The 72089-nt window shown below is 32.1% G+C and overlaps 2 protein-coding genes and 1 long non-coding RNA gene across 4 annotated transcripts; 1 reads left to right on the top strand and 2 right to left on the bottom strand.

The window, feature by feature from the left end:
* Positions 1-31722: 31722 nt before the first annotated feature.
* Positions 31723-38352, bottom strand: LOC108487209 (probable pectate lyase 1). Of its 2 annotated transcripts, none has more exons than XM_017791487.2 (6): positions 38068-38352; positions 36410-36493; positions 33559-34201; positions 33386-33489; positions 32169-32307; positions 31723-32075 (listed from the first exon to the last, which is right to left on the bottom strand). In XM_017791487.2, exons 1-6 carry the CDS (start codon positions 38157-38159, stop codon positions 31854-31856), a joined length of 1284 nt encoding a protein of 427 aa, XP_017646976.1. In that variant the 5' UTR covers positions 38160-38352; the 3' UTR covers positions 31723-31853. The 2 variants fall into 2 exon arrangements, with proteins under 2 accessions (XP_017646976.1, XP_052885052.1); XM_053029092.1 differs by having other exon boundaries at positions 31910-32075; positions 32210-32307.
* Positions 38353-42680: 4328 nt separating this feature from the next.
* LOC128293022 (uncharacterized) lies at positions 42681-45157 on the top strand. Its single transcript, XR_008283043.1, has 2 exons — positions 42681-42754; positions 44909-45157. It is a non-coding gene; the product is annotated as an uncharacterized LOC128293022 (long non-coding RNA).
* Positions 45158-56633: 11476 nt separating this feature from the next.
* Positions 56634-57299, bottom strand: LOC108487805 (uncharacterized). Its single transcript, XM_017792157.1, has one exon. It carries the CDS (start codon positions 57297-57299, stop codon positions 56634-56636), a length of 666 nt encoding a protein of 221 aa, XP_017647646.1.
* Between the last annotated feature and the right edge of the window lie 14790 nt (positions 57300-72089).

The following is a 72089-nucleotide window of genomic DNA, read 5'->3' as shown; positions in this document are numbered from 1 at the left end:
AGAGCATAAAATTTACTTTTAAAATTAATTTATATACATTCATTCACTATGTCCCGAAAAAGGGCCCTCGAGACCCTAAAACATGCAACTGAAATGGTTCGGGACCAAATCGGGAACATTAAAATTTTTCGAATACTTAGACAAATCAAAACAATTTATTTCATTATTCCTTCTAAAACTGCCCACTTGCATCATAGTCACTAAATAAATCATAAATCAAGTCACAAAACTCAAATTTTAAATTCGTGAATTTTCCCTGAGACTAGACTCATATATCTTCTTACTAATTTTTTTTACAGAATTTTTGGTCTAGCCAATTAGTACAGTTTATTAGTTAAAATTTCCCCTATTGCACTGTTCAACTACTCTGACCTCTCCTCACTACGAATCAATTTTCTCCCTATACAGAATTAAAATAACCATGAAGTTTATTTTTTTTGAAACTAAATTCACTAAGGAATCAAGAAATATAAACTATAACTCCTAATTCTTTTTGTAATATTTTTAGTGAATTTATAAAGTTAGAATAGGGGATTCAGAAATTGATCTGACCCTATCTTACTAAAATTCAAATATATCTTAATATACACTTCTTTTGGTTACTTTGTTTCTTTCATATGAAAATAAACTCAATAAGCTTTAATTATATATCTTATTCATCACCTAATTCCATTTCTACTATTCTTGGTGATTTTTCAAGATCACGTCACTGCTGCTGTTCAATACTGTTTTAATGCTAATTTCACTTTTTCATGATCTCTTTGTATTAGCTACCATTTAGGAATACATAACACCGAAACATGTTCTTCATTAGCCATTTCAATAGCTAATAATTATAAAATATTTACATACCATCCTTTAGCCATATCATAAGGACATACACACAAAATGGCTAAGTCCCTATACTTGCCATAAACTAGAACGTTTGTAAACGAAGATACCCATTTGGTAACTTGATAGTCGATAGTGTGAAGGGATCTCCGACGACCTCCAAACCGAGCTTGCTTTTAAGTACTCTAAAACATGGGAAAGTTAAAGAAGTAAGCTTATAAAGCTTAGTGAGTTCACATGTAAAATAATAAGCATTAGCAATCAATTTAGCTTACTACTATGCTATCATAATTTGTTTAAATAATGTTTAGTTCTTACTTTCCCATCTTACTCATCGGTAACTTTAACAAAGGCTTAGAATACAAAAGGCACCTTACTTAATAGCTTGCTTACATACCTGCAACATCTCACTTAACACATGAGTACTCTTTCATAATATAGGCATATTGTCAATCATGTCATAAAGTGTCACAAGCATAACTGAAAACACATCACTTACTTAATACTTGATAATCTCAATTACTTACAATCTCAATATTAAATAAGCCTTAAATGCATACCTGTACTCTTTCTTCATGTTCTCACCTTTTCGTTTCTTTGACTTACTCTTTGGATTACTCGGGAACCTTTTCCTTTTTGAACTTACCATTGCCATGTCTTGCATGGTCTTACATGGTATCCTTGCCTTATGAACTCACCAATGCCATGACATGGCATGGTCTTACATGGGACATTTGCCTTATAGTAACTCATCAATGCCATGTCTTGACATGGTCTTACATGATTTCCTTGCCTTATAGAACTTATCAATGCCATGCCTTGGCATGGTCTTACATGATATCCTTATCTTACCAAATGCCATGTTCCAAACATGGTCTTACATGGTATACTTGTCTTACCAAATGTCATGTTCCAAACATGGTCTTACATGGTATCCTTATCTTAATGCCAATGCCACATCTTGATGTGGTCTTACATAGAGTCCTTAATTAATGTCGATGTCATGTCTTGACATGGTCTTACACGGGATCCTTGCCTTACCAATGTCATGTCTTAACATGGTCTTACATGGTATCCTTAACCGTCAATTCCTCCTTAAATGCCATGTTATGAACATGGAATTTTCCATCAATTCTTTCTTAATTGCCATGGTACAATCATGGACTTTGAGATATCAATGCCTTGTCAAGTCATAACTGAAACATACTTGTTCAAATTCTCAAGGTTAGTCGCATAACTCAATAATAACAATACTAATAACAATAATTGCATAATAATAAAATGCTACTCAACTTACATACTTACATTCTCAATCTCATCATATCATCAACTTAACTTATTCTCATCAAACTATGCTAGTCAATACTTTCTTATTATCATACAAAGCCATAATACAAAATATGGTCTTACATATAAATTATACAAGTTCTCTTTCACATATCGAATTATTATCGAACATTAATCATTATATCTGAAACTCAATACTAAAGTATTTATGGCCAAAATATCAATTTATCATTCAAATATGCATAATTAAATGCTTATTAAACATATGAACTTACATCGATACCAAAACGACCATTTTACTAACTTTCTCGATTTTCGATTTTTCCCCCGTTTTAGGTCCAAATCTCACTTTCTGGGATCTAAAACATCATATTTCACTTATTTAATTAATTTACTATTCAAAACATTCTCTAACTCAAACTTTGGAAAAATTACAATTTTTCCCCTAAACCTTTATAGAATTACGATTTTGCCCTTAGGCTTGAAAATTAAAATTTATCCATTTTTCTTATGTTTTATGACACACTGAACATTTTTCCCTTCTATGGAAACATCAAATTCCCACTCTATCATGTACTTATGAACATTAGGTATTTTTACCGATTATGTCATTTTACTCATTTTCACTTAAAATCGCTTCGCAAAAGTTGTTTAACATAATTTCAAGCTTCATATTCTACCATAAAACATCAAAATAAACACATTTAACCTATGGGTATTTTTCCAAATATGAACCCGAGCATGAATTATTGTTAGAATAAGCTAAATTAAGTTACCGGAACTCTAAAAACGTAAATAACATTAAAAACGAGGCTAGAACGGACTTACTATTGAGCTTGGAATGATTAGAAACCCTAACCATGGCTCTCCCCCATGCTATATTCGGCCCCCATGAAGAAGATGTGTGACATCCCTAAATTGACCCTAGTCGGAAAGTGGTTTCGGGACCACTAAACCGAGTCGTAATAATAATTAACCATCATAATTGATGCTCATTATATGCATATATGCATGTGTGAAATTTTCATGTTTGGATTTTGTTAATTGTAAGTGAATTTTATCAATTAGGACTTGTATGAGAAAACTTAGAAATGTGATAGGCAAATGTTGAAGTGGCCTATTGATGCATGCTAGAAAATGTTGTCCTTGCATGTCAAATTACCCAATTTATTCTCTAGTGGCCGGCCAAGATGGATGTGGATGGGCAAATATATATGTTTAATAGATATTAAATTAAGAAGTCGCATTAATTTAGATAAAATAATATTAGTTACATAAAGTAAAGAAAACAAAGGTGAAGGAAGACTTACCTACCAATTTCTCCATTTTGCCGTGAATGAGCAAAGAAAACAAAAAAAATAATAGTAATACAAGAGAAATTAGAAGAGGAGTGTTCATCTTCTTCTCCATCTTGCCAAAGCTGAAAACCAAAGGAAGGAATTAGAGAGCTCTTCATTAAGCAAATTCGCAACCCTTCTTCTAGTTGGAGGTAAGTCTTGAGATGTTGGCTTTAACTTCTTTGCATTTTGAGCTAATTGTCAAAGTGCATTTCGGCAATGTCATGAAAAATCAAACTTTCATGGTGGTTGGAACATCAAGCCGTGTATCAAGAGGTTAGGAGAAGAGGTTGTTTCATGTTGTATTGAATAAGTAGAGGCGATATAAGGTTAAAATTTGTGAAATCTTAGTTAGGTAATGCTTGGTGCATTCGCCATAGTTGATAGTGAAGCGGTGATTTATTTCCTTTATGTTAAATGAATAAGTGTGAATGGGTGAAGTTTGGATTGGTTAAATGTTCATATAGGTTGTTTGATGAAAAGGAAAAGAGAAGAATTAGATGTCATCTTTGATGCTAGTGTCGATAGGAGGATGTTGAACTTGAATAAGTAATATTCGGCTAGCATGATAGGTACGAAATATTAAGTAGATGAGATAATTGATGGGGAAGTGGCTAATAGGACTTTTAAATGAAATTATGCTAAGGCCGAATGTATCAAATGCTAAGTGTGCTTATATGTGTATTCGCCAAGGAAGCATGATAGGAAGCTTCGATAGGTTTGAGAGATGAATGACCAAATGAACTATGGGTCATGTATGAATAAATTTTATGTATGTGTGTGATTGATTGGGAAGTAAATTTGTTTGATGTAGCTCAAGAGCTCAAAGGATCGAAGTTGGACAAGGGGAAAGAAAAAGTAATTGAATAGCCGTTGAAGACGTGCGACAACATCCGAGGTAAGTCGTTAAGCATATATGTTTGATATTGCTTGAATGATTGGAAAATCTATGCAATTGTGTTTAATGGAATGCTATATATGTATAAATGATATTGTATGTGTATGGAGTGATGACAATTGTTGAATGTAAAAGAAATAGTGAAATGTGTAGAAAGTTTGCTTTTGGCACTAAGTGTGCGGGCAATACGTGTGTATGGTGACGAGATTGGCACTAAGTGTGCGTGCTGGAAATATATGGCACTAAGTGTGCATGCTGGAAATATATGGCACTATGTGTGCGATTTACTATGGCACTATGTGTGCGATTTACTATGGCACTATGTGTGCGATTTACTATGGCACTATGTGTGCGATTCGCTATGGCACTATGGGTGCGAACATAATAAGCACTATGTGTGCCACATTCGGTTGTGGAAATAACTTGTGCATGAACGAGGTAAGTGATTGAGCTACTAACTAAATATCGAAATTGGGACTGTACGGTGTATGCATAAAATTATCTAGTACGTTGTTGTTCCAACTTGAGGAAACGGATCCAAATCGATTGGGCTGACTTGGCGCTTGATTCGGTTGAAGGTCTTGGCATGAGATCGAACCAAAATTTAAGAAATTGTAGTATAGGTTGTTATGGTTGGAAACATCGATTTGTATTATTTGTTTATTCACTTATGATTGTTATTGTTGGATGGTAGAGTAGTGCTTACGACTTCATGAGTTATGTACTCATTTGGTGTGCTTATTTGTTGTTTATTTAGGTTCTTGATCCATTTTATGCGTGTTCGGACTGTCATCGAAGTCATCACACCGCCTAGCGACTTTTTGGTATCTTCTTCTTAGATGGTTTAAGAAAACATTTCGGCATGTATAGGCTATTATGTTTTGTTTGAACTTGGTATGTAAAATTTTGAATAGCCATGCGAAAATGGCTTATAAATGTTTTGAGCATAATGTTATAATCATTTGGTATGTATATGCTCATTAAGAGGCATGGAAGTGTTTGGCAATGACCAGCCATTAGAATGGGTCATCATGCTTATATTTTGGACCATATATGAAAAAGGGGTGGTTGAATCATAGAAACTATGTGTTAGAGAAAGTCTATCCTAGAAAATGATGCAGGCAGCAACAGTGACGTGGATGTGAAAAATCACTAAAAATAGTAGGAATAGAATTAAATAGTGAATAAATTATGTAAATGAACCTTGATGAATCTATTTTCATATGGAGAAAACGAAACGGTTATATGAGTTGTATGTTAAGAGATATTTGGGTTTTAGTGAAACGGAGCCAGAACAGTTTCTGGATTCCCTGTTCCGACTTTGAAAATTCATTATAAATTAACCAGAAGTAATTAGGAGTCATACCATATATGTATAAATTCCTATTTGAGTCTAGTTTCCATAGAAACAAACGGCACCAGTATTGAAGCCCTGCACAGGGAGTTATTTGAGTTGTAACGCATGAAGGTCAGTGTAGTCGGCCCCTGTAATATGGGAGACTTTAACTAATAAACTGTACTAATTGGCTTGACCAAAAATTCTAGAAAAAAATCTGTAGACGGAAATATGAGTCTAGTTTCAGAAAAAAATTACGAAACTGATTTTCGAGTTCTAAAACTCAAGTTATGATTTTTGAAGCGACTAGTACACAGATTGGCAGCTTGTCTGGAACTTTTCAATAAGTGGTTTGAAGTCTGTTAACACCTCGTGTTCGACTCCGGCGACGGTCTCGGTTCGGGGTGTTACAAGATGGACCAATTTTGGCTTTATTTTCCCTTTTTAATTCTTTTAATTACTAAATGACCAAAATGCCTTTAAAGGCTTTTCTTTCAAATTTGTCCTATTCTTGCCCATTTTTGTCCAAACTTAAATATAATGGTCTAATTACTAAATAAGGACCTCCACTTTAAGAACCCATTTCAATTAAATCCCCTTTATTATCTAGAATACACATTTTGCTAATTTTACAATTTAGTCCTAATTATCAAATTAGGCACTTATACATAAAATTTCTTCACGAAATTTTCACACAATTATTCAATCAATGAATAAACCTTAAAACTTAATCGAAATAAATTTTTTTCACCTCGGATTCATGGTTTCACAACCACTATTCTGTTTAGGCCTTATTTCGAGATGTTACATATATCACCACAAAGACAAAGCGGGACGTCATTGAGTTATTTCAAGAATTCAAAGATGTTTTCGCACGATCGTATCAAGATACGCCTGGGCTACTAAGACGTGTGGATGCTATTAAGGCTAAGAAAATCTTAGGAGAGGTCCATAAGGGTGTCTTAAGAACATATGCTAATGGTTTTACAATGGCCAGGCAAATCATGAGGTTCGGGTACTGCTGGTCCACCATGGAAGGGGATCGCATCAGTTATGCCGTAAATACCAAATTGATGGAGACAAGATTCATGTGCCTCCTTCATTCCTTCATAGACTTTCTCTATGTGGGGCATGGATGTTATTGGGCTGATCTCGTCAAAATCTTCTAGCAGACACCGTCATCTTTGTGGTCGTCGATTACTTCACTAAATGGGTGAAGGTCACTTCATATGCCAATGTTACAAAGTCGACAGTCATCTAATTCCACAAAAAAATAGAGAGAAGAGATCATGTGCCGACAAGAAATGCCAGAAAGGATCTTATCTAATAATGCACAACAGCATATTATCAAAAGTTTGCAATCTATTCAAGATCAGGCACCATATCATCCTAAAATGAGCGGTGCAGCAGAGGCAGCCAAAAAAAAACAAAAGTTCGTGCGGAAAATGACTAAGACTTGTAAATATTGGCATAATAAGTTACCATTTACTCTCTATGTTTATCGATCGTCGGTCAAGACCTTCGCTGAGGCAACACTTTTCTCATTAGTTTATGGAATGGAAGCGATTTGCCCATTGAAATCGAGATTCCTTCTTTCCAAGCTTTGGTTAAATTAAAATGGGATGAAGCAGAATGGATCCAGTGAACTTAATCGAAGAAAAGAGGTAGAAAGTTACCTATCATGGTCAAAAGTACCAAAAATGAATGATGCGAGCTTACGACAGAAAGGTTCGTCCTAGAGAATTCCACGAGGGGGACCTGGCATTGAAGAAGATCCTTTCTATACAAAAGGACTTCAGAGGAAAGTGGATGCCAAACTGAGAAGGACCTTATGTAGTAAAGAAGGCCTATTCTGGAATAGCATCGATATTGATCAAGATGGATGGCAAGAACTTGCCTAATCCTGTGAATTCCGATTCAATCAAGAAATACTTCCCTTCAAAAAAAACACAAAAACACAAAAAAAAACAGACAAAAAGGAAAAGAAAAAGAAAAAAGGAGAGGCCAAGGTGAAAACCCGCAAAGGGTGCTTTGAGACCAAAGGGCGCTTTGAGACCAAAGGGGTTTTGAATTGAAAACCCGTAAAAGGTAATTCAAATAAAAAGGGGGGCATACGATAGTCTTACTATGCCTGAATTAACAAGGAGGAGGTATGCTACATCTTGGGGTATCGATAAAGTACTATAGATCTCTTAAATATATGTCGAGCTCAAAATGGTCCTCAAGAAGTTCGTACAGAGAAGCTCAGCCTGCGATATCTAGGGCACCTAGTTTTTATCTCACCCATATTGAATTTGTTATCCTTGATTACTGTATTCGTTTTGAGCTACGCTCTCAATCAATTTCCTTCTCATCACATTTGATATCTTTGATTAACTTATTCATTTCGAGTTAATTTCCTTCTTATTACATTTTCTATCTTTGGTTGATTCATTTCGAGCTATGCTCCTAATCAATTTCCTTCTTGTCCATTGTTATGATCTTTTTCAAGCATTTTGCATTGAAATAATGATTAATGGACTAATAAAACTTTTACAAAAGAAGTTATGTGTATTACTCTGAAGGCTTCTAAATAGTACAAGAACCTGAAACAGGATTGTTGTTTAAAACTTACCAAACCTAAAGGTCGGAAATGTTTGAGAAAAAGAGTCTAAATTGTGACCATCTCTTCGGATTTTCTGTCAAAGATATCAGTTGAACGAGGAGACAAGATATTGCGTCAGTGATACAACCTTGACGAATAATGAGCAACCCAAGCATTAAAATGGGATCATTCTAAAAAAAATGACATTCTACATTCCTGCATACACATCTGGTCATGTTACCCAGATCAATTGATTGAAGAAGCCACAAATCCTATATCCCTGAGTTGTAGTAGGATGGATTGAAGATGATACAAATCCCATACCCCTGAATTACAGTGGGATAGATTGAAGTGATACAAATCCCATACCCCTGATTTGCAATGGGATGGATTAAAGAAGATACAAATCCTATTCCCCTGAGCTGCAGTGGGATGGATTGAAGATGGTACAAATCCTATACCCCTGAGTTGCAGTGGGATGGATGAAAGAAACCACAAATTTTATCACCCTGAAGTTGCAGTGGAGCAAATCAGCTGAGAAAATAGTGATTATTTCTTCGAATTTTCTGTCAAAGCTGAGCAAGAAGGCAGTGTATTGCGTCAGTGATACAACCTTGATAAACAACGAGCAATGACAACCTAAGCATTAAAAAAGGAATCATTCTCAAAAAATGACATTCTGCATTCATGCAAATATCATTCATACACATCTAGTTAGGGGCCTTCGATTCATTCTGATCATGATATCCTAACCATTTGGCATAAATAGGCCCATCAAATGGATTTTACAGGTGATGTTTCCTAGAGAACAGTGTAACAAATCAGTGAAACCACAAATCCCATACCCTGAAGTTGCAGTGGGAAGGACCGAAATTGTTATGGTAAGTCTTATCTCCTTGAAGTTGCAATAGGGTAGATTGAAGTCACCAGCCTTATCTCCCTAAAATTGCTGCAGAACAGACTAAAAATAGTGAATCTTATTTCCCTAAAGTTGCAATGGAACAAATTGAAGCTACTAATTATGGTGAATCTTATCTTCTTGAAGTTGCAGTGGAGTAGATTGAAGCCACCAGTCTTATCTCCCTGAAGTTACAATAGATCAGACTGAAGACAATGATTCTTATCTGCTTGAAGTTTCGGCGGAGTAGATCGAAGCTACAAATCTCCTCTCCCTGAAATAGCATTGGAACAGATTAAAATCATAGATCTTATCTCCTTGAAGTTGCAATGGAATAGATCGAAAATGGGGGATCTTATCTTCCTGAAGTTACAGTGGAGCAGATCGAAGCCACTAGTCTTATCTCCCAAAAGTTGCAGTGGAGCAGACTGAAGACAGCTAATCTTATTTCCCTAAAGTTACAGTGGAACAGATTTAAGCTACAAGTCGCAAACCTTATCTCCCTGAAGTTGCAGTGAAGCAGGTTGAAATTACCAATTCTTACCTCCTTGAAGTTCCAGCGGAGTAGATCGAAGCTACAAATCTCTTCTCCCTAAAATTACATTGGAACAGATCGAAGCCACAATCCTTATCTCCTTGAAGTTCCAGCGGAGTAGATCGAAGCTACAAATCTCTTCTCCCTGAAATTACATTGGAGTAAATCAAAGCCACAAGTCTCATCTCCTTGAAGTTACAATGGATTAGAACGAGGCTACTTGAAGAAGAGAAGCACCAAAGAAGTCAAAATTTAGAGACCAGGCAAAATTGGCCCTTTTGAAGTCTCTGCTCCATTCTCGTTACATGACAACGAGTAAAGAGGGGCAGCTGTAATAGGCCAATTTTGGCCTAGGCCCAAAACCAATCAAAACCAGTAAAAATACCAAAACGAAGTCCAAAATAACAGTCCAATGTCCAAATACAACAAATCCCAAACTACCCCAAACCCAAAATCAAATCAAACAAACCTATACCTCAAACCCAACTAAATTAAACCCAAGACCCTAGCCCAATCCAAACCCCAAACAACCCAAAACTAACCCTAGCCCAATTAACCCAACACCTAAACAAAACAAAACCAAACCCTAGCCCTTAAGCCTTCAGCCAACGTTGCCTCTGCCTCCACGAGCTCCGTACCTTCACGTCAGCGCCGCGTACGACCTCTGTACCTGCACGGACACAAGAAGACAATAGTAAATATAGAGAAAAATAGAAAAAGATTGTATTTTTATTTTCTCTTCACGACTATAAAAGCCACAATAATCACCATGTAATTTACTACGAAAAACACACAATAGCAATCCAAAAAAACAAAAACAGAAAGAATTTTCAAAAAGGTTGCTCATTTATCTTGTTTTATTTATTTTATTTTCTATTTCTATTTCTTTCTCTACTTGTTTTTTTTAAAGAAATAAACACAAAGAAAACTTACCCCTTTTGTTGCGTTTGCGCCGTCATGGAGGGGCTGAGGTCATCGTATCCGATGAAAAATGGCATTTTTAGGCTCAAAAAGTCGAAAAACCCAAAAAATGGGTCTTTTTGGTTTTCGGCCACCGCGAACAATGACATTATCCATCGGCATACGATGGTCCGTCCGAACGAGTTCAACTGGAAGAAGAGAGGTGAGGGAGAGAGTTTTGAGAGAATTTTTTTTTTTGAGGAATAAGAGAAAATATTTTTTTTGGAAAATTTTTGACTTAAATAGGGGTTCCAAAATGACGTCATTTTGGACTTTAATTTCAAGCGCCAAAACGGCGTCGTTTTTCCCTCGAACCGCTCCTTCACCCGACCCACCTGAGGGATCTGCGCCTTTTTTCCAAAAGTGTTATTTACCCTGTAACACCCCTAACCTGTATCCGTCGCCGGATTAGGGTTACGAAGCATTACCGAACAATTCACACCTTAAGGGAGTTATTCATTACTGCTCATGTTTAAGAGACATATTCCATGTACAAACATTAAGACATTCAAACACGTATATCAAACACATGCCAATATGTATCAATCTAACTTGGCAAATGTCAAACATAAATAGAACTTATATAACCATGATACATAATCATACTATTCCATCACAATAAATATGCTATAAACACTTATAACATAATTAAATAATATAGCTAAATAAACATTATGCTTATTATTATCCCTTTACCGATTTATATAACAAATATAGCAAACATATATATATATGTAAGTGCCGAACCATCAACCAAACATATTCTTTACCTAAGTTCAGCTTAAGCTAAAAACATTCAACAATCAAGTTAAACCATTCCTATCAAATACAAGTCAAAAACCGAACCATTTTATCCATGACTATCATAACAAACACATTTCATACTTATGTTTCTACCATGGTCGATTCAAACAAACCACATCCAAACTTATCAATCATTTTTCAAATGTAGTTACCGAATATGTTCATACTTAAAATCATGCATATCACACACTTATTATATATACCAATACACAAATCTTGCATACCACATAATAGACATATCAAAATAAATTTCTATCATGTTTGAACATAACCAACTGTCAATTAATGCCAAACCACATAATAATACCTTAATCAATATAATAACCATTATTTATCCTATGGCCGAAACACATAAACAACTCCACAACATCATGTACCTTGGATACTCTTTCAATATAGGTTCAAACCAAAACCAATTATATATACAACCATTAACATTATAATCAACCATAATTCACATGAATATATATAAGGGCCAATACACCAAAATCACAACCAAGCATTGGAACACCCCAATCCCGTGACCGTTACCGGAAATCGAATACGAGGTGTTACCGAGCTTACTTCATTTATTTCCCCCTATTTATTAATTTTTTTTTTGTTCCAGACAAGCTGGCTAACTGTATCGTAGTCGCTTTAAAAATCATATCTTGGGTTCTGGAACTCGAAATCCAATTCCGTAAATTTTCTCCGAAACTAGACTCATATATCTATATGGGGGAATTTTTGTAGAATTTTTGGTTGGGCCAATTAGTACATTTTATTCATTAAAGTCTCCCCTGTTTCAAGGTTCGACTACACTGACCTCTGTACCTTACGATTTAAATATCTCCCTGTAAAGGGCTTCAATGCCTATTCCGTTTGTCTCTAATGAAACTAGACTCGATAACGAATCTGTACATATAAGGCACGACCTCTAATTATCTCAATAAAATTTACGGTGGATTTTCTAAGTCGAAACAGGGGATCCAGAAATCGCTCTGGCCCTATTTCACAAGAATTTAATTATCTCCTAACATACAGCTCATATGGTAGTTTCGTTTCTTCCATATGTAAATAGACTCATCAAGCTTCGATTACATAATTTATTCATTATTTAATTCCATTTTTACTATTTTTAGTGATTTTTCAATCTCACATCACTGCTGCTGTCAGCATCTGTTACTAAAGCAAACTATGCCTATTTCATGATTTTTCCTTGATCTAACTAATAATTCATCATACATATTACAAATTATGACCATGACTAGCCACGCCAAAGGTTAATCATCACCGAGCATCTCCCTACTACACTATTACCAAATCATGAATTTAACACCGAAAATAATCAGCCATGACATATGGCATAATAATCGAGTAGGCCTCAACCAATACTCAACCAAAACCGAATTACCAAGACTTGTGTCCAAACATCATAGAACCACATCCAACCGAACATTATGCCATTTTCGCATGGCTAAAGTTTACATACCAAATTTCAACAAAACATAATAGCCTATACATGCCGAAATGTTCTCCTAAACCAACTAAAAAGAAGATACCAAAAGTCGCTAGTGGTGTGATGACTTCGATGACGGTCCCGAATACGCAAAAGTTGAGTCCAAGAAACCTAAAATAGGTGACAAGCAAACACCGAATGAGTATATAACTCAGTAAGTCATAAGCAATGCACCACCAACCATTAATAACATTATCACAAGAGGAAACAAAATGGAACGAGGCTAATTACTCCATTCAAACCGAACTATACCATAGTTCCTTAGACCTTTCGATTCAATCTCATACCAAGTTACACTTTCACATTCCATATACTAATCAATAGGATATTTGAGGCATTTTTATACACCATTTTGTTTTCGTTACAATCATACAACTACATGACCTTTCACTTATTCCACGATAATTCTTATGTACGTGACTTCAATTAAAATTGTCACATAGGTTCAAAACTTACCAAGCTCAACTCCAAATATAAACATAGCGCCTATTAGCCATGAACTCAAGGTACTTACCCGATCCGCTGTCCGTGGTCAACTCAATAATGTCGCACACTCAGTGTCAATAGTGATTCAAAAGCATGTAGTGAGTCCGCACACTTAGTGCCATATAATCAACTCGCACACTTAGTGCTATATGATCAAACTCGCACACTTAGTGCTGTACAAATTTTAAACCCGCACACTTAGTGCCATTCTCATGATCACAAATGTTTATACCCGCACACTTAGTGCCGAAATCAACAACTCAATACATCTCACCTCTTTTCTTTTCATTCAATACTTTCATCACCACATACATACATGTATATAAATTTATCATTCCTTTCGCATAATTACATAGACATTATGTCTATTTAAATCAATACAAAATATATGCTTAGTGACCTACCTTGTGTTGGGTAAAATAGTTCCAAGTCGGCTACTCGATGACCTTCGTCTTTCCCTTGCTTGATTCTCCTTCTTTAACTCCTTGAGCTTAATCAATAAATCAACTAGTTTAACCATCTTGCTAAACATTCATAATTCAATTACACATGCATATATATGTTTGTATATTCGGCAACCATCCTCACTAATTACCCATTTAGTCGATTATACACATAATTAAAGGTAACATCACGAACGGGCATACTTATGTATATTTATACATATATATATACACTTCCAAATAGGCATCACAATTAGATTTAACACCACCTTCATACTCAATTAGATGGCCGAATGTATGTATATATATACAATGTCAACTATAACATCTTTTAAACACCTAATTTCATCTCATGAACACTTAATCAAATTTTCCTAATCTAGCATATATTTTCACATCTATTTGTATCATCATGTAAATTCACATATAACTACATTTCTTAAGTTCTACATCTTAATGCCCATTATAGCCACTCCCATGGTCTAAATCTAACAATCGGCAACACCTACCTTTTACTATGTTTGACGAATACTCATTCTCTTCTTAGTCCTAAATTCGCACTTCCAACAAATTAGCTTAACAATTCCAACTTTCATGCTAACATCCCAAGCAACTTAACACATCCATATAACTAACATGTTAATAGCTTCAAGGTATCAACTAAAATTTTAAGCTTCTTTGTCCAATCCCAATTCTCCAACAACCCCAAATCCAACCATGGGATAGATAGAATTCAAACTAACAACTAAAACATGCATGAATCTCATGGACAACATCAAACATACCTTGGTATAGCAACTACCATGGCTGATTTTCTCAAGCTCTTCCCCCTTCTTCTTAGGACATTCGGCCAAGCAAAGAAAATGAAAGGATGGACACTTTTTTTTTCTTTTCTTTGTTTTCATCATATTCCTTTTCATTATTTTATTTTTCTAACATAACCACTAACTAAACATGTTTGCAACATGTTTCCACTCATAGCATGGCCGCCATCATGCTTAACTTTTGGGTAAATTGACATGCAAACCCATCATTTTCACATTATGCATTAATAGCCCACTTTACATTTGCCTAGCACATTTCTAGATTTTCTCACATAAGTCCTATTTGATAAAATTCACTTACAATTAACAAAATCCAAACATGAAATTTTCACACATGTATATGTACATATAATGAGCATCAACTATAACGGTCAATTATTTTTATGTCTCGGTTTAGTGGTCCCGAAACCACTTTCCGACTAGGGTCAATTTAGGGCTGTCACAAGCATAACCATCATCAAGATAAAGCATTAAATCCAAGCATAACAAAGTATTAAGCCATTTTCGCATGGCTCATGATTTCATTAACCAAAATCAAAACATTTCAAAATAAAACCCAGCCTATACATGCCATAGTTCCAAAAATTCAGCTTATAAAATACCAAAGTTAGTCGATAGTGTGATAGACTTGACGATGATCCCCAAGCTCGTAACTTTACTCCAAAATCTATAAAACAAAGGCAAACATAAACACATACAGTAAACTATCTTAGCTTAGTAAGTCATAAGAAAATAAACAACTCAATGATATAATCAACTTAATTTAACTAAACCAAGTTATAATATCATTATCACATTTAGTCTCAAACTTACAATCTCATAAATAATATGTACTTACATACATAAATGTTACCTTGGCGAATGCTCATACAATTAAAATTAACAAAATATCATTCAACTTTCAAAGCCAAAATGTCATTAAATAACCAAGTATACTTACACTCATATTCACAAATTCATGAATCAAAATACAACATCATATACAAACATTTATTATATGGCCGAATATACATAATCTTTTATACACATATTCAAGAATCATTTCAAAAATTTTGATATTATTTGTTCAAAAGGCCATATATTCTTCACTTATATTATGTATGATTTGCAACAAACATCAAGTAATTTACCCACCTTATTTCAAGTAGGTAATAAGCTAATTCATACCTGGTCATTTTAGCTCGTTTTACATATTCAATCACAACTTATAGTTACCCGATAAACCATTCGGAATTGGATAGGACACGTGGATAATCACATATATCGTACAATGCCAACATCCCAGACATGGTCTTACATGTAATCACATATCGATGCCACTGTCCCAGACAGGGTCTTACTCGCACACATATATCGGAGTCACATATCGATGCTAACGTATAAAACGTGGTCTTACTCGCACACATATATCGATGTATGGTCTTACTCGCACATCAAATATCAGAATCCTATGTCATGACATATGTATTCTAGCTATTCCTAAGGTTCATATGGGGTTTTCGGACGTCGTAACTCAATCAAAACGAATTCATAAACATAGCTGCCAAGTTTGTACACATTCGGCTAATTCATATATATATTCACTTATTTCATTTCAGCATATATAACTCACATTTAATTAAAATTAACAACGTCTATTTGCTTATAAGCTTACATCGGACGATGAAAAACGGGAACGAGACGGCTAGTCGACAACTTTAATTTTCCCTGAACTAAATCTGATTTTCTCTTTTCTTGATCTAAATTAATATAAATTAAACTTATTTAATCAAATATTCAATCAAATTCATCCAAAAACACATAAATGGGTAAATTACCATTTTACCCCTGACATATTACACTTTTCACAATTTAGTCCAAATTGTACAAAACACAAAACATGCAAAATTTGCACACACCATACTTAGGCCGAATACTCCTAGTGTTCATACAAGTCCATACATTTCATTTATTTCACATTTTAGTCCCTCAATTTATTATTTTTTCAATTTAGTCCTAATTACTCAAAATCATCAAAAGTTCCAATACAAAACATGTTAATCTATCACATATCTTTTATTTTCTACCATCAAACAGCAAAATTCACAAGCTTTCAACAATGGCATAACTCAAAATATTCATCAAAATCAAAAATTCAAGCATGGGTCTTGTAGATAACTTAACAACGATCTCAAAAATATAAAAATTATCAAAAACCGAACTAAAACTCACCTTGATTCAAGCTTCCAAATTGCCGAATGTTCAAAGCTTTCTAAACCTTTATTTTCTTTAAGTTTCGATCATGCAAGGAAAAGTATGAGCACTTTGTTTTATTTTATGTTTTATTAATACATATTTAATTATATGTTTACTAAATTAACCTTTATAATAAAATTATAAAACCATTATATACAAGGTCACTATTGTCCATAGCATATAAATATGGTTTATTTACAACATAAATACATCATGAAATGAATACATCATCAATTTGGCCTTTTTAAAAATAACCAACAAATTTTCATTTTACGCGATTAAGTCCTTTTATTTAATTGGACACTCAAACGACAAAATTAAATTACGAAAATTTCATACATATGAATTCACACATAATAAACACAGAAAACAATTTTAAAATATTTTTCTGACTCGGATTCGTGGTCCCGAAACCACCATTCCGATTAGGGTCTAAATTGGGCTGTTACATATCCTCTTGGTCCGTCTGCTTTTTTGCATTGTTTCAATTAAATCCCATCATTTCTTTTTACTTTTTAATTTTGCCCCGTAACTTTTGCGTCTGTTTCATTTTGGTCCACCTTGAAGTTGTGAGTTTTTTGAGGGAAGGGATTATTTCTCATTTTGGTCCCTCCTTGTTATTCACGCGTTCAGTTTGGTCCTTTTCCCTTTATTTTATTTCAGATTTGCCCTAATATTTTGTTTTAAGGTCCGATTTAGTCCCTTTTTTTGTTGTTATTTTTTACTATTTTTTATTAAATTAACTAATTTAATATATTATTGCTACTATTATATTTCTATTTATATTTCTTTATCTAACTTTTCTTAAAAATACATCTATTTTATTATATCTTCTCATTATTTTTTTTATCTATATCCTTTTAACTATAAATTATTCATTATTTATATTAATCTTATTATCTTTTTCAATACACGTATCTTATTTTCTCCTCACTTTTGTTATTTTCTTTTTATTATTTATTTAGTTATATCTTTTATATAAATTTTAAACTTTAGATTTTTTATTTTATTATTATTAATATTATTTTTAAATTATTTTACACAATATTTATTTATTCATTTGTTTAATATTAGTTTTTTTAGTTTCAAACTTTTAGTTTTTGCTTTTTTTTATTTTGACTTGTTTATTTTTATTCTCGCCTTATTATTATTATTTTTTATTCATTACTTTACTTTCAATTTTGTATTATTCATTGTTATTGTTATTATTATTATTGCTACTTATATTATCATTTTCATCATTATCATTATTGTTCATGCATATTAACATTATGATTTATTGATGCCAATGCTATATATTTTATATCTTATTATGTATGTCATGCCATTATTACTCCAAATTTATGTCACACTATTGTTATTCGCTAAGTATGACTCCCTTTTTACGTTTTAACTGTTTTTATGCCACGATCGAATAAACTAAACATATCGTTTTAAAAGTTACATTAATTTTTACCCAAATTCGTAAAATAGGGAAATTTTTTAAAATAGGCAATGTTTCGCGTTTTAGGAATTCGAGAAAACGTACCCTAACTTGCGGGGTTTCGACTTTCTCATTAAACCTAAATAGCCAAATATCCCTTTAAATTTTTTAAATATGTGAATTTTAAATAAAGACAACATTCTGTGTTTAGAAATTCGAGAGATCGTGCCCTAACGTATTAGGTTTCGATTTTTTCTCGTTTGACCCAAATGACCGAATATTCTCTTAAAATTAAAATGCATGAATTTTGAAAATCAAAAGACAAACTTATTCTCGAGGGTTTAAAATGTTGTGTCCTAACGTACTGGATGTGACATTTTATTACTATGGGACAAGAAGGTCTTTAGCATCCGCTTTCGATTTATCCAAACATTTTTTATACAATTAACATTAATAAAAAAGGAGGATTGTATTTTTAAATTCTTTTTGGGTTTCCAACTTTCGATATTAAGACATTAATTATTCAATTAGGTACCAATTTTGGGCGTTACGAGGGTGCTAATCCTTCCTCGTACATAACCGACTCCCGAACTCGTTTTCTCGAATTTTATAAACCAAAATCGTTGTTTTAGTAAAATAAAACATTTTATTAAAACAATTAAATTACGAGGTGATCCGATCACACCTAAACAAAAAAAGATTAGTGGCAACTCTCATTTTTATTTTCTTAAAATAAAAATTGACCCCTTTTTAAAAAAAAATGGTTTCTACTGCATGTTCAACAAGAATAGATATCTCCATGCTAACTTGGTCCAGGTCGATGCTATTATCCCCAATCTTCCCCATATCTTTTGTTATATTCTTCTTTATATGCCAAAAAAGATGCAGGGGAAGTCAAGTTTGTGAATCCCGAAGTCTCACTTTGTTTTATAATTTTGGCTAAATCAGTATTTGGGTGTATGTTCCCTTTCAATCTAATCACCGAATGGTGATTTGGGTCCAGTAGACCTTGCCCATTTGAAACATTCCCAACCATCATACTTGACCAAACTTTTGACCCGTCTACATAGCTTCCTATATCAGGCCTTATACCACCTTTTTGAGTAGCCGTTATTCCATCTATCGGCCCAACAACTAACTGCTTCTGTTTTCTTACCTTGGTAATAAATTCCTGCCCTTTCCCTTTACTGCCTTTTATTTCATTAACCTCCACCTGCGTTTTACCCCTACAACCTTCCTTACTTAGGGCCAGTTCTGTATTACTTTTCAAAAGTATTTCTGGCTCCAAAAGCATTTCTAGCAGAAAAGTCGTGTAGAACAAATTACTTTTGATTGAAATTTTTAGCTTTTCTTTCAGAAGTGCTTTTCAAAAGCACTTTTGAAAAGGAGAAGCTAAAATTTTTAGCTTTTTCTCTCCCAAAAGCACTTTTAATGCTTAATTAATTTTTTATCCCTCCAATAACATAGTACTTTTTTCTTTTTTTTTCTTGGTACTTAATTACAAATGTGTTAAAATCATTAATTAAAAATAAAAAGTATTTTTTAAATACTAATTACAAATATTTAATAGTTATATTTAAATATTTAAAATATAGTTTATATATTCTAATTAAATTTTATAAATAATTAATATTTATTGCTTAAAATATTTAAAATTTATATTTTATATATTAAAATATTAACAAGAAGTTATAATAATTTTTTATATTCTTACTAAAATATAATAATATTAACTAATTTAAATATTATTTAAATGTATATTTGTTACTTTACAATAACATGTCTAAAATTGACATTTTATTTCTCAAAAGCACTTTTTAACAGCAATGCTAAACACTCAAATTTTAAACTAAACTTTTCAAAAGCACTTATCAAAAGCACTTTTTCACAGCACTTTTGAAAAGCACTTTTCAAAAGCATTGCCAAACTAGCCCTTACACTGCTTTGTTTCCCATTTCCATTCCTCGAATTAATATCCTCCATCCCATTAGATTTATCCTGTTGTTTACTAAAAAGAAATGGTTCCATTGATGGTGCCTGAATTACATCCTCTCTTTCCCCAAATTTGGAAAGAACATTAAAAGGCGATCTAGAACCATTATTTTCCTGCTTTTGTTTCAAATCCGTCGTTCCCCGTCGTGCCTAACGTCGTTGCCGTTGGTCAACCATCATCCATTCTCTAAATTCTCCTTTTCAACCCTCTTATGGAAACCAGTCACACCATTTTGCTGAGTCTCTATACTTTTCCCTTAATGGTGGATTTCATCTCCTTCCATAGCATCCTCCTTGTTAACAAGAGGACACCCTTCCTTCAGATGACTGAATCTCCCACACTAGTAACAAATCGAAGGAGGGGATTCATATTCAATTTGATGGATTCTATTTGCAATCCTCATCTTAGAGACAAGAGGTTTTGACAAGTTCAATGAGACTACAAATCGTGCAAATTTGCCCCTTGACTCTTTACCAATCTGGAAATCAATCTTGATGACGTTTTCAATCATACTCTCAATCTCCTAAAGAATGCTACGTTTGTATAACGACCCAAGAAGTCCAGGTATACAAACCCAAGCCACACACTTTGAGGAAAACCCTATTGAATCGAGAATTGAGCCGACCAAGACTGGATAGTCAAGTAATGTCCAAAAACCACCCAAGGGCCATTAGGTAAGGCATTGTTATAGTCCAATTTCGACTCGAACTTCGCTAGATAATAATCATTATCAATAACCATCAATTGGAATCTCATCATTGGTTTCCATAGGGCACACACCTTATTCCACAGATCATTGTAACCAATTCTCCTTCCCACTAACTTCACAACAACAGTTGTAGACATGCTTTCTTCAATGAATGTATTGATCCTGTTCAAGAACTCAATAAAAGGCACACCATCCACTACATCTTTCCTCACATCATCCTCTCTTAGTTCAAGATCATCCACTCCCCAATCAACCTCTACTGGATTGTTCAAAGATCTCGAATTCAAGACAGAATCCCGAAAAGAGAACGACTTGGATGTCCCAACACCCACAGATTTTGAACCTCCCCCTTTATGCGGTGGTTCCTCCTCCCTTCACCTACTTTTCTTCATCACCCTTCCAATGAATATCATCGGTTGTTTGCTTGCCAACTAACATTAAAGTGAAAAAAAATAATACAATAAAATCAAAGATTCAAAAGTGAAAATAATACAAAATTATCCAACTGCACTTGTTTACCTTATTGCTGAAAATTCTAAATTTGGATTTTAAAATATAAATTTTAAATATTAAGATTAAAAAGTATAATAACAAATTGGTTGACATTATCAATGGAGAAAAATTGTCAACAATTTATTTAATTTAGTTTGATATTTTAATTTCAAATATTATCAATGAAAATTACTATATTTAATAGTTATCTACAAAACTCAAGTTTGTTTTGACTATAAGTTAAAAGTAAAGAAAATCCTTGTAATTAATTTAATTAATTAATTTTATCTTCCATGCATAACAAACTGCTACACTACCAATGGATAAAAATTAATTAACTAATTAATCAAAAGAAATTTAAGATTCATAGACAATTATTAAATATGAGTTATTTGAATTTAATTAATTAATTAATTAAATTAATTAATTTTAAAATTTAAAAGGAGATTAAATTAATTAATTTTAATATTATAGTAACAAACCGGCTGATATTATCAATGGATAAAATTTTTCAACAATTTATTTCGATGTTTTGAAATTTAAATTTTAATATTAAAAATTAGAATTTTCAGCAATGGTATAAACAAGTACAAATTGACAATTTTATGTATTATTTTAGTTTCTATCAATTTTTCACTTTAATCATTGATATTTTACCCCAATAAATACTTAAAAATATTTTTTGGGTGACTAAAATGAAAATGACTTAAAATTTGGGTTACCAAAATAAAAGTATAAACATAACGTGACATGTATCATTAACCGTCATACAGATTTAACGCTTGAATAAATAAAATAAAAGTACCTAAAAATTATGACCAACTAAATAATTTACCTTTAATATAAAAGTTAAGAGATAGTTGAATTAATAAAATGAATGAGGTTTAATTAAAAAAATAAAATGAATGAAGTTTAAATTAAACTTGTTACTAAATTTCATCAAATTACAAAATTTTAAAATAATAAAATCAACACTTTAATCAGAATATAGTTTGGCTATAAATTTAAGTGATAGCATACTGTATTAATTGTACTTTAACAACAATAAAATTAGAACCGCCCAAATTCGTCTATGATGGTTGACCCTACACATGTAGAATTTGAAATTTGGTACTTTAAAGTTAAAATTTTTTTATACTTTTAATTTAAAATTTTAGTTTAATTATTATTATTGATAGTTTCTATCAAGATTTGTAAATTTAACATATTTATTTTCTATCAATTAAATGACACGTAATATGAGGACAAATTAATATTTTAAATTTGACAAATTTTAATAAAAACAAGAGTGAATGCAAAGGGTGCAAGCATACAGTGTCCTAAGCCCCAAAAATGAAAAATTACATTTCAACCCCTTAAAATTGTTAAATTATAAATTTATATATATATGATAAAATTGCACTCTTTTCCCATATAAAAATATGTTTAATTATTTTCTAAAAATGATGAAATTATAAAGTAACACATGATAAATTTACATTTTGACTTCTTAAGGTTTTAATATTCAATTTCAACTCCTCCTTAAAAAATTTTGAAATTCACTCCTGAAAAAAAATACAGTGCCATTTTTAAATAAAAGATAGACTTTTAACACCAGATTTTAACCTTAAGCTAAACTAGTTGTTAGAGCAATTGAGCAAGCTGGCAATCATTTTGGTAAAGACCAAAAGAGCTAAGGAAAAGATAAAGGTGAGCATATATTGGTGGTTGATGATTTTTGGGTCATGTGGGGATGTCGGGTGCCCACAACAACAAACCACCAAAGCAGACAAAGGAAACAACATGAACTGGGCAGCATTACTCAGATCATCATGATTTTATTGCAAACATAAATACTAGTAGTGAATACTATTAGATTGTGTCCTTTTTCATTTTTAAAAGAGTAGTTAAGATATTATAATACGAAATTAAAATATACAAATACTTGTTTATTATTCTATAATAAATTACTTTTAAGTAAATTTTGGTATAACTTCATTAAGTGACATAAATTAATGCAATTTGATTCAGTGAACTGAATAATAGTTCAATTGACTACTGTGGACATGTTCTCTAATTGTAATTGATTTTGATAACCAAAGAAATAAAATAACGACCATCATGCATGGCATGTGGTAGTCATTATCTAAATCTGTTTGTCATAATTGCAACATCAAAAACTAAAATAACAAAAACGTATTGTTTTTATTGAATTTTATTTAAACAATACAAAATATTTATCAAAATAGAATACATCCCAAATTATTTACCAAAATAACATAAAATTTTAGTGTAACTGGAAGTTGCACACCCCATAAGTTATGCTACGCCAATTTGAAAAAATAATTATTTTAATCTTTCATTTAATTTTTATTTTTATAATTATTAAATTTATATTTTTTATCAAATCATCCTAAAATAAATGATAAGATTAACATTTATTAAATTTTTTAGTTACATACATGGGTATTATCATGTAAATATATCATCATTTAATTAATTTTTAAAATTTAAAAAATAAAAATATATAAAAACTATTTTTACAATTTTAAAATTTATTAAAATTATTAAAATTATAAAAATATTTTTAAAATTTTAAAATTAATTAAATACTTATGTGTAATTTACATGACAATTCACGTGTTACATTAACAAAGGTAACGTTTGTTAACTTTTTATCTATTTTAGAGTGATTAGACAAAAATATAAGTTGAAGAGTTAAAAGAGAAAAAAAATTAATAACTAAATTTTTCTTTTAAATTTGAGGAAACCAATAAAAATCATATTTAAAAAGAGTAAAAAGATCAACAAAAGCGAGTCCGACTCGCACGGTTATCACGCGACTTCCTGAGATGTGCCACTCCTTTTAGCTAAATTTGAATTTTATTATTATTATTATTATTATTCGATTTCAAAGCATGAAAGTATATATATTAAAAAGAGAGAAAAGTTTTGGATAGTTTAGGTTAGGTTTGATTTTTGAAAATATTCTCTATTTTCATTTTAAGAAAAGAATTTTTATTTTTTAATTTTCTAAAAGTTGAAAATACATTTGACAAATAAAAATAAAAAAATTGTTTTCAATAATGTAAAAATGTTTAGTAACTATTTTTCTATAATAGAAACATGAAAAATAAAATAATATTTTTTTACATTTATATAGAGTTGCTAGATTTAATATTTGAAAATCTGTTAAAAAATTGCATTTATATGAGTTAAATACTTTTGTTTTCATCATTTTCATTTTACAAAAGCATTTTTAGTAAAAGTAATCAAAACAATTTGTTATTGTTTTCTAATTTTCAATGCTTTCATTTTCATTTCTCAAAATCACTTTTAAAATTTTCAAACAAACACATTTCCTTCAATGTTTTCCATTTTCCAAATAAAAATAAAAATAAAAATGATCTCTATTCCTGAAACCAAACGGGGACTTAACTTTTGCATAAGTAGTTTAATTAATTACACTTCTAATTTAGAACAAAAATAGTTATATATATAGAAAGGCTGCTTAAAAACCCTTTAAAAATAAATAAATCAATCAATTAAGCCCTCTCTTAATATTTTTTGTCTTTAACTGCCATAATTGTTAAAATTAACTAGTAGATCAATAAGATAACGACAAATGTCAACCTTAGATTTAATCTTTAATTTTTCTAACAAAAACAATTAAAAACTTTTAAAATTTTTAAAAATTAAAACTTTTAAAACAATTATAAAATGTATTTAAATTTTATTAAAATGTATATAAACAATAAAACTTATTAAAAAAAAATTTATAAAGCTTTTGAATTTTAAACTAATTTTTTAAAATATATATAATTATAACAAAAATATAAAAATTATTGACATAAATTTTAATTTTTGTAAGTGTTTTTTATAATTTTATAATTTTGTATCTTTATATAGAATTTTAATAATTTTATAATAATTTGTATTTTTATAATGTCTATAATTTTTACAATTGTTTTTATACTTTTTACTATTGTTTAAAGATTTTATGATTTTTAAATAAAATTTAAAGAATTTTAAAATTTGTAAATGTTTTTTTATATTTTTATATTCTTTTAGAGTGTTATTTGATTTTTAATTTTTTATTTAAAATATAAATTATTAAATATGAGGTTGTCACATGTTGCCATTTTATAAGCAAATTGACTAAGGTTAATAGTTAACGTGGTTTGAGTCGAAAACTATTAATGAAGAAGTTTAATTAATTTTTTTTTTATTAATGACAATAACTCAATTGTATGCGAATTAAGTCGATGGGCTTAACTATTTTTTTTTTATACCTTGAAGCCTAGAAAGGCAAGAGGGTTTATCATGACGTGACATGGTATGATGTTTTCAAATGTCAAAATATATTATTATTTTTGTGTTTTAATAAATTTAAAATTTAGGCTTTATATTTCTAAATTTTTAAATTAAGTTTTATTATTTTTAATTGAAATATTTTACTTCAATAATTAACACCATAATATATTTTGTTAAAAGTTGTCAATTTAACATATTTAGTTTCCATCAATCATATGTCATTGCTAGGAAATAAAGCACTATAATGGATAACTTAATTCAAAAATTTTGATGAAAAATATTAATAATATTAATGATAAAATTTTAAATTAAAAAATATAATAGGGTTTCATTTATAATTTTTAATTATAAAATTTAAATTTAAATTTAAATTTAATTAAATTACGACATAAAAATCATATTTTAATGTTGTCTCGAACCAATTCTTGAAGGAGTAGAAATCTAAGCTTTTAAACTTAAGCGAGAGACTATAAAAAAGGACTCGTTTATGATTTTTGCTAATATAAATTTTAGAAAGAACGTAAGTGGCTTTTGGGGTGTGCGATTTCTAGTTACATTGTAGATTTCATCTTATTCCGATAATTAATTTAGAATGTATACTATTTTGATCAACATTTTCTTTTCTTTTTATATTATTTAAATTTAAAAAAAAACTTTCCTGTGAGAAAGAAAAGGCAAAGAAATCTTTTTAAAAAGAAGGAAAAAAAACAAAGAAAAGTTAATACAAACGTCACTACCATTTACCATGCAACATTTATAATAAAGTCTTTCAATAACAAGGTTTGACATTCATATTAATTATTATTTATGCCTACATATCTTTTAGGGAAAAAAAGAGAAAAAAATCTCCAAATCATTCAAACTTATAAAAGCCGAGAAGATAAAAAGTGTATGTAAAGACCAAGATTGATGCTCTAAATGGTGTTTTAAAAAGGGAAATTGGGTGAACCTTAAGAAAAGTAATAAAATTAAAAACTTGTGATAGAATTAAATGATCCAAATTCTTATTTAAATAAAATACGATGGAAAATAAAATAAAAGTAAAATCCATATAGAACTAGATTTATTTTATTTTATTTTAGAATAAAGTTTTTAAACCTTATTAAACTCCATCTATTTTATATTGATTAGGATAAGGTGTTTCAATCCTACTAGAATATGGCTTTACAAGCCTATAAATAGACATAGTCTATTCCTCTTGTATTGATTCAAATTTTCGATAGTGAATTTTCTTCTCCTCTACCCGTGGTTTTTTCTCGAAAAGGTTTTCACGTAAAATTTGTGTATTTTTTTATTTTATTTTTCACAAATTGGTATCAGAGCTTCCGGGTTATTCATCTCGATCACGGTAATGGCGTCTTTGAAGTATGAAATTCCGTTGTTGGATTGCAACACCAAATTTGCATTGTGGCAGATTAAGATGCAAGCAGTTTTTGCATAGATGGATCTGGAGGATGCACTGCTAGGGATAGATAAGATGCCTTCGACATTGACAGATGAAGAGAAGAAGCGTAAGGATCGAAAGGTGTTTACATCTGCATTTGTCCAACGAAATTTTGCAGGATGTGATGAAAGAGAAGACCGCCGCTGCATTATGGAAGAGGCTAGAACAATTATGTATGTCGAAAACTCTAACAAGCAAGTTGCATATGAAGTAACGTCTTTATGCTCATTGTTTGGAGGAAGGTGCGTCTGTACACGAACACTTAACAATGTTTAAAGAAATTCTCTCAAACTTGGAAACCATGGAGGTTTAGTATGATAAGGAAGATCTACGGTTGATTCTACTTTTTTCGTTGCCCCCGTCTTATTCAACCTTTAGAGACACGATTTTATATAGCCGCGAGTCTCTCACAGTTGATGAGGTTTATGATTCTTTAACCTCGTATGATAAGACGAAACATCTTGTGGTTAAAATCGACTCTTAGGAAGAGGGTCTTATTGTTCATGGGAGACAAGATCATAATGCTGATAATGATCGTGGAAGGACACAAGAACGGAATCCTTGCGGTAAATCTAAGGGTAGGTCAAAGTCTTCAAACAGAAGTAAAACTTGTAACTTCTACAAGAAGAAAGGGCACATTAAGTCCGAGTGCTATAACCTACAAAATAATATCAAAAGGGAGGCTGTGAATCAAAAGGGAAAACAACCAGAAAATTCCGGTGAAGCTGATGTTGCAGAAGACTACAGCGATGGTGAACTTCTAGTCGCTTCTATCAACAATTCTAAAGTGAAAGAGGAGTGGATCTTTAATTCGGGTTGCACCTTCCACATGAGTCCCAATTGGGATTGGTTTACAACTTACGAAACAGTGCCCGAAGGTGTTGTTTTGATGGGAAATAATGCTTCGTGTAAAATTGCAAGTGTTAGAACAATTAAAGTTAAGATGTTTGACGGAATTGTCAGAACACTTAGTGACGTGCGACATGTTCCAAAATTGAAGAGAAATTTAATTTCATTGAGTACTCTTGATTCAAAAGGATACAGATACAAAGCTGAAAGTGGGGTTTTAAAGATTTCCAAAGGTTCCCTTATTGTGATGAAAGGGTAGAGAAAGACTGTCAAGTTATACATTTTGCAGGGTTCTACTGTTACTGGTGATGCAGCTGTCCTTCCTCTTCCTTGTCAGATGATGATATTACTAAACTTTGGCATATGCGCCTAGGGCATATGAGTGAGAATGGCATGGTAGAATTAAGCAAAAGAGGACTTCTTGATGGGCAAGGAATTTGCAAACTGAAGTTCTGTGGGCACTGTGTTTTTGGGAAGCAAAAGAGAGTTCAATTCACCAGAGGAATCCATAACACGAAGGGAATGTCGGAATATATTCATTCTGATCTGTGAGGGCCATCCAGAGTGCCTTCGAGAGGTGAAGCTAATTATATGCTAACTTTTATTGATGATTTTTCCAGAAAAGTTTGGGCGTTCTTCTTAAAGCAGAAAAGCAATGTGTTTTCCGCATTTAAGTCTTGGAAAACTATGATTGAAAAACAGATAGGAAAACAAATAAAACACCTCCACACAGACAACGGTTTAGAGTTCTGTTCTGATGAGTTTAATAAACTGTGCAAGTCAGAAGAAATCATGAGACACTTGATAGTTCATCATACTCCACAGCAAAATGGCGTTGCAGAACGAATGAATAGAACGATCATGGAGAAGGTTCGATGTAAGTTGTCAAATGCCAACTTACCAAAGTCGTTTTGGGCTGAAGCAGTATCTACTGCATGTTTTTTGATCAACCGATCTCTATCCGTTGCCATTGAGAAAAAGACTCCACAAGAGGTATGGTCCGGTAACCTTGCTGACTATTTTGATTTAAAGATTTTTGGGTGTCCTGTATATGCTCATGTTGATAATGGAAAATTAGAACCGAGATCCATTAAATGCGTTTTTCTTGGTTATAAAGCTGGTGTAAAAGGGTATAAGTTATGGTGTCCTGAAAATAGAAAAGTTGTGATTAGCAGAGATGTTGTTTTTGATGAAACTGTTATGCTACCTAACTTATCTCTTAAAGACTCCTCCAATAAAGAAAATCAAAAACAGGTGGAGCATCAGATTAATACAGAATCTACAACAGAGTCGACTTTTCAAGCTAGTACAAAAATTGAGAATAGAGTTGCTTCTTCACCACAATACTCTATCGCCAAAAATAGAACTAAATGAGAAATTAAACCTCCAAAGAAGTATGCCAAGGCTGAACTAGTTGCTTATGCTTTAAATGTGGCTGAAGATATAGATGCAAACTAATAGCCATCTAATTATTATGAGGCGATTAGTTGTAAAGACTCAGAAAAGTGGATGTTTGCTATGCAAGAGGAGATGTAATCACTCCACAAAAATAAAACATGGGATCTAGTGAAACTTCCTAAAGGTAAAAAGGTTGTTCGTTGCCAATGGGTGTATAAAAAGAAAGAAGGGACTCTAAGAGTTGAAGAACCCAGATATAAAGCAAGGCTTGTTGCAAATAGTTACAGTCAAATTCTAGGAGTGGACTTCACAGATGTGTTCTCCCCAGTTGTGAAGCATATTTCGATTCGAGCTTTGCTTGCATTGTGGCCATACATGATTTAGAGCTTGAGCAGTTAGATGTAAAAACTGCATTTTTGCATGGAGAACTTGAGGAGGATATTTATATGCAACAACCAGAGGGTTTTACAGTCTCAGAAAAAGAGGACTATGTTTGCTTGCTGAAAAAGTCCCTTTACGGTTTGAAACAGTCACCAAGACAGTGGTACAAGAGGTTTGATTCATTTATGACTTCTCATGATTTCAAAAGAAGTAGCTTTGACAGTTGTGTTTACTTTAAGAAAAACAATGATGGTTTTTTTGTGTATCTACTCTTTTATGTTGATGACATGTTGATAGCAGTAAAAGATAAAGGAGAGATAAGAAAGGTCAAAGCCCAACTAAGTGAAGAATTTGAGATGAAAGATTTGGGACTAGTGAAAAAGATACTTGGTATGGAAATTCTCAGAGATAGAAAAGCAAGTAAATTGTACCTAAGTCAGAAGGGGTACATTGAGAAAATTCTTTGCAGGTTCAATATGAAGAGTGCTAAGCCTGTTAGTACTCCTTTAGTAGCTCATTTTAGACTTTCATCTACTTTGTCTCCACAATCAAATGATGAGATTGAGTACATGTCACACGTTCCATACTCTAGTGCAGTGGGATCTCTCATGTATGCTATGGTTTGTTCACGTCTAGATCTATCATATGCAGTCAGTGCAGTTAGCAGATACATGGCGAATCCCGGTAAAGAACATTGGACAGCAGTTCAGTGGATTTTAAGATACTTACGAGGCACTACTGATGTTTGTTTACAGTTTGGAAGAACTAAAGATGGAATCATAGGGTATGTTGATGCTGATTTTACTGGAGACCTTGATAGAAGAAGATCTCTCACAAGTTACATCTTTACAATCGGAGGTTGTACAATTAGTTGGAAAGTCACTTTGCAAACTACAGTCGTTTTGTCTATCACTAAAGCTGAGTACATGGCGATTACTGTGGCTTGTAAAGAAGCTATTTGGTTGAAGGGACTATTTAGTAAATTCAATGAATACCTTCAAATCAGTACAGTATTTTGTGACAATCAGAGTGCCATCTTCCTTACAAAAGATCAAATGTTTCATGAGAGAACAAACCAATTGATGTTCGGTATCATTTTGTTCGTGATATTATTGCTCGTGGTGATATTGTTGTGAGCAAAATTAGTACTCATGAAAATCCTGCAGATATGATGACTAAGTCACTTCCTATAACCAAGTTTGAGCCTTGCTTAAACTTGGTTGGTGTTCATTGTTGAAGTTAAACCCTTAAGGGGTTTTATGGAATAGGTGGAGAACTTGTTCATTGAAAGTTCGCGATGAAGAACTTGTTCATTGAGAATTTGTGTTAAGGTGGAGATTGTTAGAATTAAGTGACCCGAATTCTTATTTAAATAAAATACGATGGAAAATAAAATAAAAGTAAAATCCATATAGAACAAGACTTCTTTTATTTTATTTTAGAATAAGGTTTTTTAAACCTTATTAAACTCCATCTATTTTATATTGATTAGGATAAGGTGTTTCAATCTTACTAGAATATGGTTTTACAAGCCTATAAATAGACATAGTCTATTCCTCTAATATTGATTCAAATTTTTGACATAGTGAATTTTCTTCTCCTCTGCCCGTGGTTTTTTCCCGAAAGGGTTTCCACGTAAAATTTGTGTGTTTTTTTTATTTTTATTTTATTTTATTTTTCACAACTTAGGTAGGGGGAAAATAGGGAAAAAAAAAACAAATGGACAACACTTCAGCACCAAATGGGCGAGGTTGAAAAAACAAACAATCAAACAAAAGAAACAGTTTGTGACAAATAGAATGATGGATAAGTAGGAGAATATGATGACAATGTGGTGATAGAAAGAGGAAATCAAAGAGTTCTGTAAATGGCTGATTTTTTAGCCAATTTAGTTGAATGGGGTGGGGAAATTATGCTAGCATTGTCTGCCTCTACGGCAAGAAAGTGAGCCAGCATTTAAAGTCATGCCTCTAACCATGGAAGAGGACTTGGCACCTAAGCTTGAGGCCCTGGCATAGCTGGCTGAGGCTCCAGCACCTGATGGAGTGAAGTAGGCACCATTGACCAACAGGTCACCTTCTGACCTCCAATTCCAGTTCTTCCACTTACTTTCGGCAGTCTCCACTCTCTTGGTGACCTACTCAAGTTCAAGAAATCACAAAACGATAAACATATTTCACAATGAGAGACTAAACTAAAAATAGAAAAAGAGAATTGAGACAATTAATACCTCCTTTGCAAATGGGTTCATTGGAGCTGCGTATCTGTTACCTTGACTATTGATGGTAGGATTTGCACTTCCACCAATTGCATACATTTCCCAGTGAGTGTAGTCATTGTTCACCACATGGAAATACCCATGTCTACACCTGTGCGTATTCATCAAAATCCATTTCAATTCTCATATTAAATATGTTAAACTACCTGACACTCTGACATATTGGGTTAGTTTACCGTTTAGATTGAAACTACTTTTAAAAAGTGAAATCAAAGCGTTTTAAAAAGTGTTTTTTTTATTAAATTTGATAATGTTTATGATTATGGGAAAAAATGTTTTTTTAAGAAAATAAAATAATAATTTTAAATATTTTTTTATAAAATAGAAAATTTAATAGGAGGATAAAAAGTAGCTTCATTAAAAAACACTTTTTCAAAAGTTAACCGTTAAAATTTTTGATATTTTGGCTTGGGTAAAATCAAAGTAGTCGGTACCGTATTGGCCAGTACATGTTGTTCTGGTCCTAAATTGGTACCAAGTAATCTATATTCAATTCCGTCCAAAATTGTGGGGCGTTTCAAACATTTCAGTGTGTTTAGGCTGTTTTGGTTAATACAGGCTTGCCATGGTGCGTATTAGCTGTATCGATTGGTATACAATTTAATATTTTAAACTATTTCTATTTTTAAATTTTCCATTTTAACCATTTTAATTTTTCTATAATTATATTTAAAATTAAAAGCTATTAAATTTATATTTACATATAAATATATTTATATGAATGTAATTGAGATATATTTGCGTGTATATATAATTATAATTTATTATCAAACTAATAAATAATTTATTAAGAAACAAAATAATTTGGACTATAAATATATATGAAAAATATTTAAATATGTATTTTTTAATTTATCAACAAACTAAAATTGAGAATATTATGTGTGAAAAATATTTAAAATATTTATAAACTCAAAATTGTAAACCAAAACATATAGATACTGGTATATATCAGTATGAAGACAAAATATTATATCCACCAATATAGTATTGATTACCTTGATTAAAGTCTCAGTTTAAAATTAAAATTTAATTTAAAAAACGGATTTTTTACCAAAAAAAAAAATGGAAGACAAATCCATTTTCCTCTTTTACCTAAGGATTCTTGGCTTCCCTTATAAAAAACATCTTATACGCTTAAAGTACCTTGGCATTCTTTGGAAAAGTACCTTGGCATTCTTTGGATAAGTCCCTTTCCGAAATGGTTATAGGCAATAGTCACTTGCATCTGCTTATCCCTTGTGTAAGAGTCACTGTGACCTAGCAACATCACCTACATTTAATAATTTCAAAACGGTTAGCACTGCCATTAATAAGAATGCTAAAGCTGCAGCAAAATTACCTCATTATGGTGGGTGAAGTGGTTATTTGAGATGGTAATGGCTGTCGAGCCCATGACAGCATCAACAAGACCATCAGCACAATTAGAGAGAGAATTGTGATCAACCCAAATATGGCTAGAACCAAAGATGGAGATTGCATCACCATCAGCCATTGTCCTCCACCCAAAGTGAGACGGTGAGTTTCTCACCATAGCATTACCAGTAGGCTTACAGTCATGGATATGAAGACCATGAATAATCACATTGGTAACAAATTGGATTGTTATACACCCTCCATTAGCAATATGAACATTAGCTCCACGACCATCAATAGTCTTAAAGCTGTTCATTATCAGCTCCTGCTTCAACTTAATGACCATGTCCCTCTTAAACACGATCCAGAGAGGGCGGTCCTGGATCACAGCATGACGCAATGTCCCAGGTTTGGGGTTAACAGGGTCATCATCAGTGTGGTCAGTGACGACATAGAAGCGCCCATCACGGCCACCAACTGCATTCCTTCCAAAGCCAATGCCACACTCAGCTAGTCTCTTTCGGCGCTTATGCCAGTTAGGGTCACAACGCCAGCAATCGTCAATGGGGTTACCGGTTCCACATGAAAAGAACCCCAACTTCCTCCTTTCGGTCAAATTGCGAATATTCCTACCATCACATTCATACATAGAACAAAATTATTCTTAAACAATACACGGTAAAAAAATCTCACTTTGAAATATTTGAAATAATATCATATGTTTCATTTTTTTTAAATACTTGATTTTTTTTTATATTATTACACTTTAAAGAAGAATATATTAAGGTGTAATCGAGCCAAGCCGAGCTTGAATACTGTCAAGCTCGAGCTTGATTAAACATTTATTTTTAAGCTTGAGCTAAGCTCAAGATACAATCAATTACTTGAGCTCGATTAAGCTCGTTTATTGATTTTTATACTCAAGCTCGAACTCGAGCTCAGCTTAATAATTAAACTTAAAGTTAATAATATATATTAAGGACAATAATGTAATTTAATAATATAAAAATATGAGAAGCTCGATAAGACTTGTGAGTCGTTCGAGTCAAGTATTACTAAGTTCGAATGCAACTCGATCAATAGCTCAAGCTATTCGAGCTCAAGTCTGCTCAATAATTATTGAATCAAATTCGATTTTTTTCAAATCAAACTTGAATAATATACTAGTATCAGTAATTCATTTAGACCCCTAATATATATCACTTTATTTATATTTTTTGTAAACTTTGTATAGAAACTTTAATATATTGCCTAAAGAAATTGTTAATTATGAGCATCTCTTAAATTTATTATTGAAGGTGTTAGTGTATGATTGTCGGTGAGTGTAAATTAACCCACTTAAGAGTGAGGACAAGTAATCAGATCCGACTAGGAGAGCTAATGAATAAAAAGTAACGTATAGTAGAATTTTTGTCAAATTGTGAGGACAAGATATGTTATTGATATATATAACGGCTAGCTTGTCCTTTGGGCTTTAGCATCTCCATTAGTTTAAAACAGGCAAAGACTAAATTATATTGAAGGGGAAAAAACCCAAAGAAACGAACAAATATAGTCAACTAGGAAAAATTCCCGTTGTAGAAATTGTCTCTTTCAAAATTATACAATTAAGAATAAATTGAGAAAATAAGTGGTAAAAGTATCTCTCTACTATATTTAGATAAATTGTAAAATGAGTGAGTAAAATAGTTCTTTTGTTAAAATTTGGTATTTATATATAAAGTATCATAATAAATTTAATACTCAATTTTTACATATTTATTCAATTTGACTCTTATTTTTTTTGAAATTAAATTATAATTTTTTAAACTAATAAAGCTAAATGATAAAATAGACATTAGCAACAAATTTTAATTAAGCCCTGTTAAATTTGAAAAAATCATAAAATTATAAGTAAAATTTATTAAAAATTATAAATATTTTAAAATTATAAATTTTATTAAAAACAACATAATACAAACAAGACGCAGAAAATAATGAAAACAAGAAACATAACACAAAAAGCACACAAACACAATAAAAATAAAAATAAACATGTCAAAATCTAAATAACACAAACTATTAATTTATAAAAAATAATATAAAAATAAATACTATTAACAAAAAAATGACACATTCATAAAACGCGAGGACTTCCTTTGTTTCCTTATTAATTACGAGCATTTGCACTTTCCCATATGATTAAAGTAAATATAGTAAAAAGAAAAGAAATAGTGATTAAAGAAAAGGTGGGGCGAAAATTTTTATATTAGGAGTTAAATAAATTTTTATTTAAAAATTAGTAAATTTATTTTTGTATGTTTAATTTAAAAGTAAATTAGTTATTTCATTAAAAATTTTATTTTTATTGTTAATATTTAGTGTCTGCGAAATAATTAGACAATAATTCATTCTGGTATACATGGGTCAATTTTAAAAGTAAAAATGAATGAAATTTTTAACAAAAAACCAATTTACTTTTGGTCTAATGTATGAAGATTAATTTGTTTATTTTGAAATAAACTAGATAAAATGCAATCAAACTCTTAATATGATATTTTTGTATTACTTTTACTTTTAGTCAATTATGTGATGATTTATGGGTTAAAGCTCTATAAAAAAGGTTGTTGATTAGGAGAATTTTCTTTGAATAAGTGTGTGAAAAGAAAAAGAAAATATTGTACTATCAAGTATATAGTATGTGTAATGGGGGAAAAGACGAAAAGAAATAGAAAGAGCCTTCAGACACGGATATGATGAAATTGATTTTACGTAGAATGAAAGTGAAAAACAACATGGTAAAAATTGTGTCATTGAATCTGCAAGTTGGCATAAATAAAGATAGAAGAGAGACTCACAAGTCAATGATGGTCTCGACCTCCAGAGCAACAGCCTCTGGGTCAGCCACCGCATACTCGTTCAATGGATCAATGTCTCCTAACCTGTAATCATGGGAGATTTTCCATTTACTAGCGTTGATTACTAAACAAATTATTTGCCTTTTTTACAGTAATGGCAAGTTTTCTACTGTAAAAAGAAAAAAGCAATTTTTATGATATAAAAATAAATTCGTAATATTCATTAATTTATTTTCCATTTTATGCCTTAAAATTGAATATTATTTTTCTTTTATTAAAAAATAGTAAATTAGTCCTTATATATTATATTAAAGAATAAATTGGTCATATTTATTAAAAATTTTATCGATTTGTACTGCTAAAAACTAAAAATAACGTATCACATGTCATATATACATTATACTGATATATAATAATTAATTTTAATGGAAAAATAAATAAAAATATTAATAAAATGATAATTTTATTCTTTAATTTAATATAAACTAAATTATTTATTTTTAATAAAAATATAATCTAACTTCTATTATAGAAGTTGGATGATATTTTTCTTATGAATAAGATTCGAACGGATGGTAAAGAAATATGTATTTTTCATGTGTGTAACAGTACACTTAATCATAAAGGCAAAAGGGAGCTGTTACCAACATTACCGAAAACCGTTAAAGAAACATTTAGAGCGAAAAGGGCGAAAAACCGCGAGAGGATTGGATCAGCGGGAATTATTATAATGACTAAAATGTCCTTCAATTTACAATATTCTCTTTCCTTTTATAGATCGAAATTCGAAGGGGGCATTTGTAGTAAGAGGGTAATTCTCGTTAACTAACAAAAGAAAAGAAGTAACAAAATAAACGGTTGAGATCTAAGGATCTGAATCTCAACGGCTAGGATTGTTGTGTTTGGCTATAATGGATGGATAAAATGGTAGCCGTTGCATTGATTCAACGGTCTAAACATGAACGAAAGTAGACAAAACTAACGGCGGAGATCATTACTTAGCTGCCATTTTTGAATTCTTTTTGCTCTACAGTTTCTTTGTCTCCACATTGCGGTATATATATAGAAGGAAGAGATAAATTGATAAATTATAGAGTAATTAGAAAAAAAAAAAAAAGGGATTTTATAGTTGGTCATTTTCAGAGGCAAATTTGAAAATATTCAATTCAATCTTTATTATAAAATAAAGAAACTATAAATTAATATATAATAAAATGAAAATTCAAGTCATCCTATAAATAAAGAATTTATAAATTAATATATAATAAAATTACACTTTAATATTCTAATAATAATAAAAATAATTTATCCATTCAAAATGATAAAATTATAATAAATTTATTTTGTATCTAAAAGAATTATAATTAAATTTCCACCCACGTTTAGCCTTAAGACGAGTGAAAACTTATTTTGTGGTGTTAAATGAAGGTTTTGAAGAGGGTTATTGATGGAGTCGTTAACAAATACAGCTCCAATTTGTTTTGTTGAGAACTTAAGGAAATAACGAAGAATAATGTAGCTTAACTTTCCTTAATTTTATTTCATGATATCGACATTATTTGCATTATAATCCTCTTCAGATGTAGATCTAAAATTCAAAAGAAGGGGAAAGAATAGAGAGGAAGGTTGAAAGTGAAGTAGAAAAGAGAGAGAAAGACCTGGAGGTGGTGTTGGTGGCAATTGATCCTCCAACACGAAACAAAAAGAGAAGAGCTAAAGAAGAGAAAGCCCATTGCATAGGAACCGCCATTGTCACTTTCGATGCTTCTTCAGCACTTAAGAGCTTTCCCCCTGGTTTCTCTCTCTTATCTAAACAGACAACAAAAAGCAAAAGGAAAATGTGAGAGGGAGGGGCAGGGAGAGTCAAGAGCAAAACCTCCAAGGAAATGGCTTTTATAAAGCCCCGAGTCACCAAAATTAAAAAACCCAAAACCTTCTTTAATTCTCTCATGTTTAATAAACTGCTTTTAATATTTTAAATGTTTTGATAATTAATTTAATTTTTATTTGATATAAATTTTTTAAAAATATACTAAATTGATTTTATTCTATTAAAATAATATAATATTAAACTTAAAAATAAATTATCTTTTAAAATTAGTATTTATTTTTATCAAACAATATAATTATATTCAATATTCATATTTACTAATTTACTAAACAATTTTTAAAAAATTTAATACTTATAAAATTTAGCCATAAATATTCTGTAATTAATTTGTTAGCATTTAAATTTCCAATTTATCAAACACACATTAAATTACATATTGACTAAAATTCATAATAGTTTAAAGGCCCAAAATGAAAAACTACAATATTAATTTCTCCAACATTTACAAAATTTTAAATTACTAAAATTGTATCTCAATTCCTTTTAGAATTCAATTATAGCAAAAAATATATAATTCAACCTCTTGAAAATTGTAAGATTTTTCATTAATATAATGATAACTTAGAAAAAGATTACTTTAGCTTCTGAATAGTTTAAGATTTATCGGTTTTTGATAAGCTAATGTGAAGTTGAATTCTCAAGTGTTTGGCGCGGTTAAAAAATGTTAACGGCGATGAAGCAACGTGAGATATTACGGATGTACGGGGGAGCAGAATGTCAGTCTCCTGCTGATTTTGCGGTATCAAATAAAGCGTTATATTTATTAATATAAAAAAGTAATGAACTAGAAATTTGGTGGAGCCAATCACGGTGTTGGAAAAAGGTGAGGAAATTTGAGGTACAAGCCTTCAAGGGGTTGGAAGGTAGATACAATAATTATTCCTTAAGGAATATTTATTACTTTGGTTAGCGTCGGATAAAATAGCAGAGATCTTGTTAGCTGAATTTTAACCTTTTTTGCCGTCTAAGAATATAGAGGAAAATAGTAATGCAAGTAAAGAAATGAGTGGATAAAACCGTCTACTTCGACGGTGAAGTGTCACATCCTTCTCTCTATCCATCATTTCCTCATATGGAATTATTTTCTTTTTTGGTATTTAAAGTTATGGCTATAAATTTACATATCCTGAGTTAAGATTACCATCTGATTTTACATTAAATTTCACCTAAATAAAAGTATTTTTATTTTTAATTATAAAATATTTAATATGACTAATTTTTCTTTTATCATTGCAATGAGAAAATTGTTATTTTAAAAGTTTTGAATCTTATATAATGATAATTATGGGTCTTGTACAACATTAAAAGCAACAAAATTAATCCAAAATCACAACTTACTAACAACTAATCAATTTTTTTTTATAAACAATATTACATCATACTAAAAAAGCATTACAGAGAGCAATATTTTCTGTTAAGCTATCACAAAACTCGCAAAGTTTAGCTGGTAAAACTGATTAGACTCCAATGCTACGACTAAAATTAGTATTTTTTTAAAGAAAAAACAAACCTCAAATGAAAGTAAAAGAATAATTTGGGTATATAAAACTCAATTAAATACTTCGAGAATCCAAAAAATTAGAACTCACATTCTATGGGAAAATTTAACTAAAATCTAAACAAGACTGATACAAAAATGTACGTCTAAAAAGAATAGTAAAGGATAATATTATATATATAATAAATATATTAATATCAAGTATATAAGATTCAATGCTAAGTTGGAATATTGTATTATAGGTGTTCATGGGTCAGATTAGACTCATGCAAGCTATTTTAGATCAAATTTAAGCTCGAGTTTAGCTCTGTCCAAAAATAGTTTTATTTTTTTGTCCAAGCCTCACTTAATTTAAGAAAGGTAAACTCGGCCTAACTCAATCAACTCATATTTCATTTTTTTATATTAGTTTTATTTAAAATATTTTTTAAATAAATACACTAAATATGCTAAAATAAAATTTTCTAACCCATAAAAAAATTTATATTAAAAACACTACCATAAATGTAATGCCCCAAAATATATAGGAAGTAATATTTAATCAAGAAATTACCTTAGTCTAACAGTTAAGTAATTAATACTCTCTTGAGAACGAAGATTTGTGCCACTCTTATCATTTTTTATTTATTGTTTTTTTTCAACAATCAAGGAACAAAGTCAAACTAGGATATATATTAATTTTGGTAAAAAAAATATAAAGAGTGGGCAGTAACCCAAATGCTAAAGCCTTTGCATTCTTTGTAATAGCTCATTTTTAATTGTGTCAAAAATGGTGATTTCAGGATCACAATTCCGACCGTCAAGTCAATATTTTATTATTTATTTAATGTTTACAGAGATAGTATAAAATCGTATTAAAATTTGGTTAAAAAATTTTAACGTTTAGATAGTTAATTAAGTAAAAGGGATTAAATTGAAAAAGTCACGAAAGTTTATTGCTATAAGTCAAATTATATTAAATAGCCATAAAACCTAGAATTAAAGGTTTAAGTTGGTAAATTTACCAAGTTGAAGTATAGTGACGGTTAGTGATAGGTTTTGTGAGAAATTTGATTTAAAAACCAAGGTTATAACGATAATTTAATAAATATGTTAAAAACAAAAGACAACAAAAATGTTATCATTTTCACTTATCTTCATCATCACCGAAAATTAAAGAAAACACCATGGTTAAACTTCTTTGGTTCAGCCAAGCTTGAAATCAAGTGCATGATTTGTATTTTTCACTTGTTCTTAATGATTTTTATGTTTTTGAACTTGTATTAGTTTAATTCGGCTAATCCGAAGGATAATTCGTAAAATTGTTTAAATTTTAGGGACTTATCATGAATGATTTAAATGTGTTTATGAACTTTGTTGATAGATTCTTGAATTTGATAGCTAAGTATAAGTATTTTGTTAAGTGATTTTTAGTAATTTTAATGTTTAGGGATTAAATTGTTAAAGTAATGAATTACATGGTATTTTTGTGGAATTTTGCTAATTATGGGCTGTATAGAGACCCTAAGAAATTCGGCTAGCTTAGGCGATGATTAAATATGATTTATTTGAAGGTTCCGGGTTTATGAACTAAATTGAATAAAATGTAGAGTTTAAGGGTAATTTTATAAATTGGTAATAAAAGGGCTTTTATGCATGAATGTGATTATTTAAGCTGGTTGAATCAGTTAATTGAATTAAACTTATTGTTTAGATGAAGAAACAAATCCATCAGACAAAGATTGCGGAAAAGCTAAAGTAGTAGAATAGTCGTCAGCCTTATTTCTACAATTGTTTTTGTTTAGGTAAGTTTGTAATTTAGTTAAATTATTTAGAAGTCGTTTTGTTAATTAATGCTTATATATATGTTATGATCAAGATCGTTGGTTAAAATACGTGTAAAACCATAGATGAAAGATGCTATGGCATCACGATTCAAACCTGTAAGACCATAGTTGAAAGACATTATGGCAATATGACGGAAACGAATAAGACCATAGTTGAATGACACTATGACAAAATGATGGAAAATGAGTAAGACCATAGTTGAAAGACACTATGACATTAAGTCGAAAATAAATAAGACTATGGCTGAAAGACGCCATGGAAACCTTCAACCATCTATTATTCAGGTATTATGTTTCAAGTGAGATATGTATCATAATTTATGAAATTGAAATGAATGCTTGATTTGTATTTTTTGATGATGAATGTTAATGCCTTGGTGTTATTGTATGTTCCCTATGTATATAAGCATGCTAACTAGCGATATTTGTGATGTGTTTAGAATTGTATGATTATATGAGCATATCATAAATGGTGCGTGAATTGTCTAAGTTGATTCTTGTTCGGTAAGATATGTTTAAATTTCTACGAGCTTACTAAGCATTGGGAGCTTACGTTGGTTTATTTCCTTATAGATCATTGGGAAAGCTTGATCAGTTAGAATCAAGTCGATCAGGGTAGAAGATTTGGTCATTTTGATGTTGGTTATAAATGACATGTACTAAGAACTTATAACATCTAGAAATAGGGCCTAAATAGAATAGTGGTTGCGAAACCACAAATTTGAGATAGAAAAGTTTATTCCGATTAATTTTTAAGGTTTATTTATTGATTAAAATATTGTGTAAAAATATCGTTAAGTAATTTTACTGATAAAGTGTTTAATTGGACTTTTAGGACTAAATTGCAAAAGTTGCAAAATATGTGTTCTAATTCATAAGTACTTGATTGAAATGGGGGTTTAAAGAGGAGGTCCTTAAATGGTAATTAGACCATTATATTTCGTTTGGACAAAAATGGGCATGAATAGGACAAAATTTTAAAGAAAGTCCTTAAGGGCATTTTAGTCATTTGGTAATTAAAAGAAATAAAAAGGGAAAATAAAGCCAAAATTGACTCATCTTTTTCATGGAGGCCGAAATTAGTATGGGGGAAGCCATGGCTAGGGTTTTCAAGCTTTCCAAGCTCAATAGTAAGTTCGTTCTAGCCCTGTTTTTTAAGTTCTTTACGATTTTGGAATCCCGGTAACTTGATTAAGCTTATTCTAGCAATAATTTAAGCTAGGGTTCTTATTTGGAAAAATACCCATAGGTGAAATGTGTTTATTTTGATGTTTTATGGTAGAATATGAAGGCTAAAATTATGTTAAACAACTTTTGCTAAGCGGTTTTAAGCAAAAATGAGTAAAACGGCTTAATCGGTAAAAGTTGTTATTGTTCATAACTATGTGTTAGAGTGAGAATTTGATGTTACCATAGAAGGGAAAAATGATCAGCATGTCATAAAACATAAGAATAAGGGATGAAGTTTAATTCCCGAGCCTAGGGGTAAAAGTGTAAATATGCAAAAGTTTAGGGGCAAAATTGTAATTTTTCCAAAGTTTGAGTTAAGGACTATTTTGAATAGTAAATTAATTAAATAAGTAAAATATGATGTTTTAGATCCTAGAAAACGAGATTTGAATCTAGAATGGGAGAAAAATCGAAAATCTGGAAAGTTGGTAAAATGGCCGTTTTAGTAACGAGGTAAGTTCATATGTATAATAAGCATTAATTTATGCATGTTTCAATGTAAAATTAATATATTTACTATGATTGCCGAGATGTTGAAAGTAAGTATAATTATGATGATTTAAATGTTCAATATTAATTCGACGTGGAAATGAGAAAGTATGTAAGTTTGTATGTAAATAATACATTATCTTTATTATGTTTTGTATTTCAGCATATTTTATGTATTGTAGCTGATTTTTGAATCATAATTGACTATTGAAAGTATGGAATCAAGTATTAGAAAGAGAAATCTCGGTTGAACCTTGGAAAGATTGGATGATCTGAGATGGTATGTAGCTAGGTCACATGTATGGTCCTGAGTGCACATCATGTGTACAAGAGAGCTACGAGACATTATGATGTAGCTAGGTCACATGGGTGATACTATGTGTACACCATGTAGACAAGAGAGCTACAGAATATATGTAGCTAGGTCGCATGCGTTTTCCAAGTGAAGGACACCATGTAGACAAGAGAGCTACGAGATAAACTGGCTAGGTCACATGGGTGGTACTAAGTGTTCACCATGTGTACAAGAGAGCCAAAATTTTGTGTACAATCGAGCTAGGTCACATGAGTGGTGCTAAGTGAAGGCCACTATGTGTACAAGAGAGCTTCGATTTTAAAGGTGGGTTGTGTGCGATGTCATCGCGTATCTGTTATTATTCCGAAGCGTTCAACTGGGAAATTGATTAAATGAAATTGTGTATGACTTTGTGATGATAAGTGTAAGTATATACATATGTAACTTATGAGAAATATGCTCGATATGTGATTGGAAATTGGAAAGATTGTTATGGGAAAGTGATGAATACAATTGAAGTGTGAAAGATCAAAATTGACAATAAAACTGTTCTGGATAGTTGCAGTGATGTGAATCTAAAAATTTACCAAAAATAGTAGAAATTGAATCAGAGACTGAATAAGATATCAAATTAGAGCTTATTGAGTCTATTTTCATATAACAGAAACAAAGCAAACAAAAGAATTCTATATTATGAGATATTTAAGTTTTTGAGAGATAGGTTCAGAATGACTACGTAATCCCCTATTCTGATTTGGAAAAATCATTAAAAATTTTAAAAAAATAATTATGGGATATAATTTATATGTTTGAAATCCTTAATGAGTCTAGTTTCAAATAAAATAAACAATAACATCCTTTGAATTCTGTACAAGGAGAAAATTGATTCGTAGTGAAGAGTGGTCAGAACAGTTGAGCAGTGAAACAGGGGTAACTTCAATGAATAAACTGTACTAATTGGATAGACCAAAAATTTTGAAAATTTTATGGTAAGAATATATGTGAATCTAATTTCAAGGAAAATTAACATTTTGTAATTTGGAGTTCTGTACCTCCAGAAATAAATAATTTAGTTGTTGGTACTTTGCTAGATAGCTTATTTTGAACCTGTTTATGATTGTAATAGTGAAAGTATGTGTGTTTGTGATTGTAATATTCCGGGAACATATTGTGACTTTGTTTAAAGTATGATAATGTATTGTTTATTAATATTTACATACTTACTTACTAAGCTATAATGCTTACTCCCTTCCTTTCCTTTTTCCTATAGTGTCGCAGATGTTAGCCCGAGTTGGAGGTCGCCGGAGGTTAAATCACACTATCAAATTATTGATCTATATATGAAGGTTTTAAAGTATTTTAAGTCTTTTGCATGTATGGAGACTCATTTAATTGTTATTAAGTTGCTAGGAATTGGCTTAAAATACTGACCTATGTTATTTGAAGGTCTCTATTGTATAAAGTCATTTAATGTAGATAGTCTTGATTATGTTATTAATTAAATGATGCAATTTATGAATGTGCATGCTTGCCTATGTGTGTGGTTGAATTAAAGCATGATATGGGCCTTGTAAGCTCTTTTTAAGGGACAGCTTGAATGTGTTTGAAAATTTTTTAAATTAGAGTGAAATTATGAATCGATTTTTATACGATGATTAGTGATTAAGTCCGGTAATGCCTCGTACCCTGTTCCAGCGTCGAACACAGGTAAGGGGTGTTACAGAACTTTTTAGTTAACTTGTTTATGTTGGTAATGTTTGAAACTTGTTTGGTACAACTCTGTAGTTATGTAAATATGGTTGGTATCTTTGTGATGCAAGTCTTAAGGCCCAATTTTAGACTCATGGATTTGATGGACTCACATTACCATAAGGCTCAACAACAATGTCAAAGGCCAAGCAAATGAAACCAAGATTTGATCAAAAACAAGATTCAAGAATGAATCTTTTTTAGGAAAGGGGGAATGATAAATGCACGGATGGAGTGAAATTTATTAAATTCCATTCACCAAACCTGCCAATTTTCAAGTTTAGGAAATTAGCAAACTTGAGATGACTTTTTGGATGGGAACCAAGCATTTCTAGGTTTAGATATCTCATGGCATTTGAAGATCTGTCTCTTAGCTTCGAAATGCAATTTGAATTACTCAATTTTAAGTTCAGAAGCTCAAGTTATGACAGTTTTAGTGAAAACTGTGCAAGTAGAATTTCTGGACGGGATTATGATGGGGATTACGAGTTTTGGGCTTTTAATTCGAGTTCAAATCATACTGGGTTCGAGTTTTAGACTTAATTTTTATTATATATGAGCTCAATATTATATTTATCAGTTCTTATTATTTTATTATTCTAAATTTTTAATAATTATTAAGTAGTTATGTTATTTAAGAGTTTTATGCCAACAAGAGAGTTTAGTTTAAAACTACTTCTTGTTTATATTAATTAGAACTCTAGTATACTTATAAGTTTTATTTAGATTTATTTAGTTAACCTATATATAGGCATTATACACAAATCATTCAATTCATTATTAAACTTTTCTTTTGAGTCAATAAATTCTCTTCGAGTTTTCTTTTCAGGAATTCCTCTTGAGTTTCTTTTAGAAAAGTTTTAACAATCTTTTCAGATTGTGGAGATCATCTTCAAACTTTTTCTTGCAAAATTTTCTTTCTTAGAGGGGAAATTATAACCTCTTGAAGGGAGTTGTGGATTCTTCTTATTTCCAAGGCTTCTTGTTTCCAAAGGTTCTTAAGACTTCTATACGCCACATTTATTTTTTTCACCTATCTTCCTTATTTTCTTCTTTATTGTTCTATTTTACTTATTAGTTTTTTTATTTCAATTGTTTTCCTTCAAGTTTTTTCTAACTTGGGTTCATTTACGTTTCAGGTTATTTTAAAATCCAAGTTTCTTTCCGAACGTCCAGAGCCTTAAGTCAAATCCGCGACTTGAACAAACTTTACGATCTGCTTTCGTATTCACCCAACTCATTCCTTATAATTTGGTATCAGATTTGAGCATTTTAGGTGTTCTTTTTGTTCTTATAAACTTATTTCCAAGAAACAGCCTCAAAATAATTTTTTTTGTCCAGAAAGTTTTCGGAAAAATTATTTTTCAATGGGTAAACGTTTTTCAAACGATATTGATTTTTTTTCAAACAATATTGAATTTTACATATTGTTTCTTGACATTATTTTAGAATATAAAAAAATATTTCCCACGAAAAAAGTGATCGCAAAAGTGCAAAAATAGAAAAATACGATAAACAAAGAAAAAAATTTAAAAATATTATATGGGTTAATTTAGTGTTGAAAATTTCTAGATCAAATATAAATTATTTGAGGGGGTCCAATTTAAATTTTGTGATTTTTTGAAATTGGGAACACCTCGAATGAAGTTTGTCAAGTTGCTTCGCAATTTTTCGGGTTTTCGGGTTTCAGCAATTTTCATTGACTCTTAGCCTTAGGTTTTCATTTGTTCTTTCTTTTATTGTTTTTTAAAGGATTCTAACACTTCATTATTTCTTGTGTTAGTAGGTTAAAGCACGTCGCACATTCCTTCCTCCAGGCGACATAATTATTTGGTGTTTAGCTGATTTTGGACTCCTAGTGCTACTAGGTTTACTTTGTTAGTTTGATTTTAATACATTCTAATTAATTGATATAAACATTTTAAAAAAACTCACAAGATTAATTCTTACCTCATTAAGAATTTGATTTTTATTTTTGAGTGCATAATGTGAAGTTTGCTTAATTTTTAATTTTTTGAGTGTTGTGTTCTTTTCAGGTTTTCATAATGAATCGCGATATTATGACTAGGAAGTTGCAAAGGGGTCAAGAGGTTCGAAGTGTTCAAGATAAGAAATGTTACACTATTCTTGACACAATCAACAAAAAATTGGAACATCTAAGTACCAAAATTGAATATCGAAATTGTAATTGAGGAGATAACGTTGATAAGCCTCATATTCGTGCAAATAATGCTCGACGTGTCTCTCATGCAAATGATGAGACTTTTGTAACATCCCTAACCCATATCCGTCGCTAGATTAGTGTTAAGAGGCAATACCGAACAATCAGAACATTTCATGACCATATAAAACAGAAGTCATATTCGTATATATATATTATTACTAATTAAATATTTAACACAAATCATATTGCACATACAAATCATATCACAAAGTTCAATTGAACCCATATCAAACATATATCATAATTACAAGTCAATAAACATGTCCCAAAATCATATCATAATTGCTTTAATAATACATCATTCAAATCATGTACTCGTCATGTTAATAATATTCGATCACCTAATAAAAACAATTATTTTACTTCATAAATCATTCATGCACATTTTATACCAAATGAATCATAACTCAAAGCTTTTGATCATATTATAATCGACAAAAACAACTTCATAAGATGGTCAATTTTGATTTTATTTTTTAAACATATTAGCCATATGCACATTTAACCATGGTATCAATATCCAAATCCAAACTCGATTGCTGAACCTAACATATTTAACTTAATAACTTACACATTACAAATTATATGCGCATACATTAATACATCCAAGGATATAATATTACCTTTATTTTATAACTAAAATCATACATATTACTCCATACTTTTATTCATGCTTACCTATAACCAAGTCATCCAATTTACATGGCTTAATTTCCATAGCAAAATTTACCATATCATTTCAAAACATTTTGAGCACATATAACAAGTTGAATTTCACCTAAACCACATGCTACTTATCATGCCTAGAATACATACACAAAATCAAATCTCATCTCATCTATTCGGCAATCAAATATAACCACAAAAATGATACAAGTTCTTACTCTTCAAATTAAGCTAAAATTTCCATTTCAACTCAATACAAAAATGACCAATGCATACGGCAACATCACATAAATATATATACATACATACCCAATTACCAATATTACATACTCATCAACATGAATCTAAAGCCATAGCTGAATACTCATGTGCAAATTATCCACTATTTCCAAATCAATTTATCAATGAAATTTTACCATTACAAACCAACTCAAAAAAAAAAAAACCATATTTAATAGTCAAATACCCATAGCATAACATAGTCCACACATATTGAATACCATCAATTCAAAATTTACATATAACTAAACAATTAACTATATGATTTAATCACCTTTTCCGAAACATAAACCAACCACTCCAAGCATATTAACCATGAAACTTACCTCCAAAATAAGTTTAAGTCACAAACAATACATATAGACATTAACATTATGATCAAGCCATTTTCGCATGGCTAAATATATATACATACTCCAAGATTAAATATGTTATCTAGCCTATACATGCCATAGGTTCAAAGTTCAAACTTATAAAATACCGAAATAGCGATCGATAGTGTGATGAATTTCCTTGACGATCCCCGAGCTTGCAATTAGCTTCAAAAAATCTATAAAACATTGAACGAACACACGATAAGCACATAAGTCATTTTAATGACATACATAATTCAATTAAACCAGACCGAATGAAGAAAACCTTAACCACATATAAATTTATCATGTTACAAATTCATATACCATCACTTGAACATTAACATTGTAATGTCATTTGACTGAATATGAACAATTACATTAACATATATAATTCACTCTTTTATTAGGCAAATTTCATAGTCAATGACTTCGTACGTACCTGAGCCATTTAGCTCATTTTCATATTCGGTCTTAACTCGATATTGCTCGATGAACCATTCGAAATTAATAAGGATACTTGGATAGTCGAAAAAAACTCGTACAATGCCAACGTCCCAGACGTGGTCTTACATGTAATCGCATATTGATGCCACTATCCCAAACAAGGTCTTACACGTAAATCTCAAATCGATGCCAACGTCCCAGACGTGGTCTTACACTAAATCACATATCAAAATCCTATGTCATGACATATGTATCCTAACTATTCCTAAGGTTCGTACAGGGCTTTTGGACATCATAACTCAATTATTTTAATGCTCGTAACAAATCATTCCATGCTAAATACAATTCGGCTAGGTAGTTGCACATTTATACAATTTAATTTGGCTATGTATAAAATAAATACATTCAATTTAACCTTATTTATTCACTTATGAACTTACCTTGGACAAAGAAGAACGAACCAGGACGACTATTGGACAACTTTAGATTTCCCCTAGTCCAATTCTGATTTCCTCTTTTCTTGATCTAAATTAATATAAATTAAACTTTGAACAAACTTTAGAGAGAAGATTATATTTTATTTTAATTAGGTTACAGATTTTTATAGGTAGAACTAAGTACAGATAAGGAATCAATCCCTAAAAATCAGTAATTTCCTAAGAATTAGAGATTAATATTAGATCCTACTATACAAGGTAATTCCTAGGACTAAGGCAAGTATTCTGTCCTTAATCTTAGGGATTCTAACACTCCCCCTCATGCTGGAGTGTAGATATTTATCAAACCCATCTTGCTAATGAGTTCCTTGAACATGTTCCTGTTCAAGCTTTTAGTTAGCATGTCTGCAACTTGTTGCCTGGTTGCTAGGTAGGTGATGCACACTTCTCCTGAGTCAATTTTTTCCTTGATGAAGTGGCGATCTATCTCTACATGCTTGGTGTGATCATGGTGAACAGGGTTATGAGCTATGCTGATAGTTGCTTGGTTGTCACAATACATCTTTACAGGTCTAGTGTAGAACACTTTTGGTTCTTCCATTAGTCGTTGTATCTAGATTCCTTCGCATATGCCATGGGATTGTAATGGCCTAAATTCAAGGTTATCGGAACAGTGGTTTCGTAACCACAAATTTGATTTAAAGAGAAATTTATTTTAATAAATTTTCATGAATATTTATATAATAGGAAAATTGTATGAAAATATCGATAAAAATTTTTTACCGATTTAGTGGGTAGTTAGAAAAAAAGGAACTATTGAAGGAATTGGGTAAAAACAAAGTATCGAGACTTGATCTCGTAAAAATGAGTAGGAAATATTTTTATAAATATTTATAAAATGTTATTGATGTGGTATTAAAATTTCGTTAGAAAATTTTAACGTTTGGGTAGGTAATTAAATGAAAAGGACTAAATTGGAAAAGGTGTAAAAGTTGCTAGAATGATTAAATAGCTTAAGTGTCTAATGAGAAAGGATTTAAAGACCCAAAATTTATTTGGGCTGGACGGAAAGGGCATGAAATCAGTAGGAAAATTGATGATTTAAGGGAAAATTTGGAATATTGCACAATTAACTAAATAAAGATAGGACTAAATAGGAAATATCTAGATTTCTCTTCATTTTTCTTCATTCTCATCAGCCAAAACGCCATAGGAGGGGTTCTTTAAGCTGGTATTCCATAATTTTTGCACCAAGTGAGTTAATCCTTGCTTTTTTCTTATTTTTTTGTGTTTTTAAGGCTTTTACAACTAGGTCCTACTATTAAATTCATTAGTTTTTGATTTCATGGATGAAATTGAAAGTCACCATGGTTGAGTTCTGTAACTTTATGATGAAATAGAATGAAATTTAAGCTTTAATTTGTTTATGAGATGATTTTATTAGGTAATTTCAATAGAAATTGATTTTTAGGACCTAATTGTGAAAATGTTTGGAATTAAAGTCTAGTGCTAAAATTATGATTTCCAAAGGTTGTAAACTAGTTTAAGGTGATAGAATAAAGTGTTAATTGAGAAAAATCAGCTCAATTGAGAGGCTAATTGAGTAGGGATGAAGTTGTTAATTATTAAAAGTTTAGGAGAAAAATGGTAATAAAAGCTTGCACTAAAACAAGTTTGGACAGCAGCAGTAGACTAACTTTGAAAAATCACTATAAATTTTAGAAATGAAATTAGAATATGAAAAAAATATGAAATTAAATATTATTGAGTCTAGTTTCTTATAAAAGAAACGGTGTAAGTAATAGATTTGTAAATCATGAGATATAATGAATTTTGTGAGACAAGATCAGAATGAATTCGGGTTCCCCTGTTCTGACTTTGAAAAATAATAAAAAATTTAATAAAAATAATTAGAGCTTAAATTTATACGTGTAGAATCATGAATGAGTCTATTTTCAAGAGAAATAAACTATAACATCATTTGAATCCTGTATGAAGAGATAATTAATTTTTAGTGAAGAAGGATCAGAACTATCAGACAGCAAAACAGGGGTGACTTTAAAGAATAAACTGTACTTATTTGCTAAACCAAAAATTTTGAAAATTTTATGGTAAGAAGATATGTGAGTCTATTTTCAGGGAAAATTAGCAGATCCTAATTTTGAGTTTTGTATCTGAAGATAAAAATAATTTAGTGACTATGACTCAAGTAGACAGCTTTGAATGAACTATAAATAATAGTTGAATTATATAGAATGTTGTATATGAACATGAAATGTATTAAATTGATAATTAAATTTATTTATTTAGATCCAGAAAATTCAAATACGAAGCTATATCGAGAAAAAGAAAAAGTTCAGGATCAGTAGATTTGTGTATACGAACAAGTATCGAGGTAAGTTCGTGTAACTTGAATTATATTCTTAAATGCTAGAAATGTATGTTATTGATATGAATATGATTTTAATATTCATTGTATGTAAATTGATGAAACATTGATATATTTGATAAAAGGGAAGACATCCGGTTGAATGAAAGGAAAATTGATGGATCTCGAAAAGGAATTGACAAGAAAAGGATCTAGCAGGACGGGTGATCCTATCTGATATAGCCCTCCAAAGAATATGTGTAAAATGGATTTAGCCCGACGGTAATCCGAATTAGGATTTGAATTTAGCCTGGACTGTAATTCGATCAAGCTCATTAGAGTAATTGTCGTTGCGAGATTTAGCCCGACAGTAATCCTGACAATACTTTATGAATTTATATTACAGGGGATTTAGCTTGAACTGGTAATCCCACTGTAAGGATGAGGTTCGCGGGAGTGTGCTCTCTAAAATGGAAATGTGCGTACATGAATATGAATTGACGAACCCAGAAATGTACACTAAAAGTGTACCTCTGGAAATCCATCAAAAATTCTAAGAAATTCAACGGGATAAATATGAAAAAAAAATATAAGGGAATGGAAATCACGGTATTGATGAGTTTATCAATCATGGTATATATATTATTGACACATGGAAGTTATTGTACTAACTTGAATGTTGAGTTTGTGCATGTTAGGGTAATAATGCATTGAATGGATATTTGAATGTTTATTACATTGTTTTGAAAATATTAGGTAAGTCTAATTCTTGTTACATGAGCTTACTAAGCACAAAGTGCTTACCCTATTTCCTTTTTCCCTGTTTTGTAGTGTTAAGAGCTCAAAGGTCAGATTTGGTCGGAGACACATCACACTATCAACTTCAAGATTTCGGTATATCAAGAAACTTTATTTTGGAAATCAATGGCATATATAAGCTAATAAAGTAAATGTTAACGTGAAATGAATGTAAAGTTAGTCATTGGTATGGTTAACAAACCTGGGTTTGGTATGTGATGATGTTATATTATAAATATGCATGAATCTATATGCGTTAATCTACCTTGAAAATATGTTGAATTGGATTGGTTGATGTGGATTGTTTTTTGTTTAAAATTGCGGAGAATGTTAGATATCTATAAAGGGGTTATATTGAGTTAAAAAAATTAATTCGTAAACTCCGGTAATACCTCGTACCCTATTCCGGCAATGAATACGGGTAGGGGGTATTATAGGGATAGTGCTCCATACTCTGCCTCTGCACTACTGTGTGCTACAACAGGCTATTTTTTACTTCTCCATGTCACAAGATTATCCCACACATAGCTACAATAACCACTTGTAGAACGTCTGTCATTGACAGACCCTGCCCAGTCTGCATTAGTGTAAATTTCCACACTTCGGCTGGTAGTTTTCTTGAAGTGTAGGCCTTTACCAGGGTCCCCTTCAGATATCTTAAAATTCTGTAAGTAGCTTCTAACTGCTTCTCTCTTGGAGCATGCATATATTGGCTGATAACACTCATACCAAAGGCTATGTCTGGACGGGTGTGAGATAGGTAGATACATTTTCCTACCAGTCGTTGATATCTCCCCTTGTCGACTTCTTCTCCATCTTTATCAGTTCCCAATTTAAGATTGAATTCCATAGGAGTTTCGGCTGGTTTACACCCCAACATCCCAACCTCAGATAATAGATCAAGGATATACTTTCTTTGAGAGATGGAAATCCTTGTTTTAGACCTTGCTACTGCCATTCCAAGGAAGTACTTAAGGTTCCCTAAATCCTTAAGTTCAAATTCAGTACTAAGAAATTCTTTTAGACTTTTAATTTCACTTGAATCATCCCCAGTTAATATTATATCATCCACATAAACAATAAGGATTCAGCATTTCCCACTTTTCGAATGCTTGTAAAACATGGTATGATCTACCTGCCCCTGGGTGTAGCTCTTACTGATCATAGCCTTGGCAAATCGACTGAACCACGCCCTTGGAGACTGTTTCAGCCCATATAAGGATTTCTTCAACTTGCATACTTGGCCCTTGCTTTCTTCAAATCTGGGTGGGAAATCCATGTACGCTTCCTCATTTAACTCTCGATTGAGGAATGCATTTTTTACATCCAATTGAGTCAAAGACCAGTCGATGTTGACAGCTAGGGATAGAAGAACTCGAATGGTGTTTAGTTTGGCAACCGGTGCGAACATCTTGTTGTAGTCTAGGCCATAGGTTTGGGTGAAACCCTTAGCAACGAGCCGAGCTTTGTGTCGATCAATGGCACCATCAGGTTTAAAATTTGTGGCGAAGATCCATTTGCATCCTACAGTCTTCTTCCCACTAGGTAGATCTAAGACTTCCCAAGTTCCATTTGCCTTGAGAGCCCTCATTTCTTCTATCGTAGCTTTCCTCCACTCAGCAGATTCAAGAGCCTCTTCTATATATTTTTGGTGTTTCTACAGAATCAACATTAGATACAAAAGCTCTATAAGACTTAGATAAGTTTCCATAGGACACAAACCGGGAAATAGGGTGTTGAATGCAGCTTCTTGTGCCCTTTCGAACAGCAATTGGAAGGTAGATAGATGGCGATAGAGGTGAGACTTCTGTTTCAGAACAGTCCTCATTTGAAGATGAACTTGGCATTGCCATCTCAGCTTCAGGAGGACGCTGTCGTCAAGAATAAATTCATAGTTCTGGAGCCTATTCTTACTGCCTCTCTAGATCAGGTGGCTGCCCTATTTCTATTTCTTACTGCACAGGGGAATCACTGTCTAAATCTGGAACTACAATAACACTCTAATTCGTAGGCTTGGTAATGGTGGTAGGATTAGGAGGTATAATGAGGAGGGTGTTAAGCGTCTCATCTTCATTGAGAGTCTCCCCCTAAAGATGAGCTGCAGTAAAGTATGGTTCATTCTAAAAAAAGGTGACATCCCGAGAGATAAATAGTCGACAAAAGGTAGGTGAATAACACTTATAGCCTTTTTGTGTTGGAGAATATCCAATGAAAGCACAAGTATGGGCTCGAGGATCAAGTTTGGATTGATTTGGTTGGTGATTATGGACAAAAGCTTTGCAACCGAAGATTTTGGGTGGAAGATTGGGAACGCGAAATAAGGGAAAATTGTTTTGAAGGATATTTATAGGTGTTTGAAAATTTAGAACCTTTGATGGTAGTCAGTTTATGAGATAGCAGGCTGTTAGGACAACTTCTCTCTACAGGTATTTTGGGACCCCCATGGTGAACATTAGTGCACGAGCGACAGCAAGGATATGACAATTTTTTCTCTCGAAAATCCCATTTTGTTGAGAGGTGTTAGGACAAGAACTTTGGTGTATGATGCCTTGGTCAGCAAGATAATGACTCAGGACAGAATTAAAATATTCTCTCCCATTCTTAGTACAGAGAGTATGTATGGTAGAGTTAAACTGGGTTTGAATCATTGAATGAAAGTTTTGGAAAACTTTAAGTGTTTCTGATTTTTCTTTGAGAAGGTAAACCCAACAAATCCTAGTGTGGTCATCAATGAAAGTTAAGAACCACCTAGACCCTGTAATATTTTTCACTCGACTGGCTCCCCATAAGTCACTATGAATTAAAGAGAATGGTTGGGACTGGTTATAGGGTTTCAATGGGTATGGTTCACGGGTGTGTTTGGATAATTGGCAGATTTCGCATTTCAAGGAATCAACATTTTTATTTCTAAATAACAGTGGAAGCTGTTTCTTCAAGTACAAGAAGTTCGAATGTCCTAGTCTACGGTGCCATAACATAATTGTATCTTCCTTGGAGATAGATAGAGCCAACCTTTCTTGTCCACTATCTTTATTCCAAATATAGAGACCATCATCAACTTTAGCAGTGCCAATCATCCTCCCTGATTTCTGTTCTTGTACCACACAACCAGTTGTAGAAAATTCAGGAAGGACACTTTTATCCTTAGTTAGTTTACTGATTGAAAGTAAATTGCAGGATAGGTTTGGAACATGTACCACTTCATCAAGAGAAAAATCCTTTGTTAATTGTATTTTTCCAACACCAGCCACAGGTGAGTAAGAGCCATCAGCAATACAGATTTGGGACTGATTATGACAGGGTGTATAGGTGTGAAACAAGGTGGAGTTACCTGTCATATGATCGGAGGCACCCAAATCGAGTATCCAAGAAGATTTATTATTATGTTCAAAAGTACTGTTGAGGGCAGTAACTTGAGTGGCTAAGGATCCTTGAGTAGTGGTAGTGCCTAGTATCTTAGGGAGAGCCTAAAGTTGATTTTTGGTTAGACGAACATCAAAAGTTTCATCTGTAGTAGTGGAGGTGTTAGAGGATACAAGTGCAGCCTTATTGTCCTTCTGATTTTTTCCTGGATAGCCATGTAGTTTGAAGCATTTTTCCTTTGTATGTCCTACACGGTTACAATGGCTGTACCATAGCCTGGTTGAGCCTGAATCATTTCCAGCACGTGGCTTTTATGGTTGTGGGCCTCTGGAGATAAAGGCCGAGTTTTCAATGGGACGGTGACCAGCAGTTGTCACAGGTTTAGATTCTTTTAAATCCCCTAACATGACAAGTTGACGCTTTTCTTCTCTTCTAACTTCTGCAAATGCTTCGCCAATGGTTGGTAGAGAGGTTCTGCCCAGAATTTGATCACGAACCTCATCAAGTTCTCGATTCAGTCCTACCAGAAACTCATAGAGACGTTCCTTGTTGAGGTGAGCCATAAACTTGGTGTGTTCCTTGCCTTTTCCCCAGTCTGCCTCATAGTACATGTCTAGTTCCTGCCACAAAATTTTTAGGTTATTGTAGTATTGAGTTACTTCAAGTGTTCCTTGTTGGATATCCTTCAATTTCAGTTTGATCTCAAATACTTGGGAGGCATTTCCAAGATCTGAGTAATTTTCTTTGATTGCATCCCACATATCTTTTGCAGTTTTGAAGAAGAGGTAGGTACGACTAATATGGCCTTCCATTGAATTGATTAACCAAGCCATTACAATCGAGTTGTTGAGTTCCAAGGTGCCATAAGTTGGGTCTGTTGTGGCTGGTCGTGGGAAGTCTCCATTAATATACCTAGTTTCCCACGACCACGGATCACCATAATATCGATTGGGACCACTGTAGGAAATTTTTCCCATCTAGCCGATGGTTAGTGATTATAAGAGAGGAATTAAGGTCCCTTTGAGGAGTTCCTTGATTGGTGTTTGGAATCATTTGTGAGGTTTCAATCTCAGATGTAGTTTCGATAGTGTCACTCATGGGAAGGAATAAAATAAGAGACAAGAGAGATTGAAGAGAGGGGATGTTTGGAACGAGAGATTAGAGAAGTCAAAATCAAAAAAATTCCAGTGGCTCCGATACCATGAACAAACTTTAGAGAGAAGATTATATTTTATGTTAATTAGGTTATAGATTTTTATAGGTAGAACTAAGTACAGAAAATGAATCAATCCCTAGAAATCAGTAATTTCCTAAGAATTAGAGATTAATATTAGATCCTACTATACAAGGTAATTCCTAGGACTAAGGTAAGTATTCTATCTTTAATCTCAGGGATTCTAACATAATCACACATGTACTCAAAATTCACCCAAAAACACATAAAAGGGCAATTTGCACTTTAGGCCCTAACATTTCACATTTTTCACAATTTATTCCCTATTTCACAAAACACAAAATACACATAATTTCACTAAACTCTAGTATAGCCAAATTTTACTAAGGTTCATAGCATTTCTTTCATTTATTTCACATTTTGACCCCTCAATTCACAAAATTTACAATTTAATCCTAAATAGACATTTTTACCAAAAAATCACTTAATTAAACATATTAATCTAACAACATATTTTTATTTTCCATCATCAAACAACAAAAACCACAAGCTATATCATCAATGGCAATTCATGAATACATCATCAAGTTCAAAAATTCAAGCATGGGCTAGCTAGTATTCGAAGCAACCATCTCAAAAACATAAAAATTATCAAAAACTGAGCTAAACACATACCTAAATTGAAGAACACAAGGGCCAAGCTTAACTTTCTCTTTTCTTTCTTTTTCCTTTGTACTTTCAGCCAAAGAGGAATGAAAATGCATGGCCATTCGTTTTGTTTATTGTTTTATTACATAATATTAAAATTTACAAATTTAACCTTATTAATATAATGATAAAACCTATTAATATAAGCCCATTACTGTCCATGTATATTTCCAATGGTTAATTATCAACATAAGGACCCCACATTATAAAGAACATAGCAACTTAACACTTCAACAAATAGCTAGCCAATTTTACATTTTACGCGATTAAGTCCTTTTATTAAATCGAACACTCAAGCGATAAAATTAAATCACGAAAATTTCACACATATAAATTAACATGCTGTAGACACAAAAAATAATATTAAAATATTTTTCTGACTCAGATTTATTGTCCTGAAATTACTATTCCGAATAGGGTCTAAACTGGGCTATTACAACTCTCCCGCCCTTAGGGATTTTCGTCCCTGAAAATCTTACCAGCGAATAAGTTTGGGTAACGTTCTCTTATAGCATCCTCAGACTCCCACGTAGCTTCTTCAACCTCCGTGTCGATTCTATAAGACTTTCACTAAAGATATTTTCTTATTTCTTAATTCTTTAAATTCGTGATCTAAAATTCGGATCGGTTTTTCTTCGTATGTCATATCTGATCGAATCTCAATCTCAGACGAAGCAATCACATGCGAGGGATCAGATCAGTATCGCCGAAGCACCGATACGTGAAATACGTTATGAACCTTTTCTAATTTAGGTGGCAACAACAATCTGTAAGCAACCGGCCTGATACGCTCAATAATATCATACGACCCAATAAATCTCAGACTTAATTTTCCTTTATGACCGAATCAGAGTATTTTCTTCCGTGGAGATACTTTCAAAAACACTTTATCCCTGATCTGAAACTCAATATCTTTCTGTTTCAAGTCTGCGTACGATTTCTGACGATCTGACACTGTTTTTAGACTTTCACGATCACTTTTACTTTTTGTTCAGTCTCTTTGATCAAATCTACCCCATGTATCTTATTCTCACTGAGCTCAATCCAATATAAAGGTGTTCAACATTTGCGACCGTACAAAGCCTCGTAAGGTGTCATTTTGATACTCGATTAAAAGCTATTATTATACACAAATTCAATTAGTGGCAAGTATCATTCCTATGTACCTTCAAACTCAAGAATACAACATCTCAACATATCCTCGAGTATCTGAATAATCCGCTCGGATTGACCATCTGTATGCGGATGGAAAGCAGTACTAAAGTGTAGCATCATACCTAATGCACCTTGCAGTTTCTTCCAAAATCGCGATGTAAACCTCGGATCTCTATCAGAAACAATAGAAATAGGTACTCCGTTAAATCTCACAATCTGAGAAATGTACAACTCAACAAGCTTATCAAGCGAATAATCTGTGTGAATCAAAATGAAATGAGCCTATTTAGTTTATCTAACAATAACAACCCAGATTGCATCTTTCTTTGTAACACCCTACACCCGAGTCCTACACCGAGACAGGATACAAGATGTTACCTCACTTAAACACATGCATTCCAACGTTTTCAAATCATTAAGACTTGATCAAACTTAAAACTTTTTCAAACTTTGTTTAAACTCCTTAACATGGGCCTAGAGGCCTCAGACGTCCATTCGAAACCATTCGGGACCAATTCGGGTCCTTAACCAACTTTAGAAAATTAACCCTTGAAAACAAGGCACACGCTCGTGTGGAAGGGTAACACGCCCGTGTGGTCTTTATGACATGGCCATGCTGATGGCCCGTGTGACACACACAGCCTAAGCATCTAGGGACACGCCCGTGTCCCATACCCATGTGAATTTAATTCCAGATTTGAACCTACAAGGGTTTTCACACGCCTGACACATGCCCGTGTCTATGGCCCGTGTCCTTCACATGGCCATGACACGCCCGTGTCCTAGCCCGTGTCTAAAAACCTTAACATTCTGTTTTTGACGTCAGTATCCAGTAAGGGGCACACAGCTAAGGCACATGCCCGTGGCTAGAGGCCGTATCCTCTACACAGCTGAGGCACATGGCCGTGTCTCTGCCCGTGTGTTTACTACCATGCATATTGACTTGTAATTTTTACGTGTAGAGGACATACGGCTAGACAACATGCCCATGGGGCTGGCCGTGTGTCTACCCGTGTAGACAATATAAGGCTATCTACCAAGCCTTTGCCACCCTGAGACACAATTTAACACCAACCAACACACCAAAGTCTAAATTAATATGATTTCACAACCAAACAATATAGCTAAGGCCTAAATACAGTTCATGTACTCAAGCATACCAACAATTTCACATTCATGAAAGACTAATACCAACAATTTCACATTCATGAAAGACTACTTTGCATTCATATAATAACTTTCAATGTTATCCATTTTTCATGGCCTTATACAAAATGAGTCAAATATTGAAGCAAACCAACACATTTGACCCCAACACAATGTGACACTAAAACAAAATCAAAGAGTCCTATACATGCCATAATCAAAATTTAAGAGCTAATTATACCAAGTGTTTCAAATGATAGTGTGATCGATGCCTCCGACGTTTGTTGATCCACGAGCTAATTAGGCGGCACTATAAGAAAATGGAAAGAACTCATAAAACAAAAGTAGGCATAAGCACAACTTACTCGCCCCTATCTAATAATTCACATAGCATATACTAAGCTCACATCTCCTACATTTCAAATAGGTACCTGTACCACTCGCAACATGGTTATACTTTTCTCGTTTAACTTAAACTGTAACTCTCGCCGTTGAACAATTTGAAATACTATCGGGTATTCACTAAGTCTCAGACACAGGGTATAATGCCAATGCTATGTCCCAGACATGGTCTTACACTGGTTCATCCATTAAGTCGATTCTATGTCCCAGACATGGTTTTACATTGACTCTCACATATCCATGCTGAAGCCATGTCCCAGACATGGTCTTACACTGACACATCTTGTAGCCGATGCATGTCCCAGGCATGTCTTACACTGGCTTACATCTCGAGGCCAATGCATGTCCCAAACATGTCTTACACTAGCTCTCGTCTCAATGCCGATGCCATGTCCCAGACATGGTCTTACACTGGCTTTGATAATGTGGCCGATTCATGTCCTAGACATGTCTTACACTAGCACACAATTAACCCAAATGTCATGGCATAAATATCCGATTTATTTCTTAAGTTTCAAACGGGAGTTCTACTAAATCAATATTCACCATACATAATTATTTCCACAAACAAGCATTTTATGCTATATCAATTCAAACACATATAATAACAATGTAGTTGTATTATTTACATACAACTTACCTCGGATTACAAATGTAGACGACTAGCTCTACTTAGTCCACTTGTTTCGCTTTTCGCTGGTCTAGGTCTGGATTTTGTAATTCTTGATCTAAAATGATAGAAATTCATTTATCCCATTAGTAAATTACTCTAGACACTTGAAAATTCATAATTGGGCAAAATGACCGTTTTGCCCCTAGACTTTCACAAAATAACCATTTTACCCCTAGGTCCGAAAATCAATTTTTATCACGTTTTCTCACTAACCAAGCCTAGCCGATCAATTTTTATACTAAAAGAAGCCTACAATTCTCATTATTTCACACAGTTATCACCTATTTTACACTTATGCAAAATGGTCATTAGTTAGGGTTTTCATGGAAACTACTTCACAAAAGTTGTTTATTACACTACCATAACTCATTTTCTTCCATAAAATTTCAGAAAACAACATGAACACACTCATGGTAAAACCCTAGACTTACAACCATTTTGCAAAATAGTCCTCTCATTTGAAAGCTCATGTTACAAGTGTTCTAAAAGTACAAAAATCATCAAGAAAAACCATCAAGATCACTTACTTGTAGAGAGATTAAGTGGGTGAAATTTTCAAGCTTCAAAACCCTCCTATGGTTGATATTTTCGGTCAAGAAGAAGATGGGAAAAGTGATGATATCATCCTATGTTTATTTTATTTTCTTTTTAGTTAAATAAGTCACCAACTTCACCTAACATTTGACTAAGTTAAAATCCTTGTCTCATAGCCGACCAAGCACTATTTTAGGGCCTAATTTCACTTTAAAGACCTCAAATTTATGGTTCATGGCACTTTAACTCCCTTAGCTATCAAATTAAAACTTTTGAACTTTATGCGATTTAATGTTTTTTCGCGATTAAGTTCACAACCGCTAAAATTAATTCATCAAAATTTTCCTGCATCTTTTTAAACATGCCATCACACATAAAATAATATTAAAAATAATTTATCTAACCTCAGGTTAGTGGTTCCAAAACCATTGTTTCGGCTAGGCCCAAAATCAGGCTATTACTTTCTTACACAGTGACAGAGGCAAACCCGATACAAAATCTATCGTGATTCTGTCCCATTTCCACTCGGGAATCAAATTCGGCTAAAGTAACCCAGACGGAACCCGATTCTCAGCTTTAACTTGCTGACAAATTAAGCATTTTGAAACAAATTTCGAGATATCTCGTTTCATACCATGCCACCAATAAAGCTGCTTCAGATCATTATATATTTTATTACTACTCGGATGAATAGATAACCGACTGCTATGAGCTTGATTTAAAATCATCTGAATCAACTTTGAATTTCTTGGAACACATATTCGGCCTTTTAATCTCAAGCAACCTTCAGCATCAACCAAGAATTCTGAATCAGTATTCAAATCACATTAAGCCCGTTTTGCTAACAATTCATTATCAACTTTCTGAGCTTTGCAAATCTGTTGCATAAATAACAGTCTCACTTTCAACTTAATCGAACCGTCATCGAATAGAGTGATATGCGTATTCATCACACGAAGAGCAAACAGAGATTTTCTGCTTAAAGCATCAGCAACAACATTGGCTTTTCCCGGATGGTAGTCAATTACAAGCTCATAATATTTTAACAACTCTAACCATCTTCGTTATCGTCGATTAAGATATTTCTGAGTCATCAAGTATTTTAAGCTTTTGTGATCGGAATAAACGTGATATTTCTCATCGAATAGATAGTGGCGCCATATCTTCAACGCAAACACAATAGCTACCAATTCCAGATCATGTGTCGAATAGTTTTTTTTTGCGGCTTTAATTGTCTCAAGGCATAAGCTATGACTTTGCCTTCCTGCATCAAAACAAAGCCTAAACCATTCAAAGATGCATCACTATAGATCACGAATTCTTTACCCGATTCTGGCTGAACTAACACCTGAGTTTCAGTCAACAAAACTTTCAACTAATCAAAACTTTTCTAACACTTTTCTGACCATTTGAACTTAACATCTTTCTAAAGTAGTCTCATCATCGGAGTTGCAATCATAGAGAAACCTTTTACAAACCGTCTGTAATAACCAGTAAGTCCCAGAAAGCTTCGGACTTCAGAAATATTTCTTGGAGGCTTCCAATCTAGTATTACTGAAATCTTTCTTGGATCAACCCGAATAGCCAATGCTGATACAACATGTTCCAAGAAACCAACTTCATGCAACCAGAACTCACATTTACTAAACTTCGCATACAATTGTTTATCTCGCAAAGTCTGTAGCACAATTCTCAGATGTTCGGCGTGCTTAGATTTATCACGGGAATAGATCAAAATGTCATATATAAACACAACCAAAAATCGATCCAAATAGGGTCTAAAGATCCGATTCATTAGATCCATAAAAGCAGCAGGTGTATTAGTAAGTCCGGAAGGTATAATCAGAAACTCATATTGTCCGTACCTCATTCAGAAAGCAGTTTTCGGCATATCGGATTCTTTAACTCGCAGCTTATAGTAACCTAATCTCAAATCTATCTTTGAAAACACTGTAGCCCCTTTCAACTGATCAATAAGTCATCAATTCATGGAAAAGGATATTTATTCTTTATAGTAACCTTATTGAGCTATCGATAGTCGATACACATTCTCATAGTTCCGCCTTTATTTTTCACAAACAAAACTGGTGCATCCTAGAGAGAAAAACTCGGTCGCGTAAAGCCTCTATTAGTCAATTATTTTAATTCAGTCAGTGCCATTCTGTACGGAGCTATCGATATCGGAGTCGTCCCCTACACTAACTCAATGCCAAACTCTACCTCTCGGATCGGTGGCAAACTCGGTAATTCTTTAGGAAACACATCTGGATATTCGCACACTACGGGTACTGATTCAATCTTCTTTTCAATCACTTTAGAATCGAGTACATAGGAAAGTAAGCTCACAACCCTTTCTCACATATTTTTGAGCTAACATCGAAGAAATCACTACCGGTAAACCATTCAGATCATTAGAATCAATCCGGATTATTTCATTATTTTGACATCGCAAATCAATAGTCTTCTGTTTGCAGTTTACAATAGCATCATGTAGTGTTAACTAACCCATACCCAAAATTATATCAAATTCATCGAATGGAAACAACATCAAATCAGCCAGAAAACATGAATCTCAAATCATTAACGGACAATTCTTGCACACTTTATCAACCAAAACACACTGGTCTAAGGGGTTCGATACTCTAATCACAAACTTAGTAGACTCTACAGGCAAAGTCTTACTGGATACTAAAATTTCACATACATAAGAATGAGTCGATCCAGGATCAATCAATGCAATAACATTAGTATCATAGAGAGTGAAAGTACTGGTAATAACATCTGGGGATAAAGCCTCTTTGCCAGCACTAATAGCATAAGCTTTGGCAGGTGCACGAGCCTCCGATCTAACAGCTGTGTCTTTAATTCCTCTTTGATTGCCACTCACATTACCCATATTTCCGGGTCGAGCTAGCATGTTACTCGGTCTCGTATTTTGCACTGTGTTTTGCTCAACTAACTCAGGGCATTCACGAATGAAGTGATCCATCGATCCACATTTAAAACAGACTCGATCATTCAATTTATAGTTGTCGGGAAATCATTTACCGTAATGTTTGCACTCAGGTTGGTTCAATCGGTTGTTACCACCACTAGCTACTAAGGTACCTCTCGAACTCACGGGTGGTCTGTCTCGATCACGTCTAGAATAGCCCGTAGTAGCCTTTGAACAGCTAAAGTCATCTCGGAATTTCTTTGTTGTTGACTGAAATGACTTACTCGATGATCTTTTTCACGAATCTCTAGCTTCAAAGTCAACCTTCCTTTTCTCTTTCTCGAGCTCTTCAGCTTTACATGATCGCTTTACTAGTACCACGAACTCTTTTATTTCAAGAATCCCAACCAACAGCTTAATATCTTCGTTCAACCCATCTTCGAATGTTTTGCATATTATTGCTTCGGTCAATATACATTTTTGAGCAAATCTGCTGAGTCTCACAAATTTCTGTTCATATTCTGTTACAGTAATACGATCCTGTTTCAACTCGAGGAATTCTTTGCATTTTTTATCAATGAATCTCTGACTGATGTATTTCTTACGGAATTCAGTCTAAAAAAACTCCCAGGTAACCTGTTCTTTTGGAACCACCGAAGTTAGTGTATTCCACTAGTGATATGCAGAATCTCGAAGTAAGGATACAACACATTTAATGCACTTGTCAAGGGTACAGGATATCTCATCAAACACACAGATAGTATTATCAAGCTAGAATTCAGCTCACTCAGCATCATCATCAACAGTGGTTCTTAATTTTTTTGCCCCGTGTTTTCTAATTTTATCAACTAGGGATTTATTTAATCTCATCGGATCAATAACTTCAGGTATTACAGGTATCTGAGGAGGATTAGACGGGGTGGAGGTTGTTGAACAGTCGAATTAGTTCTAATATATTGAGTGAACCACTCATTCATCATCTAGAAGAAGGCTTGCTTAGCCTCTCCCTCGTAGCTACTCGTAATCGGCCTAGAATCAGTCGGCGTTGCCCCTTGAGCAGGAGCGGATGCATTACTTTCCACATTATCTGCTATGGCTCGATCGGGATCCATTTACTATACAAAAACACATTTTAATTGTCAAGAATCATCACATTATCGCAGTTTATAAATATGGCATGTATAGCTAGACTCACACGCGCTATGTTAGTCATAGAACCGACTAAACCTAGCTCTGATACCAACCAAATGTAACATCCCTAACCCTTATCCGTCGTCAGACTAGGGTTAAGAGGCATTACTGGACAATCAGAACATTTCATGACCATATATAACATAAGTCATATTTGTATATATATATATATATACTATTACTAATTAAATATTTAACATAAATCATACTGCATATACAAATCATATTACAAAGTTCAATTCAAATTAGAGGTGTTCATGGGCCGGCTACCCGACCCGGCCCGAAGGCCCGCCCTAAATGTGGCAGGGTTTGGGAAAAATATAGGCCCGAAAAATGGGCTTGAACAAAAAAATAAGGCCCGTTTAAAAAATAGGCCGGGCCTCGAGTAAGGTATTTTTAGCCCGGGCTGGCCCAAATTCACTAAAGCTAAAAAAAAATCAACATTTTTTTTTATTTTTGAATGTTATTTTCTTGTTTTTTCTCCCTATTTTTCTACCATTTTACTATTATGTTGCTACTATTTTATTTTTATTGTTTGGATTTTATATAAAACTTATTTTATTGTTCATTTTGTTATTATTTTAAAGGCATTTGTTAATTTTTATTATTATTTTAGAGGCATTTGCTTGTTAAGTTGCATCTATCTTAGTGTTATTTAAGTCTGCATATTTTTTAAAATTTATTTTCAATTTGTTGGGAAATATTTATTTTGATGTTTTTAGTATTTTGATGTATTATATATTTAAAAATAATATAAAAACTAATACTGGCTGGCAGGGCAGAGCTTGGTCAAAATTTTAGGCCCATTTTTTGGCCAATAAATGGGCATGATTTTTTTAGTTGAGCCCAACCCGAACCCGAACCCGGCCCTACCCGGCCCATGAACACCTCTAAATTGAACCCATATCAAACATAAATCATAATTACAAGTCAATAAACATGTCCAAAAGTCATATCATAATTGCTTTAATAATACATCATTCAAATCATGTACTCATCATGTTAATAATATTCGATCACCTAATAAAAACAATTATTTTACTTCATAAATCATTCATGCACATTTTATGCCAAATGAATCATAACTCAAAGCTTTTGATCATATTATAATTGGCAAAAACAACTTCATAAGATGGTTAAGTTTGATTTTGTTTTTTAAACATATTAGCCATATGCACATTTAACCATGGTATCAATATCCAAATCCAAACTCGATTCCTAAACCCAACATGTTTAACTTAATAACTTACACATTACAAATTATATGCGCATACATTAATACATCCAAGCATATAATATTACCTTTATTTTATAACTAAAATCATATATATTACTCCATACTTTTATTCATGCTCACCTGTAACCGAACCATCCAATTTACATTGCTTAATTTTCATAGCAAAATTTACCATATCATTTCAAAACATTTTGTGCACATATAACAATTTGAATTTCACCTAAACCACATGCTACTTATCATGCCTAGAATACATACACAAAATCAAATCTCATCTCATCTATTCGACAATCAAATATAACCACAAAAATGATACAAGTTCTTACTCTTCAAATTAAGCTAAAATTTCCATTTCAACTTAAAAAAAAAAGACCAATGCATACGGCAACATCACATAAATATACATACATACATACCCAATTACCAATAGTACATACTCATTAATATGAATCTAAAGCCATAGCTGAATACTCATGTGCAAATTATCCACTATTTCCAAATCAATTCATCAATGAAATTTTACCATTACAAACCAACTCAAAAAAAAAAAAACCATATTTAATAGTCAAATGCCCATAGCTTAACATAGTCCACACATATTGAATACCACCAAATTCAAAATTTACATATAACTAAACAATTAGCTATATGATTTAATCACCTTTGCCGAAACATAAACTAGCCACTCCAAGCATATTAACCATGAAACTTAGCTCCAAAATAAGTTTAAGTCACAAACAATACACATAGACATTAACATTATGATCAAGCCATTTTCGTTTGGCTAAATATATATACATACTCCAAGATTAAATATGTTATCTAGCCTATACATGCCATAGGTTCAACGTTCAAACTTATAAGATACCAAAATAGCGATCGATTGTGTGATGAATTTCCTTGACGATCCCCGAGCTCATAATTAGCTTCCAAAAATCTATAAAACATTGAACGAACACACACAGTAAGCTTGAATAGCTTAGTAAGTCATAAGCAAATAAATCATTTCAATGACATACATAATTCAATTAAGCCAGATCGAATCAAGAAAACCTTAACCACATATACATATATCATGTTTAAAAATTCACATATCATCACTTGAACATTAACATTGTAATGTCATTTGACCGAATATGAACAATTACTTTAACATATATAATTCACTCTTTTATTAGGCAAATTTCATAGTCAATTAACTTCGTACGTAACTGAGCCATTTAGCTCGTTTTCATATTCGGTATTAACTCGATATTGCCCGATGAACGATTCAGAATTAATAAGGATACTTTAACATATATAATTCACTCTTTTATTAGGCAAATTTCATAGTCAATTAACTTCGTACGTAACTGAGCCATTTAGCTCGTTTTCATATTCGGTATTAACTCGATATTGCCCGATGAACGATTCAGAATTAATAAGGATACTCAGATAGTAAAAAAAAAACTCGTACAATGCTAATGTCCCAGACGTGGTCTTACATGTAATTGCATATCAATGCCACTATCCCAGACAAGGTCTTACACGTAAATCTCAAATTGATGCCAACGTCCCAGATGTGGTCTTACACTAAATCACATATTGAAATCCTATGTCATGACATATGTATCCTAACTATTCCTAAGGTTCGTATGGGGCTTTCAGACGTTGTAACTCGATCATTTCATGCTCGTAACAAATCATTCCATGCTAAATACAATTTGGCTAGGTAGTACACATTTATACAATTTAATTCGGCTATGTATAAAATAAATACATTCAACTTAACCTCATTTATTCACTTATGATCTTACTTCGGACAAAGACGAATGAACCGGGACGACTATTCGACAACTTTAGATTTCCCATGATCCAATTCTGATTTCCTCTTTTCTTGATCAAAATTAATATAAATTAAACTTATTTAATCACTCATGTACTCAAATTCACCCAAAAACACAAAATACACATAATTTCACTAAAATCTAGTATAGCTGAATATTACTAAGGTTCATAGCAGCCCATTTCTTTTATTTATTTCAAATTTTGACCCCTCAATTTATAAAATTTACAATTTAATCCTAAATAGACATTTTTACCAAAAAAATCACTTAATTAAACATATTAATCTAACAACATATTTTTATTCTCCATCATCAAAAAACAAAAACCACAAGCTATCACAAAGGCAATTCATGAATACATCATCAAATTCAAAAATTAAAGCATGGGCTAGCTAGTATTCGAAGCAACGATCTCAAAATCGTAAAAATTATCAAAAATCGAGCTAAACACATACCTAAATTGAAGAATACAAGGGCCAAACCTAACTTTCTCTTTTCTTTATTTTTTCTTTGAACTTTTGGCCAAAGATGAATGAAAATGCATGGCCATTTGTTTTGTTTATTTTTTATTACATAATATTAAACATTTACAAATTTAACCTTATTAATATAATGATAAAACCTATTAATATAAGCCCATCACCTTCCATGCATATTTCTAATGGTTAATTATCAACATAAGGACCCTACATTATAAAGAACATAGCAACTTAACACTTTAACAAGTAGCTAGCCAATTTTACATTTTACGCGATTAAATCCTTTTATTAAATCGAACACTCAAATGATAAAATTAAATCACGAAAATTTCACACATATGAATTAACATGCTGTAGACATTGAAAATCATATTAAAATATTTTTGACTCAGATTTGTGGTCCCGAAACCACTATTCTAAATAGGGTTTAAACGGGGCTATTACAACTTTGGTTAATAATGATCAAGAGATTAATTGTGATGGAAAATGTGATCATAAATTAGCTTTTCACTTCAAGGGTAGATGACCAAACGGAAAGAGGAATACGATTGAGCTATTACCTTTTGTGCAATATTATTGGTGTAGTTCAAAAGTTCATAATGGTTTCTAATGTTCAATTAAATATCTAAATAAAGATAATACAATTGAGATATTGCCTTTTGTGTAATGCTATTGGTGTAGTTTAAAAGATCATAAAAGTTTCCAATGTCCAATTAAATATCCAACTAGAGAAGAAATAAAGTATGACTTTGAATATTTTGTTGACTCATACTCTAGTGAAAAAAAAATTTGTGATGGAGAACTTTATGAACTAGAAAAAGATGATAGTGAGAATTTTTTTCTTTGAATCTATTGAGTTAGATGAGATAGAAACGTCATGTTCTCTTATTGAGATGTATTATACTGAATTGAATATTCATAATACTTGTGATGGGGTATGGGAAGTGAGGCAGAATTATGTGAAAAGACCGAGAGAAAAGAGACATTGAGTGATAAAAATCTACTTGATGGTCCAAATTTGGTGAGTGAAAATCCATATGAGATAAAATTGAAGAGTTCTCAAGTGGAAAAAGAATATGCAAAGCAAGAAACTACCCATATAAAAATGAGGAATGATTATGCTTTAACTAACCATAACTTTGTTTAGTGATGTTTCTTTATTACAGGACTTCAAAGATCGATTGACAGACTTCCAATTATATTACTCTACCATCAATAGATAATTTTACTTATGGAAGAGAGGTAAGTTGAACATTGATAATTCTTCACAAGTGCTTTTAGAAATTGATTTAAGAAGGCATACCTTGAATGTTTTTAATAAGTATGCTACTGATTTTGTTTGTAAAATATTTCATTATGACATGCTTTCTCATTGGTTAAGTTTCAATAAACAATGATTTGAAATTTCAATTGATTTTATGGGTTTATCTAGGTATGCAAAGCTTTCCTTTTTTTTTTGGCATTCTATAGGTTTATTAAATAACCTTATGCATTTAATCTTGCAACAAAATTTTCTACCTTGGACTTTAAATATGAATTTTTACATAATCTTAACCTTCTTGATTTTTATAATTATGTGAAATTCTTGACTCATTGTTGGAAATTCTTATGGATGACCATGTATATTTAAAAAAAGTTACATGTTATTTTTTACTTGAACACTCATGTGCCTAATATTTCTTCATTTAGTGTTGATGGTTTGTTTTTGAAGGTGAGATATTTGATCCATGTTAATTTGTTAGATCAAAATCATTTATTTGATCCTGAAGATAGTTTTAGCGTACAAGAAAGTTTAGGTAAGTATTTTTTTTTCATTTTATTTATTCTAATCCATTTTCTTTTTGTGCAACTAAAGATTCAGGGTGAATCTTATTAAGGAATGGGGGAATGATGTGAGTCTCAAGGCCCAATTTCAGACCCATGGATGTGATGGGCTCACACTACCTCAAGCTTCAACAACAATGTTAAAGGCCAAACAAATCAAACCAAGATTTGATCAAAGATAATATTTGAGGATGAATCTTTTTGAGGAAAGGGGGAATGATAGATGCATGGATGGAGTGAAATTTATTAAATTCCATTCACCAAAGCTACCAATTTTCAAGTTTGGGAAAATAATAAGCTTTCAATAACTTTTTGGATGGGATTCAGGCATCTCTAGGTTGAGATGTCTTCATGGCATTCGAATATCTATCTCTTAGTTTCGAAACTCACTTTGAATCACTCAAATTTGAGTTTGGGAACTCAAGTTATGACTGTTTTAGTGAAGACTGTGTGAGTAGAATTTTTGGATGGGATTATGATGGG

The sequence above is a fragment of the Gossypium arboreum genome, chromosome 5 (assembly GCF_025698485.1).
Source record: "Gossypium arboreum isolate Shixiya-1 chromosome 5, ASM2569848v2, whole genome shotgun sequence".
NCBI classification, from domain to species: domain Eukaryota; kingdom Viridiplantae; phylum Streptophyta; class Magnoliopsida; order Malvales; family Malvaceae; genus Gossypium; species Gossypium arboreum.
This window is presented reverse-complemented; position numbering and strand designations above follow the sequence as displayed.

Bases quoted from the DNA above. Each gene is read 5' to 3' on its own strand.
- LOC108487209 (XM_017791487.2), bottom strand. From the start codon at position 38,159: ATGGCGGTTCCTATGCAATGGGCTTTCTCTTCTTTAGCTCTTCTCTTT. The intron at 36,494-38,067 runs GTCTTTCTCTCT...CCATGATTACAG, and splicing joins GCCACCAACACCACCTCCAG to GTTAGGAGACATTGATCCAT. The intron at 34,202-36,409 runs GTGAGTCTCTCT...ATGTGATGGTAG, and splicing joins GTCGAGACCATCATTGACTT to GAATATTCGCAATTTGACCG.
- LOC108487805 (XM_017792157.1), bottom strand. From the start codon at position 57,299: ATGGGAAAAATTTCCTACAGTGGTCCCAATCGATATTATGGTGATCCG.